The 72,089-nt window shown below is 37.1% G+C and overlaps 1 protein-coding gene across 3 annotated transcripts; it reads right to left on the bottom strand.

Annotated features, from left to right (window-relative positions):
* Positions 1–25,531: 25,531 nt before the first annotated feature.
* LYPLAL1 (lysophospholipase like 1) lies at positions 25,532–52,579 on the bottom strand. 3 transcript variants are annotated; one of them, XM_058165431.1, is made up of 6 exons: positions 52,420–52,457; positions 48,661–48,760; positions 48,270–48,333; positions 29,761–29,930; positions 27,637–27,752; positions 25,532–25,875 (listed from the first exon to the last, which is right to left on the bottom strand). In XM_058165431.1, the coding sequence occupies exons 3-6, from the start codon at positions 48,275–48,277 to the stop codon at positions 25,651–25,653; spliced, it is 519 nt and encodes a 172-aa protein (XP_058021414.1). In that variant the 5' UTR covers positions 48,278–48,333; positions 48,661–48,760; positions 52,420–52,457; the 3' UTR covers positions 25,532–25,650. The 3 variants fall into 3 exon arrangements, with proteins under 3 accessions (XP_058021414.1, XP_058021415.1, XP_058021413.1); XM_058165432.1 differs by lacking the exon at positions 52,420–52,457 and adding an exon at positions 51,794–52,327; XM_058165430.1 differs by lacking the exon at positions 48,270–48,333 and having other exon boundaries at positions 52,420–52,579.
* Between the last annotated feature and the right edge of the window lie 19,510 nt (positions 52,580–72,089).

Genomic DNA, 72,089 nt, shown 5'->3' with positions numbered 1-72,089 from the left:
CCTTAGTTCTAAGTTGCTTCTTTCTTTGATCAGTTTCCACCCATTGCTTCTTGTTCTACCCTCAGGTGCTTTGGAGAACAGCACTTCTTTGTGGCAACCCCTGAGATATTGGAACACAGCTATCATGTCTCCCCTAGTCCTTCTTTTTATTAAACTAGACATACCCAGTTCCTGCAACCGTTCTTCATATGTTTTAGCCTCCAGTCCCCTAATCATCTTTGTTGCTCTTCTCTGCACTCTTTCTAGGGTCTCAACATCTTTTTTACATCGTGACGACCAAAACTGGATGCAATATTCCAAGTGTGGCCTTACCAAGGCATTATAAAGTGGCACTAACACTTCACGTGATCTTGATTCTATCCCTCTGTTTATGCAGCCCAGAACTGTGTTGGCTTTTTTAGCAGCTGCTGCACACTGCTGGCTCACATCTAAATGGTTATCCACTAGGACTCCAAGATCCCTCTCACAGGTACTACTATTGAGTGAGGTACCACATATACGGTACCGGTGCATTTTGGTTTTTTTGGCCTAAATATAGAACTTTACTTTTTTCATTGTTGAATTTCATTTTGTTAGATAGCGCCCAATGTTCAAGTCTGTCAAGATCTTTCTGTAACTTGAGCCTATCTTCTGGAGTGTTGGCTATTCCTGCCAGCTTGGTGTCATCTGCAAATTTGATGAGTTCCCCATCTATCCCCTCGTCCAAGTCATTGATGAAGATGTTGAAGAGTACTGGGCCTAAAACAGAGCCTTGGGGTACTCCACTGCATACTTCCCTCCATGTGGATGTAGTTCCGTTGAGGACTACACGTTGAGTGCGGTTGGTCAGCCAGTTACGAATCCATCTGGTGGTGGTGGTGCTGTCTAACCCACATTTTTCTACTTTATCTAGTAGTAGGTTATGGTCTACTTTATCAAATGCTTTACTGAAGTCCAAGTAAATTATATCGACAGCATTCCTCTGGTCTACTAATTTTGTCATTTTTTCAAAGAATGCGATAAGATTAGTCTGGCATGATCTGTTTTTGACAAACCCATGTTGGCTTTTGGTTATTACTTTGTTTGCTTCTAGGTGTTCGGTGATTCATTGCTTGATTATCTTTTCCAGAATCTTCCCTGGTATTGAGGTCAGGCTGATAGGTCTGTAGTTTCCTGGATCTGTTTTTTTTCCTTTTTTGAAGATGGGAACTACATCAGCTCTTTTCCAGTCCTCTGGCAGCTCCCCTGTGCTCCAGGATCTTTGAAAGATATAGTTCAGTGGTTCTGAGATCACGTCTGCCATTTCCTTCAGAACCTTGGGATGTAATCCATCCGGTCCTGGTGATTTGAACTTGTCTAGGATAGACAGGTGTTCACTTACCATTTTCTTCCCTATTTTAATTTGTGTTTCTAATCTGTTTTTTGTAGTGATATCTTGTTGTGTTTCTGCTCTTACATGTACAATATATATCTAGTGCTAGCTCAAGGATATATGTCACAACATCCAGAGGCAGGACAAGATCATTCAATAACACAAGCTCCCAGGACTAGGGGACTAGGGGAGACATGATAGCAGTGTTCCAATATCTCAGGGGTTGCCACAAAGAAGAGGGAGTCGGGCTGTTCTCCAAAGCACCTGAGGGTAGGACAAGAAGCAATGGGTGGAAGCTGATCAAGGAAAGAAGCAACTTAGAACTAAGGAGAAATTTCCTGACAGAACAATTAATAAGTGGAACGACTTGCCTGCAGAAGTTGTGAATGCTCCAACACTGGAAATTTTTAAGAAAATGTTGGATAATCATCTGACTGAGATGGTGTAGGGTTTCCTGCCTGGGCAGGGGGTTGGACTAGAAGGCCTCCAAGGTCCCTTCCAACTCTGTTGTTATATTATATTAGGTATTCTGAATCAGGCCATAATAATAATAACCTCAAGTAATAATAACTGCTGGGAATGACTGCTTTGAAAATTATTTGAAAGAAAGGTTTAAAACTTGTGTGTAGCAAGCTACACACAATCCTACACACAAGGAGGGGGGAAGAAACAAAGATTATAAGAATAAAAATGCCCTAAAACTCGCAAGATTGTGAAATTATGTGAAATTTCAGAGCAATCATCTTGGATGTCTTAAACAAACATCAAATTTTTGGAAATTCCGTTTTTTTTTTAAAATATCTGAAATGCCAGGCAAAAACACTGAAATTTCAAAACATTTGGGCATCTCACAGCTTTCAGCCATTGAAAGTTATTTTAAAACATGCTGATCCATCTCAGATGACTATAGCTTCTTAAAGCAGTTTCAAACAACAGTAGGATGTAAGAAATATAATAGCCCATGTCTATTCTTTTTTTTTTCTTTCCTAGGGGTTGAAAGGAAGATTGTTCAGAATCCAGTGATCCAAAAAGTGGAGTATCATGGCACTTTTTGAAATATGTGGTTCCAGTAGTTTTTATTAATAGTAAAACAATTTTTTTTACAAACAACGTACAGTTTCTGCAACACTATTATGGCATTGCCTATATTGTACTTAATTTGAACAATTTTGCTAAAATCACTAAATCAGGAGATCTACAATTTCATCTGTGATTTTCCATAGTATTTGCTATAAATGAAATATGTTCAGTTTTGGCTTTGTTTGCATAGCCTGCTATTCTAATGGTTCCTTCAGTTTCTTTTTATAAGAATTCCAGTTTTCAACCAGTGCTGTCAAATTTTGATCTGATTTTCCTTCAATGTCATATATAAGTTCATTATAATTATTGTATGTTGTGTACAGCAATGATAATAAGCAGCTGACTGATTGGCTAACAAATAAATTCTCTCTCTATATATTTTCCCTGGATTCAGTTATTATAATGCTATGTCACATTTCTATTCATTCCAAACACTTTCTAAAATCACAGCTGTTAACTTTAGATCCATGGAGGCTTAGGAGCCAAAATTTGTCTTTACACTTGATTTGCTTTGGGTTACTTCATGCCATTACTCTACAGTTTTAATGCTGTGATTCCAATCTTTGAACACTGTGATACATTTAATTTTTTTAATGATCACTCCCTTGGAGTGTGAATGCTCTATTGTGAGACAATTTAGTGTCTTCCTTGCCAAAGGACATATGTCATCCATGTCCCAGGAAACAATTTCTGAGCCATTTAATGGCTATTCACATCTGTGAAAGGGAATGAATCCAGGCTAAAGTATACATCTGGGAAGATGTTATTTGTGCAGTGCTAAAGGACGTGTGCCTTTCAGTGTAATGAAACTTTGGGTAACAAAAAGGCAATTGGAATGACATCATTTGAAAAGTCAGAACTGTATAAACTAAGAGGAAGATTTAATGAGTAATTTGGATTGTATTAGCCACACCTTTTTTTGTTTAGAAAATAAAATAAGCTGTGCAAATAACCTATGGATCACCGAATCTACTGACAGAATTATGATATCCTTATTTTCAAATAAAAAATGTAAACAAAAATAGCCAAGAAATGTATAAAACATATGAAACAAGAAACATATGAAGAACAGTTGCAGGAATTGGGTTTGGCTAGTCTAGAGAAAAGAACTAGGGGTGATATTATAGCAGTATTCCAGTATTTGAAGGGCTGCCCCAAAGAAGAGGGGGTCAAGTTATTTTCCAAAGTACCAGAGGATAGGACAAGAAACAATGGGTGGAAACTAATCAAGGCGAGAAACAACTTGAAATTAAAGAGAAACTTCCTAACAGTGAGGACAATTAACCAGTGGAACAGCTTGCCTTCAGAAGTTCTAGGTGCTTCATCACTGGAGGTTTTTAAGAAGAGACTGGACAATCACTTGTCTGAAATGGTATAGGATCTTCTGCTTGAGCAGGGGGCTGGACCAGAAGATCTCCAAGGTCCCTCCAAGGGTTCTGTTCTGATTAATATATGTAGCTATGGATTGTTCTTGACAAGTCCAATAAAATATGCATACACCACAACCTAGTAGCTATAAACTGTTTCAACTCCTACTCTCAAAACGAAGCTATAGAGCACTGCACAACAGAACAACTAGACACGAGAACAATTTTTTCCCGAAGGCCATCACTCTGCTAAACAAATAATTCCCTCAACACTGTCAAACTATTTACTAAATCTGCACTACTATTAATCTTCTCATAGTTCCCATCACCAATCTCTTTCCACTTATGACTGTATGACTGTAACTTTGTTGCTGGCAATCCTTATGATTTATATTGATATATTGACCATCAATTGTGTTGTAAATGTTGTACCTTGATGAATGTATCTTTTCTTTTATGTACACTGAGAGCATATGCACCAAGACAAATTCCTTGTGTGTCCAATCACACTTGGCCAATAAAAATTCTATTCTATTCTATTCTATGTAAGTTACTTTTGAAAAAAATGTACCATTTGTGAATTCTGAATTTCAAACAGTATAAATTAGGATTTTTTAAAGAGAAGACATCCATTGCCAGAACAGATGGGATTGCCAGCAATCATGGATGAGTTGTGTAGAACTTTGATGGCAGAAAATGAAAGGTGATATGACCAGACTTGGGTATGTGCCATCCATCTTACATTGTTAAAGGCAGTACACCAACAGAACTTTTTTGCTTAGGTAATGTTTCTACAGTGTCATCCAGCTGCATAGTTCAGTGTAATTTAGATTCTTTTAGGGAATGGTGGATGAGAAGTTCTGCCTTGATGTTATTGCAACTTATTTACAATATATTTTGATAATAAAATGACTCATATTCGCACATAATTCAGCTTCAACCACAACAATACACGATCACACAATAGATTCAAACTTAAAGTGAACCGCTCCAATCTTGATTGTAGAAAATATGACTTCAGTAACAGAGTTGTTAATGCCTGGAATGCACTACCTGACTCCGTGGTCTCATCCCAAAATCCCCAAAACTTTAACCTAAGACTGTCTACTGTTGACCTTACCCCATTCCTAAGAGGTCTGTAAGGGGCATGCATAAGAGCACCAGCGTGCCTACCGTTCCTGTCCTAATGTTCCCTTTGGTTGTATTCATTTTGTGTGATTATTTCATGCTTATACTTATATATATTGTTGTGTTGACAAAATAAATAAATAAAATAAATAATTGAACACATTAATGACACAGTCCATTGAGATGTGTGGAACAACAGCTTGCACTGTGATCTGGAATTTTTTGAACCTTTAAAGGAAATGGATAAAATCATTTGTATTATTTGCTCAGTCATTTGCAGGTTGAATCTCTGTCCTGGCTACTTTGAGTAACCGAAGAGGGAGCAACCAAAAATGTTGAATTTTTTTAAAGAAAGGGGATACAGATGTCCACCATTCTTTCTGGGGGAAGATTTGTTGAGAATATGGGATTATCTACAGAGGATCCAGGAAGAAGTAGTTTCTATTTATTTCCATTTATTCTTGGTAGTTGGGCATGGATCAGAAATGGCATTGATTGCTCTTATGGATGTCCTGTGGCAGGATTGGTTAGACCTTTTAGTGGTGTCCATCACTATCATCAATGTGTCTTTTCAGGCTGCTGTAAGGATTATCAGAAATCTAGAAATCCATTTCTGTTCAGAAATCCAGAAACAGTAAAGTTTCTATGCAAAGCTCTCCTGATTGTGTTTGCCACCTGACTTTTCAAGTGAAGCTGTGAATCCAGATGTATCCTCAGATTGCCATCTATTCCTTCAGGGTAGTATAATCCTGTGTAGACTTCCTGATGGAAATAACCTAGAAGCAATTTTGACTAACAGCAACTCTATCTTTCTGGAACTCAATTGAATTGAAGAAGCAATAGTAATAAAGGGAAGAAGCAATATTTTGAAACCCTCCAACATTTTAAAACTAGAGAAAAAAAAGTTCCATAATCTTTAATCTTCTCAGGAATCCTGATTCCATAGAATCCATTTCCCTAAACCCATGGCTCCTCATAGAAGGAAAATAGCTGTTATTTTGTACTGTATACTCTTTTTTTCTCTCTTTTAATATTCAGGCCAGTCCAGCTCCCAACATTGTAGTTTAATAAAAGTATCCTTCATTGTCCCAGTGATCATCCAACTTCTGATTTGAACCTAATTCTAAATCTCCTTAAGTACAATTTCCATCCCTCCAAAATTTAATTAATTTTTTTTAAAAAAATCTGAAGTCATCCCAGGAGACTATTTGCAAATGACTGCACTAACAATATGGACTATGCATTCCTACTCATATTGCAAGGTATTGATTATTTTTATTTTATTTGCTTTAGAAAGAACATTGATGCATCCTGGGATATAAGTTTGTGAATGATTGCTTTTGTTAGGCATAAAGTCATTATATCCCTTGATATAATGGGAGAAAACAATCTTTCTTTTAGAATGGCCCCACATTCCCTTCACCATCCTTAATACTAATATGACTGCAATTCTAGGGAGCTAGGATTTTCATTTACAGGAGCCAAGTCTTAACAGTGCTGTAGGGGGAAAGAAGGAATCTATATGACAAATCTTGTACTACAAGTTTTTGTGGTTAACCAGGAAACGTGCTATGAGTCAATCCTTTGGAAAGAGTTTAGTAATTAAAGACAAATGCTATGACATAATCATTTACACATAGCAGAAAGATTTTTAGATTAAATCTGCCCTGACCCCATTGCTCAACAAGTGTTATCTAGTTTTCTGAAGAGTCACTCATTTATTTACGTTCTAATTTAGTCCACATGTTTTATTATAAACAAGAGGTTGCCTTTGTTCAATGGAACCTGCTCCAGAGTCCAGACCAATTGTTGATAATGAGCTCAGTTGACCTAGATCTGTTCCAGTGAAGAAATCTATAAAATAACAGCTCTGAGAGAAAGGTCTCTCCAACAACTAAACATCTATTCTTTCTGAAAGTGAAGTTAGTCAGCATGCATTATTCCAGATAAACAAAACTGAAATTAAGCTCTTCTGTTTAATAAGACCAATTGTTTTTTCATCAACTCGTTATATTTCACTGGTCTTTGAACATGAGTGTTATGCTTTTAATAGCTGGGAATTTGCTCTTAGAATATCTTCCTACATCACAGGCCTAGATGAAAATAAAGTTGCTTAACCTCAGAATAGTTAAAATGCTAAACATCCAGATAGTTCATAAATCGGAATTGCTGACATAGACTACAGAAGATTTTTTTCCCCAACAATCAGATTTGTTAATAGAAATTGTAGGGGGTTTCTCTGAGATGATTACAAAGCAGGATTTTTAATGGATTTAATTGAGAAAACCTAACATTAGAAGGAGCTTTTAAAGTTCATCATTGTAACTTTTAAGCTCAATGAAGAATAACCCTGGTTGGTCTTTGACAAATATGGTTTGTTTGATTAACCTCCCTTTTGTCATGCAAGATTCTGGGAAGCATTTTTCCCCTATCTCCTCAAAAAATGAACTTTTCAAAGACATTCTATGGTGGCCTGCAATAGAGAAACATTTAATATTCCTGTTTTCTCTGCTTGTTCAATCTCAAGGAGCATTATCTCTTCACAGAAAACCTCTAGCTTATCCATTAGTTATCTCATTCTAGATATGATTTGAAAGAAGAAAATGAAATCCTTTAATACTTTGTTTTCTTCTACTATCCTCACCTTCCTGCCTATCATATTACCCTGAAGGTATCCTATCTGTTCTGCAAGGTAAATTTTGAATATGAATAACAGAGAAGAACAAAATATATGCATATATGTTGACAGTAATGGTAAATTTAAGTGCAGCAGGGCCATGCTCAATGTATGACTTTTATTTATATTATATTTGTAAGTATTGAAGATGGAAATTTAGGTGATGAACTATAAATTTATTCTGCCATGGTCACATCTATTTTCTCAGAAACTGCCAGGCACAAAAGATTAGGTCCATATGTGAAGATCCAATCAAACTGATTTATTGATTGAAAGCCTATGCATATGAATCTTCTCAATAGTTGGAATACTTGGAATTACATGAGGATCAACAGAATTTGGGAGGGGGTAGGGGGTGGTTGAACTTAGTCAACTTGTGGCTAGGTAGGAATTCTAGGCTGATCCCTCTTTTAACTCTGCCCCTCACCCATATTCTGCCTCTCCTTCTCCTATGCAAACAGTTGGGTTTTTTTACCAGATCAGATTCTTTGCTTATACAGAGGCGATTGGCTCTCCTTCCTCAGGCTCCATTATATGCATCCCTCCTGATCAGAAACTGAATCTGGGATTTTGTGTGTGAAAAAAGCAAGATCTCTAATAATGAATTATGTTTTTCTTTATAGCCAAGTACTTGACTTCAGCAACATATTTGTACAGGATAATTCATCAGTCATGCCAATATATTTTCTTTCTTGCTCCAAAAACAATGTACATAGTAGACCAAGGAGGATTAGTCAAAGTATAGAATGATGCCTACTTAAAATATTTTCTCCTTTTTTTTTTGATTCCCTCAAGTCAGTCTTGATTACTGGCCTAGATAAGTTCATAAAGTTTTCCTGGCAACATTTTGCAGAAGCGGTTTGCCATTATCTTCTTCTTGGGGCTGAGAGTGATTGGCTAAAATCTCCCATTTGGCTTCATGTCTAAGGCAGAACTAGAACTCTTGTAGTTTCTAGTCTGGTGCTTCTTACTGTTACATCAAGCAAATGTAAATATTGGTTCTGAAGAAGTTAGACATTACAACTATTGTCTTTCATTTTCAAAAATAGCTTCAACCATAGCATAATATTTTTCATTCCATCCAAGAACAGTCAAGCAATAAAATGATTTTGTCATGAATCTTATTAGAAGTGCATTTAAATCCTGCTTCCCCCTCCAAAAGGATCCATGGGGGGGGGGATGAACAGAAGCAGTCATCCTTCTTCCCTTCCCCAAATAATCTAACTCATTAAAAAAAAAAGAAGCTGCTAGCTCTTGCTATTCTTGTTTCATAGCAAAAGCATATTTGTGTGAGATTTTCCACAAAGCTCATTTCTTCTTTGCAGCATCTCCTACATTGGCCATTACCTACCCTATTACAAAGGGTTTGAAGAAAATCCTATTGTCTTTTAAGCAATACAGGGCTACTTTGCAGCCAAATAGGAAAACTGGGAAACCTTAATCTCTTCTTCAGACCCTGCCCACTTCATAATGCCCCCCTGTGCCAGCCCACACCTGCGAGCATCCCTGCTCACAACTCTTCCCCCGCTGCTCCTCCCCGCTGCCTCACCCTGGCTGATTTTCTGTGTGGGACAATTAGTTGCACATCCCACAACCACTCTGCATACCAAGTGGTGAACCTTTCCTTTCCATCGAACTCAGTGCACAGAGAGGGCACTAGCAACTGGCGCAGGCAACTGGAGGATACGGCGGTTGCTCTGTGGGGCAACTGGCCAATCCTCTCCACCAGGTATGCCTTCTTGAGGTGATGCAGTGTCCCGCCACCCATAAAAGGAGGGGGGCAATGGGCTCCACCCTGCCTTGCCATGCCCACTCACTGGCCACCACTGTGCCACCTCCAGTATGCACCTAAATGGCCAAATTCTCACGCTTGACACATGTTCAGAATTTTCTTTTGGCTTATTTGTGTTTATTGCTTAAGACAAATATCAGTGTCAATGTCTTTTAGTTTCTAGGAGAACAATGCATGAGTGCCAAAATAACTGAAACTAAGATAACATCAATTAAATTCTCAGTTGTCTTGTTTAAAAATATATTTGCTTAGGCCTAAATCAAATATATTTTCACCATTAGCAGTTATTTGGATGCTTACATATAGTGCAATGTAGGGCTCTTCTATTTCTGGCCCTATTCATCTTTTCCATAAATCTGTCAAGGCTTAAGATTTACATGGTAATCAGCTTCAAGCAATCTGTAGAGGATGCCCATTGCATCATGGATTGCCTTTTTGGTTTATGGAATAACTCAACTCTAGTAGAGATTACAGACTCAAGCTGTCTGAAGGCAGGTTATCTGCTGAAATACTTATTCTGCTTTATGAGGGTGAATCCGGAGTGCATTATGTAATGTATAATAAAATTAAGGGGTGGGGGTGGGGGAAGAGGAAGGGAGCTGAGCTACAGGAAAAGATAACGCAGTAAAATAAGCTCCAAATGACTTCACTATTCAGTAATGGCTCCTACCAAATAACAGCCCCGAAATTTTATCTTTCAAAACCAAGATTGTGTTAATGCTCTAAAATTAAATCTCTTGTGAAGTTATCTGGAATTTCTCAACAAGTTTAAAAGGGGGATTATTTTTTCATCCGAGGTCATGCCTCAAGAATTTGTAGGAATTCCGCCTGGAAAGTAATAATCAGTGGAAACTGGCAGTCAAAGCTAATTTATATTACTCTTCCAGATAAAAATTCCTTCCATCTTAGACCTGCATTTCAGAAGAAAAAGGGAAAGAAAAAGAAAAGATTATTATCACTCAGGAGAGAATACATCCATGCAAAAACAGAAGAGAATGACTTAAGAGAAGACTATGCTCTATTTGTGGCATTTAAAAAGCAATTACATAAAGAACAATCCTTCTAAAATGTTTGAGTAATGAATAGATTGGTATGGGAAAGAGAACAGTAAGGGAGGGGGAAAGAGAATGAGTCCTACAACACCCATAAGGTTACTTACAACTGTACAGTGTAAGGCTTACAAACTCTAGACTTGAAATAATGAAATTATATGAGTGTGTTGCAATGGCAAAAAAGCCTGTTTTGCTAATTAAAAGTTGATCTCCTTTTCTGCCTGGAATCAGTCACATTAACACATTATAAATATATATATTATTTGCCTAATATGTAATTGCATTTGCAACCTCATTCTTGGTCTGAGAGCCAGATATAAATTAATGAATAAAATTGGAGGATTTGTCCATTCAGTAAGTTTTCTTGTCTTGCAATTTCTTCTATCATGAAAGACCAATTAAACACCCCCAAACTTCAGAAGGTTTTCAGGCATCCATCAAATATGGCCAATCTGTCTTCACATTACTTTTGGGAAGGTCACTGTTCTTGCCTTACCTGTTACAGTTCACAATTCTGTACATCACACATCCCTGCTCTCCAGGGCCAATATCAGAATCCGACAGATAGGGTAGGTCTACTATATCATTTATTGTTAAGATCTTCATGCAGACAGTTTCAATAGATTCTGAAACCCTACATTATTTTTGCTAGCATCACTTTTTCCAAATTCAGAATTAAGGTGATAAAGGTCACCATAATGTCTGTCAATTAAGGGGAATAGATGGATGGATTTCTGAACAGAGGAATTCTTTTTGGCAGAGATAATACATATTCAGTAATATTTTCCAGTGATATTTTATAGCAACTAATCTTGTACATTGCTGACTTTAGACAGTACTAGTGGAGGTCACATCTAATTTCCTAAGCTGTTGGTGATGTCATGACTTGCCATCAGTATACTTCCAGCTGAAACTGATTTTAAAGAATAACATTGCCAAAGTTGCAACTACTTAGAAAACCATTGTGGACTCCAACAAAGAATTGATATAAGACTTAGTTATTTGCCCCTAAATTGTTCAACCTGGAATTGGTGATCAGAATGAGACTTGTACAAAAATCAGTTCTGTTATGGAAATCCACCCCCCCAAAAAACTAAAATGGCATAATTTTTCATTCTAGTTTTTAATGCTATGATACACAAATAATTTTTCATTAAAGTTAAATTATACTGCAGCAACATTAAGTAAATAAAATGCTAGATGACTCACACCTGCTTCAAAACTCTTACAGATTATTTTGCATTGTATATTTCAATTTATAATTCTGTGAATTTGTATGTACAGATATGTATACATAATAGATAGGCAGTTACATGTAAAACTTAAATACATATATATTGTACCATTTATTGCTAAGGGATTACACACACACACACACACACACACACACACACCGAGAGATAGAGAGAGAGAGAGAGAGAGAGAGATACATATAGAGAGTGATAGAATTACTAAATATATAAAAGTTAGCTACATTGAAAGGTATATACCGGAGTGTGTGAAAGTCTCTTAGAAATGTGGCTGGTTTTGATAATCAAAACATCGCTGTGGGACTATATCAATGAACACTAAAATTTACTTTTAGCAGCTATATTTTTTTCAACGACTCCAGAGTTACACATAAAGACATATGTTCTATTTTTAATATATAAAATACTTACCCTAGTAGATATATTCTCCCTTTTATCTCATCCAAGACGGAATGACTCTTTTAAGATTATGTCTGTTATGACAAATGAACTTTATTCCATTTAAAGTGAATCCAGATCTTCCAAACTGGGAGCCTGAACTCACTATTGCCTTTTCTTTTTCTTAGTTCTTGCAAATAAAGACTATAAAATTGAGTGATTAAGGCATGCCAAGAGAATATACTGTATATCATAGCAAGCATCACAAATCCAGTAGGAAACCAGTCATGAATAAAAGGATCTTAGCAATAAACTCCAGGTTCAGAAACTGAACAATTCTTATACATTCATCTGCGAGTAGCCAACAAGTTTATAATACCCAGAGATTGGGTAGAATTGTAACTCGAATGGAAGAGCTACTGTAAAATCCTTGATCTATACAATAGAGCTAAAAACTAAAGTGCCGTGGTACTCAGGATCATGGTTGGCAGTATTCACACTATTTGCTATGCAAAAATCTAACAAATCATGTTACTAACATGCTACTGGAGTAACAGTCTATTTCAGGATAAGACAGCTTTCTTGTTCTTAGAAAACATGACATCAATGGGTGTGTTAATGAACATCTGGGGTCATGCCTCATTAAGATTACAAATGTATTGATCACTGGATGTCTACATAACTTAAAAATAAATTTATAAAACCCAGGTTCATGAAACTAAGTAATAATATGGTTTACTTAGTTTTGGCTTAGTGTCAGGGCTGCCTCTGTTCAATTCCTAGGAAAGAAAAATCCTCGACTCCATATATTTAGAGAAAAGTACTTTTACTAAGACACTTAGAATGGTGCATGAGTCCAGTAATTGTGATTTGTTAATCATTGTTTAAGATTTAGTATAAGATGTTGATTGAGAAATTATGGTTCAGTTAATTCAATACTTTGGAGCAAAATGTGATTTAGTGCTAATTTATTAGTTTGATTGTTATGTCATTCAACTCTTGAAGGCTGTGTGTGGTTTACATCAACCAATAACATAGATTTAAAAATCAACAAACCCACAAACAGTAATCATTGCAATGTAACATGAAACAGATGCGCTATCAATTTGGGGTAGACAATCATTATTTTGCCCCAGACAGTTTCCCAGGACTCCTGGATTGAAAGCCAGCTCTCTATGAGGGAACTACAACTAGAACTGGTGCTAAATCTGGACTATCATTAGAGTCCACCACTCTTTGAATTCCCAGCCACACATTTTCTTAGGATTCAGCCAAAGTCTAATATTCTCCATCAGTATCCTGACAGCCTCCACAAATTAGATTTGCATCTACCATCAGGCAGGGATAGAGATCAGGGATAGAGATATGTGTAACTGGTATCATCTGGATGTGTAAATCCATCCATTTTTACATGGTATTGTGATATGTAAGCATCTCTTCTCAGATTTCAATTAAATATATGCATATTTGCTTAATTTGAAGCAATATAAGAGATTTTATTTTTTGAAATGTTTTGTAATTAGATGCCTGCAATCTATGTGGTCAATCTTAAGTGGCTTGTTGCTTAGCTAATAATTCAACAGCCATTATCCTTGTTCAGTGAGAGATCGTGTAGAATTTATGTTTCTTCTCTTCCAGGTAGTTTGGGGGAAAAAAAGGTCTGGAAATCAAAAGCCTAGAGAGACTCAATTTCCTAACTGGACCTGAATGCAATTCCAGTGCCACAAAGTCCCCAAAAAATTGGTAAGGAAAAATTGTCGAGAAATCAGAAATACAGAAATACAATGGATCTTTTCTTTCTATTCAATACTACATTAAACCTACATATTCTAAGCCAGTGCTTCTCAACCTTGGCAGTTTGAAGATATGTGATCTTCAACTTCTAGAATTCTTCTAGGTGAGTGATTTTGGGGAGTGAAACTTTACACATCTTCAAGTTGCCAAGGTTGAGAAACACTTTTCTAAGCCATATATGGCATACGGCCTGTTTATTTGAGGGATCATCTGTGTGATCCTAGTATTTGCCTGACCACTTCAATTTGGCAGGGTTGGCATAATTCAGATTCCTTCAATGAAACAATGACATCTATTGAGACTCTGGAAGAACACCATCTCTGTAGCAGGGTCTGCCCTCTACAGATCTTTTCCCCCTAATCTAAATAGCCCCCAATCAGTTGTTCACTTCATCAGAACAGTGATGAAGACCTGGCACTTCTTCACCCAGGCCTTTGGTGAGCGAGAGTGAGAGCTTTCATTTCATTCCATCAGTCTGTCACATTTGCTTTTGAGGGAGGAAGGCAGATATCGCTAACATCTCAGAAAAGGGTATCAAAGTTCAAAAGGATTTTGATAATCTTGAACATTGGGCCCTATCCAACAAAACATTGTTCAGTGGTAAGAAATCTACAGGTAATTCTTACCTAAGGATCACAATTCAGCCTGGAATTTTAATCACAAGTCATTTCAAGTATCGTTCAATCTGCCTAAGAATTCTCTTCCGTGCAATCAGTAAAAGAGCTGCCTGCATCCCAATGTCCAGTTCTGATCACCACAATATAAAAATGTCACTGAAGAAGCAAGCAATGGCAAAACACTTCTGAAATTTTGCCAAGAAAACTGGAGAGGCTAGTCCAAGAGACCGCCAAGAGCCAAGAACTGATTTGAAGACATCCCACTCCAACACTGTATTTAATATACTGTATTAAATATATAAATGATAATATTTTACAGAGGTAGTTATATGATTAATCAATTCATTGGCTTTATGCCCTGCCATAGAGCTTCCTAAAATAAGAGAAAAAATGCAGAACAACTAATTAAAATACAATTTAAAATACATAGTGCAGTAATTGCAAACATACATGACTTTTATGAATAAATTGTACAATAGTCATTATATTAAGCTGATTTAGCAGCTAAATTAAACAAAATTTGGAGCCCCAAAGATTTTTGCAACCATAAAAGGGCTCAAAAGTACATACGTGAGTTTGTGAGGTTTTTGTGGTGGATCTACTCATGCTTGAATAGATCTTTGTGATATGCATTTTTATATCCTCTCTTCCTTTAGAAGAAAAGGTTATTTCCCTGGGTCCATGAAATATGACATATTAATAAAAGATGATTGGAGATAGTCCTAAATTTACAACCATTCTTTTAGTGGCTGTTTGAATTACAAATTTCAGGGGTGGGATTCTACCGGTTTGGACTGATTGGATTACTGATTGGATTACTCCTCCAAAGAAACCAGGAAGTGAAGATTTCTTGAAACTGCGAACACGCATGTAGGAAATCGCGCGATCACTGAACCGGTTATTATACCGGGAGGATCCCAACGCTGGTTACAATGGCACTGAAAAATGTGACTTATGACCATTGCAGCATCTCCATGGTCACATGATCAAAATTCAGATTTTTGGCAACTGGCTCACAGTTATCATATTTGTGTCAGGAAATGTTGTAAAATGGAGGAAAACTTTATTATCTTGCATAGCAAAGGAAATTTCAGGCTCAATTGTAGCTGTACATCAACCACTACTTGTATAAGTACACACAAGTGCCTACAAATTAATACAATCTAAACTATTTAAACTAATACAAGCAAATTCAATCTAAATACAAACTAATAATAATTTCCCCCATGTCATCAGTCTGCTGAACACTTAATACTCACAGCTGTCTCACTCCTCTTCTTTTCCTATCTTGTCATCTTTCTATTATCTTCTCCAATTGGTTTCTTATGATTAACAATTGCTGTTTGTAACTTATGAGTAATTGAAACCAGGATTTATGATCTATGATCGATTACTTGCTGTTTATATGTACACTGTGCTCTTATGCACTGGAGACAATTCCTTGTGTGTCCAATCACATTTGGCCAATAAAGAATTCAATCCTATGCTATCCTATCCTATCCTCCTATCCTATCCTATCCTATCCTATCCTATCCTATCCTATCCTATCCTATCCTATCCTATCCGCATGATCTTTGCAAAAGTATATTGTGTGGGTGGATGAACATTCCCAAGGATGGATAATGGTAATAAAGGTACCATTTTAACATTTTATTAATTCTAATTTACCGTATTGTCTGGCAAATTGGAACATTTTACCAATCAAGGTATAGGGCTTTTTTAAACATACCAGACAGACACTTGGGAGATTATTAAATGTCATTCATATCTTAATAAAAATTGACAACACAGAAGGAAAGAGAACTCTATTGGCAAAGTTAGAGCTCAGAATCACGCAGGCAGTGAAATGCCTTGTGACTCTATGGAAACAGAATATGGATCTTGAAGAAGCATATAATGATTTTTGATACTTTTTGACATTAATATTGGAGAAGACTCCACAGAAAATCATGGATAGCCAAATGGATCATGGAACAAATCAATCAAGAGTTTTCACTTGAGAGATAAATGATGTGATTAGATATTATCATATATTGTACATATTATGAGAAGATGCTAATTCTGGGAAAAGTGGAAGAAAAGAAGAGGCTGACCAGAAGGAAGGATTTAATTACAGTAGCAATGGATGCACCTTTCAAAAACATGAAGGGAAAGGTTGGAGACAGATCATCTTGGAGAAGATCTATCTAATGCAGTCACTAAGAGTCAACATGACTTAATAGAAACCAATCAATTGATAGCTTTTGAGTTCTTTATTACGGCTACTGACTTTTATTTATTTAAAAAATTTATCTAGCCACCCATCTTAAAATAAACTTTGAGTGGCTTACGATTAATAAAATAGTACAAAGCAATATTAAAACAGAATAAAACCAATAGCAATAACATTAAAAGCAGAAAAATCCTGGTGCAACCCTTCCCTACTGCATCCACATTCTCATCCCACTCTAACCCAGGCAAGCACAATTAGATTTGAACACAGGAGAGTGGTCTTAGAGAAAATGACATGGTCTTAAAACTCCTGATATTTATTTCTGAAGGCGACTATCTATATTTCCAAGAATCAAGTAACATAGCTGATGGAAGGCAAGTTTATCTGATGATTGAAGCACAAACATGGAGAAATATTGCAGCGTGAACTTTCCTTAACAAACCTTATATAGAGGAGACAGCCTTGACAAAGGAATGCAATTGGTAAGAGAAAATAAACAGCTCAGTCTTGGGAATGGAAGGGGTGGTGGTGAGAAAGAGAATAAATAGCCCTGCCTTGATTCTGTTTGGTGTAAGAGGGAGCAGAGGGACATTTTGGCAGAAGTTTGGGATTCTGTTATTGAAATCTAGAACAATAAAGCAGAAATCCTGTAATCCTGATAGTGTCTGTTTTCTGATCTGGCCTACCACAAAGGTCTGATATTTTTAATCTCTTCCACATTTCCTTGGCAGGCAGAAGAAATAGAATACCATGCAAGACCATCTTGTATGTCCTCAAGGCCACTTTCTGATTAATTTCAAAATAAGGCTTTGGAGTTGATCATGATCAGCAAGATCTCAGCAAGAGAATCATACATTGTGGAGTCTAAAGGCAGTCAGTACTTTGATATGACGTGGTTCCCAACTTCCTGAAGTTTCAGATGTTTTTCAAGTGTAATTACATAATAAGATATATTATTAAATTACAGATTGCTATGACCAGATCTGACATGTTCTAAGGACAGCATAGTTGGTGTTGGGTACATGATTCTAATCTGCCAAAATGTTTCTTTCATGGTATAAAGATCCATTTTCCTACTTTTGTATCTTTTCTGCTGCCATTATCTACATATAAGAATTAAAGCTAGTATGAACAAAGATAATCTCTTTGGGACTATTCATGCTAATTACCCACATTATTTCCAATGGCTTTGGAAGGTTCTGTATCCTTTTGATATAGTCATCTATAGATAATGTAAATGCTTGCCTGTTGCTTGTGTCTTTCTCTCTCCCCTTCTTTCATTCCCTATTGCCTGATGTTGGCTGAAGTTTAAAAAGCAAGCAACAAACTATATTCATCTCAGCTGAACGGAATGCTGTGTATGCTTGTTCTATTCTGATCTAGGGATTGACTGGAAGTGTGCTGGGTGCAAAACAGGGATGGAATCCTACTGGTTTAACAACCGGTTCGCTAAGTGCGTGCTTTGTATGCACAGTTTGGAGAAAACTCACCTTCTACATTGCTGCCAGCAAGGAAAACAGCTGAGGTGCGGCAATCTACTCTGCTGCACCTATCAGCTGGGCTTCGGAAATGGGAATATAGGTGAGTATAACGCAGAAGGGCGGGCAGAAGGGCCCACTTCAAAATCGGAGTGAACCCATTTGCTCATGGCTGATAGTCGGAGCTAATGGTTCACCTGAACCGGTCCGAAACCCACCACTGGTGCAAACTAAAGTGGAAATTGCACATAGTAATTTTCCAAGAGTCAGCACAGAAGTCTTGGAGTTGTAAAAGTATTTGTGGTTGATGCTGAAACTAGGGCATTCTGTAGATGTGAAGTTTGTAGTTGAAGAAGGCTGGAAGAAAATACACTTCACACATTTACTATTTTCCATTTGTAATCTTAAAAGCATTCTTCCATATGGTTCAGGACATATTTTGCCATGTCATAGAACTACAGTAGCTGGAGAAAGAAGCACATCTTTAGGTTTGAGTTGCTATTTGACAAATATAGAATAGAATAGAATAGAATAGAATAGAATAGAATAGAATTTTATTGGCCAAGTTTGATTGGACACACAAGGAATTTGTCTTGAACAGCCTCATTTCCTTATCCCTAATGTGAACCCTTTCATTTTTCCTATCCCTTTGGAACCAGTCTACACGGCTTTCTTTTTACTGCTTGCTCACTTGAAAATCAGATGAAATATTGTTACAGGAATGGTAGTTGAGTGGTACAGACATGGGCAGATACTGACTTCTGACCATGGCCCTAAGAATAAGATTTAATCTCACTAGTGTTTACATCGTATTTTGAAGTTTTTTGTGATCATTTATGTTCCCATGCTAAACATACTCATCTACTGTGGTTGTCATACTGAAATTTACAATTTGAATTTGTTTATAATAATGTTCCAATATTATTTTTCTACTTTTCTGGAATTTCTTTTCCCATCAGTGCCCAAAATAACTGGAATACTGTATCAGTTGAACACCATCTGCATTGACATATATATCATTTGTCAATTGCAAAAGGCAGCTTTACTTAGAACAGCTTAGATTCTGCAATGATACCTCTAACATCATAAAACATCAACACCCGCCTATTCCTTGGGAAGTAATTGATAAGTGGATAAAAATGTCAAATCCTGTCTGAAGATCTGGCTGATTGTGTGACAGAAACCACAGATAGTAGCAATAGTAATAATAGATGCCTTGAGTGCAATCCCAATTGGAGCACCACTTGAATACCATTGGCATTCACAGAATTGGTCAATTGCGAAAGGCACTTGAAACAGCTTTACATCTTGTGTCAATACTTTAACACTATCAAACAACATCTGCCTATTCCAGGTCTTTGGGAAGGACTTGATAGATGGATAAAAATGCAATGCCGTTCTATGTATCTGGCTTAGAGTGCCAACCACTATAATAATAACAACAGCATTGACCCCTTGATAATGAATATCCAACTATTGACCACTTTGGGGAACTCTGGTTTAAATCCTTTACTGATATCTGAATTTTTAATGTAAGGGGCAAAGTGCTGTTGGTAATTCTTCTAACTCTGCAACCTCTTTATTTGCCCACCATATAGGAGATAATCATTATTTCCCCTTGACTTTAATGGAGTGGTGAAGAGTTAGATTGACTAAAATTATTGGATGAACAACAATACCAGAAAAGAAAGGACATTATACACATATTCCTTAGCCATTTTGTAAGAGTCCTGGATCTCCTAAATTTCATGAAGGTTTTCTTCTCTTCTGTAATTTTTTTCCCCATGACATTAAGTAAATGGCTGTAGAGCAACTAAGAAAAAATTGACAGGGTAAATTGAAAAGATAAATTCAACCTTTTTCAAAAGAATTAATGAGGCATACTTTCAGTGAGCAATCCAACACCATTTTTACTATTGACAAGAACACACTCATAAATCAAAAAGACATTTCCATACTATATATTTTGTTAGCCTGGATAAAAAAATATCAGAAGAAGGCTTTTGAAAATAAACTAATTACTTTGAAACAGATCCATGTGAAATCATTTAAACCGATGGTGGTTCCCCATGATATCACTGCAGAGATGCATGGCAGATTTTTTGTGTGGCTACAACCATTATTTACTTTCACTTGTGAGAGGTATCGGAGAAGTTATGCATCTTGCCTCTTGGATGTCAAATGTTTACTTTTTTTCCAGGCAATGAGATCATGGCGTTATGTGACAGAAAAATTACTTCATATAGGAGGTTAACATGCATTAAGTTGATTGACATGTTGGTATAAAAACATTAATTCAACATGAAATGGAATAAAAGAGAGGACCTTTCAGAAATGATACAAAATACTATTAATAAAAAACGTTTATACTATTTGTTTTTCTTAGGAATATGAGAACAGTCTTTTACCGTGTAACACCATTGGTCCATTAACCTAACTTCCAAGATTTCAAGAGGGACAAGGGGCCAGACTACCTGAAAAGCCAAAGACTGAAATAAGTTACACTATTTTATTCTCAAGCAAATCTGTCAAGTTATTTGACGCATGTTTTGGGCAAATGAACAATGTAAGGCTTTTGTTATAACACCCAATGTTATATTCTAGTAGCTATAATTCAGAAATTTAGTTTCTTTAAATACTATTCCAAAGCATTTCAGTGCCACAGTGGCACCTGAAGGGTGCAAAACCTTCTGTAAATGAACGGAGATATTTCTAGAAAGGCTTACTGAACAATAATATCTCTTTCCATTCACAATTTTATAGGGTGCCCCAACACTGTCATCTTTTATTTGGAACCCAAAGGTTTAATGTATATTTAAATTCAAAACAAATAACAAAGAGAGAAAAAACTAAAGAAAAGAACTGAACAAAACGCTAAGCAAAAATGAAACAAAACCATGCAAGGCATATATTTGCATGCACGTATGCATACACACATTCCACCAATTATTCACTGATAGAAAGATGGAAGAATGCCATATTCCCTTTAATAATTGCTAACACGAAGAGCTCTCCATTGGAAAACAGAGGCGACCATCACATATAGCTTGATCTGTGCAGTTCAGCTACTTATCAGGTGATGATTTCATATGGTGGTTTTCTGAATTTGTTAAAGTTTCATGAGCACCATCTGATTTAATCAAATCAGATCAACAGGAAAAATATTTCAATGATCCCCTTAAAACACCACATATAGCAGCCTCTACTGGAAGAGTCTATAAGGAAAATAATATAATTTATCTTAAATTCGTAATTGGAAAAAGCCTTAAAATCTCAGCACTATTCAGAATTTGCCAGCATTTCCATTATGAACCACAACTTTCAGGAGCTTTTAATTTTTTCTTTAAAAAGCGGTTTTCAAATCAAACTTATATTTGTTCCTTCCCATCTTTTTCATTTTTCAGAAAATTTGAATTAAATGTAATAGGTGACAAACTGAATTAGTATTTGATGCCTACTTCTCCATTCTCTGGGGTCTGAGTAATGTTCTACTCAGAATCTGCTTTTCAAATTGAAGTTTTTTTCCTCACCATATTAGCAAATTTCTAGAATGGCGACTTAAAACAAAACAAACCAGATCCTGGAGACTAGACATATAAGGAAAAATGGGATGGAGACAAAAAGCTCAATCTTGATCATCAGCCAGGCTGGAGTACTTAATTCTCTAAAATAACACATCAGCAATCTCACTGAAACAATCAAAAATTCAGTTTCTGCAGCTCAACGATTATCCCTCTGAAGATACACTATGACTCAAATCTAATGCTGCTTGCTTGGGCCTAGTTTCCAGATAACACAGTGATGGGGAAGGGTTCCAAAGTGTAAGTTGAAACAGCTTCTTTCAAGCAACTTCTAAGATTTAAAGAGTAGATATTTTTCATTATTTCAAGCCCCTCCACAATATATAATCAACTTTTACGAGTAAAGCCTTTCAAAAGGAACTTAATATATGCTATTATATATTTATTCTCACTTGTTGTTAACGGACTTGATAGACTACTATTTAGGCAGAACATTATATATGGTAAATAAAAATGCACATACATGATTGTTCACACCATTTCTATCAATTGTCACACAAAAACTAAAACAGCTTTGAGTGGTGTATCTGAGGATAGATAACATGCTGTTTGAGCTCAATCTACCTACATATATTTGACTCCTTATCCAACAAGTTAACCAGCTGGCTTTTGATTTGTCCTAAGCATTTTAACTACCCAAGAAGGGAAAAGTATTCTTTCAAGGTTTGTTCTTGAACCTTGTTCTTTCAAGGTTTCTCTTTATTAAACATTCATTATTGGAATGATAACAAGACCAAACAAATTTTCCTGAATTAGATGTCCTCCAGCTAATAGGCATCATAATAATCATAATAGGCAAAAGTGAATACTTTTTTTAAACTTGATCTTTTAAAAAATGGGCAATGAACTGTTAACATAATAGTTTTATAAAAAATTATTCCTAGTAGAAGTACAATAGAAACTGAAGAATTTATAAATTAAGATGAAGATAGTCACAAGGCTCATAACACAGATTCATGAGCCAATTATTCTGTAAGCAAAATAACAAAATGGAAAAGAGCTTTGAGGACACACAAGGTTGAAAGACCTTGAAAGAAATGTCAACGCTTCTAAGATCATGTCTGATTCTTAAAACTAGTATGTAGAAGTACACCTGAGGGGAAGTATCTCAAAATGAAATATTTAACTTCTGGACCTGCAGAATTTTCTATCCTCCTTTGGGGTTAAATCTCTGCATTTAATAGCCTATTAGAATAGAGTCTGTGAGTCTTATTGCTTCATTATTTGAAAAAGCAACCTAAAAAAATCAATCAATCCCTAACCCCCAAAAGAAGAAATGAAACATTTACTTATTTACCTACATGAGCCTAACAAATTCAGTTCTGCAGTCCTGACAGCAGGATCACAAATTCTTCTCTACCATATGAAGAATATTAGAGGTGTCAGCAGTCTGGCATTAATCAAACGCACTTTCACAACATTTGTTTTTGCAGGGAAGAGAACCTCGCCATTTTAAGAACAGCACTGCCAGCCCTGTAAGCAGCTTACACATTTTGCTTACAGAAGCATCATCTTTTATTTTTTTAAGAATAGCCTGAGAAGGAGCCAAGGATGATTTCATGATACATTTACAAAAGGTTTGCCTATTTTTTTTCTTTTTAATGTCAGCATGAATGTATTTCAACCTTTAGAATAATTCCGATATCATTGTATCATCAATGCTGAACGAACTCCTGAAAGTAAGTCACACTAAAGTCAGTCACACTAAATTATATAATGCATGTTTCTAAAAGAAGTCTACACATGGCAGTGATTAAGTTTCCCATCTCATCATCACGCTCTGAAATATTTTAATGCATCCAACAATTAGGAGATTCCAAGCCACATATGGCTAAGTTGTAGGGTACAAGTGACTCCTTGCAATAAAAAGCGGTGGGAACCTAGCGGTTCCCACTGCTAGCCATGCTGTTAGCCATGCCATACTTCCTGGTTTTTTATTCTGTTCTTTTTATTTCCTTTCCTTATCCCCTAAACAAGCTTGTTCAACCTCAGTGAGCTACTTCATTTTTTAAAACTATTTTTTGTAGTTCTGAGAACTATGGTATTTCCCAGATTGACTGATACCACACTCTTGCTCATGGATGCAGAAGAGATATTTCATTTATTTATTTTTCATACTTCTTAACCACCCATTTCCCTTGGATTCTGGCTATAGAAGGACTGATAATAGAAGGTCTTTACTGTTAGTGTACAGCAGGGGCGTCAAACTTGCGATGACACATTGTTGTCAGGTGACTATCGCAACTTTTTCCCTTCGCTAAAACAGGGTAGGCCTGCGGGCCATGAGTTTGACACCCCTGGTGTACAGGGAGCAGTAGCCTTCTTTTGGTCAGTCCTATTCTGGTATTTTTACCACAAACAAGTCAGTGGCAGGCAGTGCAATGATTAAGTTCAGGACTGAACCCACCAGAGGGACTTCGGGCTATTTTACCCTCTTTCATCTCCACACTTTTATGGTTAGAATTAGGGAAACCTGAGAGAGCTTATAGGTTAATTTGATGTCATTTTCATATGCTTGATGAATTAGGTACTTTGCAAATGTCAAGTGGCAGCTTTGGAAGCTATTATGAAATAGCTCTGAAGATCAAGGGTTTTTTTCAGATTTGCCAGGTGGTTTTCCCCTCTATAAAATAGTTTAGAGAAATGTGTAGAAGGTAAGGGTACTAGTTTATAGTCATGACAATTATATTGCCTAAAACATCAGAGCTAACGCCAGGGCCTAGAAAACAGACTTTTGTTGTTTGCTTTTGAATTTCTCTCTGACCATATGACAAATGAAACAAAATATTAATTAATGATATTTATGTAGTTACTTACCAAGCACATCTAAATTATATTAAACTAACCAAAATATCTTTACAATCCCCAAGGCATGTCACAACTTTTGAGAACCACTAATGTTTGGAAACTGAAAGTTGAAAAATTTGACAAGCCCTAAATTATGACAACCTTGACAATGTGTAGACTTCAACTCCCAGAATTCCCTGGCAGGATGGAGTTGAAGCTCACACATCTTAACATTTCCAAGAGAAACATACTCATCATTGGGCTTTCAAATTAAGCATGCAAAGACACTTAGGCCTGAATAAATGTAATTAATATAAACCTATTGATGACAACTGATTTTTGATTAATTGTCCAAAATGATAAAGGTAGTGCTTGACGTAAAACCATTTGTTTAGTGACCGTTCACGTTATAACAGCACTGAAAAAAGTGACTTATAACCATTTTTCAAATTTACGACTGTTGCAGCATTTCCATGATCAGATGATCAAAATTTTGGTGCTTGGCAACTGGCATGCATTTATTCCCAATGACTTGGGGTCATGTGATCACCTTTTGTGACCATTTGACAAGCAAGTGGATGAGGAAGCCAGATTCACTTAACAAATGTGTTGCTAACTTAACTGCAGTGATTTACTGTGGCAACTGTGGCAAAAAAAGGTTGTAAAAAGGAGCAAATTAACAACTGTTTTGAAATTTTTGGCTCATTTATGGTTCTAAATTGAGGACTACCTGTAAATGGATCTGGGAAATATTTAACTTAACTTTTTAAAATATTTAACTTGCTGCCATTTATCATGCAATGTGGACAAAGAAAACAGTCACAAAATTGATTTCATTGAAATAAAATCATAGTGTTAATCCCCTTCAAGTGACTGAAATATATAGACAAGTCTTGGCACGTACTACAACTTTTTCCAATATGAAAATGACTATTTGATATCACTTGAGATACAGAAATAAAGAATGAAGAACTGAAATACACTGTATAAAATTATCAATGACCTATTTTATGTATTTTCGCAGATATTGCCACTTCCATATATACAAATCTAGTAATAGGAAATAATGCTATTTTGTTATGGTATTTTCCATTATTGTTCTTTAATCAAGGCTCTTCTGGCAATTTTTTCAAAATCCAAGATTGCAGTTTTTCCAGCTCATTTTTGCTTAGCTCATGATAAAGGTTTGGTAGACTCAGAAATGTAGTTGTTACTCCCAGAGCTTTTAATGTTTTGTTGGTGTCTTCTCCCCAAGAATACAGAACCAGTTCATCAGCAGTTCCATGACACTGGAACAATTCTGGGAGTGCGCTTTCATTCTTCTCCAGTGCCTAGTAGCAAAAGAGACATTAAAAATCTTAAATCATGAACATTTTTAACAAAAAGGGAATAGATGTTCACAGTGGTGAAATCCAATTTTTTTTACTACCGGTTCTGTGGGCGTGGCTTGGTGAGCATGGCAGGGGAAGGATACTGCAAAATCTCCATTCTCTCCGCACTCCTGAGGGAAGGATATTACAAAAATCTCCATTCCCACTCCACTCTGGGGCCAGCCAGAGGTGGTATTTGACAGTTTATTTATTTTATTTATTAATCATATTTATATCCCGCCCTTCTCTCGAAGGACTCAGGAGAGGGAGAAGGAGAACTTCTCCCAAAGTTCTCCGAACTACTCAAAATTTCCACTGCCGGTTCTCCAAATGGCTTAAAATTTCCGCTAACCAGTTCTCCAGAACCTGTCAGAACCCGCTGGATTTCCCCCCGGATGTCCAGACTGATATCTGAATTCATTATCTTCCCCATTTAAAAGACAGACTATTGGACAATAAGGGAGTGTGCAAGTTTTATGCAATGAAAATAGTATGACCAGAAATGTTCTACCTGGCCCCGCAACCTAAAATACCTAATATTTTATACATGTAGGATGAAGGTCTGCATTGGAAGGCCCCTGTAAAAAGCAGGTTCTTTATGCAATATTCATCTTGCATGACCACAATTCTAAACCAGGCAAGGACTCTACAAAACTGCAGCAGACTCCTTACCTCAAACTTGCTTTCCAACACATAAGAACAAGGAGACAGGACAAATATGTGATAGAGAGACATAAGGTAAATGTAAAAGGTAAAGGTTCCCCTCGCATATACGTGCTAGTCGTTGCCGACTCTAGGGGGCGGTGCTCATCTCCATTTCAAAGCCGAAGAGCCAGCGCTGTCCGAAGACGTCTCCGTGGTCATGTGGGCGGCATGACTCAACGCCAAAGGCGCACGGAACGCTGTTACCTTCCAACCAAAGGTGGTCCCTATTTTTTCTACTTGCATTTTTACGTGATATACCCACTAGCAATTCCCTGTTCTATTGTGCATGAGTGCTTGAAACAGTAGTGTTAATGAGTTTTCAAAGAACCAAGCAAAGCAATTTACTAGGGTCTGTTCCTTCGGATGCCTCAAATGGAAATGCCCAAAAACAAAGGCAAGGCTTCAACTGCATGAACTTTGCCTCTGAGCTGTAGCTTCTCACGAAATCTATGCTGAAGAAAAAATACTCTGGAAAAAACTAGAATTATGTAACTCCATTAATGGAAAGAACCCTTCTGTCCCTGCTCTCATATATGGCACACTATTACAACTATCATTTACTTGTGGCTGACTATTCCTGTTCTTAACGTATTTGGTCAAGGATTCCTTCAAGAGAAGGAAACAAGGAAATTATATAACCAAGGCAGATTTTTACACGCTTATAAGATATTAATGAACTTTTTTATTGAAGTAATTTGGATTCCATAGAAAAATATAGCATTGGGCAATTCATGTGTGGGCAATCCATGACCTTTACAAAATGAAAAGCGTGGTGGACTTTTTGTGCATAGTTTAAATCTTACAGATGAATTCCCATATGCTCCCCCAATTGTTTATTTGATTTGTATCTTACCAGTCTGATAAAACAAAACATCCAACAAACAAAAACAATTCAGTAGATGGAACAAATACAGCTACTTCATAATGTATTTTACTGTCGATTTTTTACCAATTCTGGAATAATTTGATGAATACAAGGTGGAACTGCAGATTTTTTAAAAGCTAGTGAGCATCTACCTGGTAAACAGCTGAATTTTTATTGAGAAAACTTGAAAGAGCAAATACTCCGGCCACCTCTTGGTGATATCTGTAAGCCAAATGCAAAGCCATGCCTCCACCCATTGAAAAACCACCTGTGGATATATTTTAAAGACAAAAAGAAAAAAAAAGAGATAGATAGATTAAAACTTTACATATTTAGAACTCTTTTCTTTTGTTCGCAAACAAATTTGCTGCATGTATTGTATATTTTTAAACAAGAGTTTTTCTTCCCTTAAAATAATTACTAGTGAGGACAAAATGTTAGATTCCCTGGCCACAAGGTAATAGAAAAATAAGCAATGATTAGGTGATACAAATAATACAGCAAATGGCTGAAAAGCAAGCAGGAGGCTTGGTGTTAAATTTGTCATTTGACTGGCAAATGCCTCACTTTCTCAAACAACACCTTTGGATTTTATAAATTTTATAAATTTACAATTCTTTTGATGAATTAACTTTTAAGATAATAAGATACATTTCACATTTCCTAAAACTTGAGATAATTGATTTTGTGGTAAACTCCAAATCTGTCTCACATTTCTTGCATCCTTGCCATATTTATTTTAGTACCTTTTAAAATTGTTCATAAAAGTGAATTATTGGTTTAGTGTTTATAAAGCTAATACATATTGAAAACTACATGATTTTCCAAGACAGCTAGTGGAGCTGATCCAAAGAGAACCACAAATGTTTTAACTGGATCTGTAGCAATTATCTTTTAAAAGTTTCATTAATCTCATTAATTTCTTCTGGCTGAGGATTGATGGTTGGTTAGATGTCCCTGTGAATGGCTTTGTGAGCAGGGACACCACTGTGATGGAAATGCCAATCAGGAACCAGTTACTTACTGTCTGAGAAAAATCTCTCCAGAGAGAAGGAGAGATATGGCGATCACCCCCTTGTGCCCTGGAAGAGCTGCTCTGTGCGAGGAGATCACAGGAACTGAATTTTTTTGTGGTTAATCACTGTTGATATGAATTTAGAACCCAAGAGAGATTCTCCAAATGGCAGGGAAAGTAAAAGACTCTTGGTGTGGTATCTTCTTTTTACACTAAGAAGAGGGGGAGAAGCTATCCTAAAGGATTACAACTTTAAAACAGATTGTGATTCAAGAAAGTTTTGAAATGATAAAAGGGATAGCAACTTTAGAAACATTTGTGACCAGAAACAACTTATGGACTTTCCATAAAAATGGAAAAAATGAACTTGCGAATTGTTGACTTTGATTAGAAATGAGGCACAACATAATTTTGATACTTTCAAGAAAATTTCAGTAACATTTTGTCAAAATTATGGAAAAAGACAGTTGTGGTATCTTTCTGAAGCATAGCACAACATTTAGCAATAGAGCCTCAGCACATTGTCTAGGATGGCCAAAAATTTAGTTGCTTCTTTTTCTAGAACCATCTCAGGTTCTTAGGTCTTAGTTACTATTCCACTTCATTAATGACTAAGCAGGAATTTTCTAACTCAGTGTCTTCCAACTGTGTTGGACTGCAGAATATATTATCCACAGCATGATGTGCTTGCTACCTGGTAATGATGAGATTTGTATTCTATCTGGTCTTGAGTACACCAGGCTGGGAAAGATTAGTATTAAATGGACTAAGAAAATCTACATGTTTTGGCTTTCTCTCTTCCAGTTTTCATCTTGTATCATGTCTATCACTATAAGGCTTTAGGCAGATAAGACATTGTTTTCTTAAGAGCTTAGAAAACTTAAGGTATATTAATAAATTGGCATTCTAAGGCAATCTCTTTTGCCAGTTTATGCAATATAATAGTTTTCAAGAGATTAACAACTCCACTCTGGAAAATAATTAGTCAGTACAACTGGGTTCTATGTCATCATTTCTCTATAAATTGAACCAACAATGTCTCCTCTGTAACAGAAATCTAAAGTCACCAATCCTAGTTATAATCAAGTTTGTTTCTAATAATAATGATTAATGTGAATACCTAAAAGCCATTAATAACTAAAGACTTACAAACCCTTTGGCTTTTGAAACTTTCAAAGCCATTCACCATATTTTAGGCTTGCCTTGGCTCACAGGATGAGTTCTCCTACAAATGTTATATATTTCTCCTTACAAATCTTACCCAACAGTATTCTGTTTTTCCTGATGCCATTTTTAACTTCATCATCAATCAAACTGTTAAGTATTTGACACATCACATCAATGGTTTCAGTATGTTCTGGGCAATCATTAGAGATCTTGTATCTGTCAAACCACACATTGGACAAAGACCCCCTCATTGGTGTATATGGTCTGAAAGAAAGATGGATGAGAAATGCATGAGGACAAATTTCATACAAAAGTTTTTTTGTGTTTTAGAATCATTCCCTTTGTACCTAGGAGACTGTGGTGTGTAAAACTGCCATTCAATCATGGAGGTAAGACAAAACTACATCAAACAGCTATGTTTGTTTAAACAAGACCTGACTCATTTTTTAAGGGTATGTATGTCTACAGAACATTAAGAGCAAACAGGCTGGTTCATATGCAGGAATCTAACCTCATGTTTGCCAATTACTCTCCTAAATTTGGTTGTGTGTATCTTTGCTTTAGAGCTTCTCTTAGCATAGATTAAAAAATATGGAATACAAAGAGCCTATATTTAGAACTACTCAAATCCCTAAGTAAAGCAACAAACCTTTAAACTCAGAATGCAGCTCCCCTTCCATCAGCCTTGCTTTACTCCTTATATCATGCAATTTATTCTACAAAGTTGTTGTGAGAGAAAACAAGAATATAAAGCTAATGATGCTCTAAAGCATGTTGTTTTAAAATAGTTGTTACAGAAATCCATAATTAAAGAAACACTCCCATCCATAATTAGAGAAACACTTGATAGATTAGGGCATATTAAGTCTCTTAAATTCTTGAGTTTCTTGGATTAGCAGTGTTAACAGTTTCAACATCAGAAACCAATATTAAATGTATTGAGAAACATTTTCTAAACCTTCAAAAAGTCAACACTGTACTCAGAGGTTCTTCACACAGCTTATGCCCTTTGCAGATACTGGCTAACAGAGGACAACCCATCAATTTGAACAAAACAATGTTTTTTTTAAAGAAATGAAGATTTTTAAAAATAAAATGCTGTCTAGGAAGACACTATTAATCCATTAAAAAAAAAGGTCTGTCAGAAAGATGTGTAATTCCCTTTCTTCCAAAATTAAGCTCTGGAATCTAGCCTGCAGTCCAGGAACTGTCGATCCAGTTTAGTAGAAAAATAAACATATGTCAGATAAGGAATGATACCTTCTGAATGTGAAGAATAATGTTAATGGGTAATAGGGAAGTCTCAGCAATTCAAAATACACTGCCCTTCTTTTTTTTAAAGTTAAGATTTTTTTCTTGTAAAACGGCTAGCTGTAAATTTAGGTAGGCATGTCTGTAGGAATGATGCCATCTCTTCTACATTAGGGAAGCTTAGTTTTCTTTTCCCGATATTCAGTTTGAAATAGATCAGTCCACTGGTGGTAGCTTCTGATGGCTCTTGGCTTCCAGTTCACTGGCAACAGAAGAACTCAGGGTCGGCATGGGTGCCAATTGCCATACTAAAGAATAGCTCTGCACATATGCATGTTTTGTCAACTCAGCTTCTTTGTTATAATAAATGCTTCCCAGCTGAAGTTTCTTTTAATTCCATGAATATAATCCAAGAAAGCTAAGCAAAGTTTTAAGTGTCCCCACTTTCAACATGGGAGATTTAACCACTTGGCTAGCTCTTATCCTTTTATATTCTACCCACTGAAGATGGATGTATAGGCTTAATTATTTTTCTGAATCTGAGCCTCTGGTTGTGCAAAAGTATTTCTCAGGCATTATATTCAGTGCTGTAAGATAGCCTTCCTCCCCAAACCTCAAAATGTACTCAAATTTCTAAAGAAAGAAAATATTTTGTTAATCTAACAGTGATTTAAACATTTATTCATAATCCATACATCCATATTCATTGGCATAACTACATCTGGGCAAGGAGTCTGGATATACAGGTAATCCTCAATTTACAAGATTCATTTAATGATGGTTCAAAGTTACAACAGCACTGAAAGAAGGACTTATGACCGTTTCTCACACTTACGACCATTGCAGCATCCTTACGATCACATCATCAAAATTCAAATGCTTGGCAACTGGTTCATATTTATGACAGTTGCAATGTCCTGGGGTCATGTGATTGATTCCGTTTTGTGATTTTCTGACAAGCAAAGTCAATGGGGAAGCCCAACCCACTTAACAACTGTGCTACTAACTTATCAACTGCAGTGATTCACATAACTGTGGTGGCAAGAAAGGTCGTAAAATGGGCAAAACTCATTTAACAACTATCTCACTTAGAAACAGAAACTTTGTGCTCATTTGTGGATGTAATCTGAGAACTACCTGTTGCTCGGCAAGAGGAATCAAAAGGGAATCAAAATGTGAGCAGAACACATCCCTGCAGTTCTGAAAATTTGAGAAATGAGAGCTATCAAAACCTTCAAAACGAAGCACATCATAAAAGAGACCACACTAGAGAATATTTTAATGAAGTTATATTTCACTTGTGTGCAAAATGTAAATGCTGCAGTAAAAAAATTCCCCTGAAAACCCAGTCGCCCATGCTGAGAATAGCTTTTCAGACACTGGAGGCAGGAGATTTAAATAACCGTCATATTTAGATTAGGAAATCTTGTTATAGGATCATATTCTTATTCTGAAAGACTATTTGCCTTAGATATAACTTATGGACCAACTTTTGAAGTTACTATTCAGTATTCTTTGTAACTGAACAAAAATACAATTATGATCACATTATGATGGTTTAATTGGAAACATATATTTCTTTTACTGTTCCACTTTTATAAGTGTATATATTCAATAATGCCAATCAAGCATTAGACAATCATTATTAGCTTGAATTTTTTTTTTGATGCATCATTCCTCAAAATGAAATTTTGATGTTTACCTGCACCTCCTTCAACATCACTGATATTGATTGTAATAGTATTCAGAAGTATCTGATTAAAAGGTTCTAGCCATGTAATGTATGGCAGAAAGACCTAGTATATCACTGATTCATAACCAAATTTTCCTACACTCCCTCCCCCAAAGAAATTCACCAGAGATACAGGCGTAACCAGAAGGTGGGATTCAAATTTTTTTACTCCCAGTTCTGTGGGCATGGCTTGGTGGGCGTGGCATGGCTTGGTGGGTGTGGTTTGGTGGGCAGGGAAGGATACTGTAAAATCTCCATTCCCTCCCCACTCCAGGGGAAGGTTACTGCAAAATCCCCATTTCCTCCCAGTCAGCTGGGACTCGGGAGGCAGAGAATAGATGGGGGTGGGCCCAGTCACAGATGGTATTTACTGGTTCTCTGAACTACTCAAAATTTGCACTACCGGTTCTCCAGAACTGGTTAGAACCTGCTGAATATCACCTCTGATAACCAGGTCAGAGAAAGAAGCAGGCAATGAAAATTTGTTCATACAACTCTGCATGTGACTAAAAACACTCTCTTTGTTGGTAGAAGGAAGTAAATTGAACCAGGCAACACTTGATCAATCGGAACAGACACTGCAGGGAAATTCTTAGATAAAATGTATAATAAAAGAAATTAGGTAATAAACTTCTAGTGAGGAAAACTGTTACCCTGAGATTTGTAAACAGAACAATATGTAACAATGATTCTGTCAAGGTATTAGTGAAACAATAAAAAATAGGGAATCTTCCTTACTAAAAGAATAATTGACACATCAAGAACAATGCATAGCACTAAAACTTAATATATAGCCATAGTAAAGCTGTAGCAAGCTGCCAAAATAATTTCAAATGCTTAGAATAGAATAGAATAGAATAGAATAGAATAGAATTCTTTATTGGCCAAGTGTGATTGGACACACAAGGAATTTGTCTTGAGGCATATGCTCTCGGAACACATAAAAGAAAAGATACATTCATCAAGAATCATAAGGTACACTTAAAGATAGTCATAGGGAACAAATAAGCAATCAAATCATATTAGGAAACAATCAATATAAATTGTAAAGATATCAGCAATGACATTACAGTCATACAGTCGTAAGTGGGAGGAGATGGGTGATAGGAACGATGAGACGATTAGTAATAATGCAGACTTAGTAACTAGTTTGACAGTGTTGAGGGAATTATATGTTTAGCAGAGAGATGGCATTCAGGAAAAAACTGTTCTTGTGTCTAGTTGTTCTGGTGTGCAGTGCTTTATAGTGTCGTTTTGAGGGTAGGAGTTGAAACAGTTTATGTCCAGGATGCGAGGTGTCTGTAAGTATTTTCACAGCCCTCTTTTTGACTCGTGCAGTATACAGGTCCTCAATGGAAGGCAGATTGGTAGTAATTGTTTTTCTGCAGTTCTAATTATCCTCTGAAGTCTTGCTGGGTTGCAGAACCAAACCAGACAATTCAAAATGTCTATGATTCATTTATGTTCAATCTATTTTTAGTTGAAGGAAGTTAGCCAGGCAAACAAGATGGTTAGAACAATTAAAAGGTGGTAAAGGATGTATCAATGCCAAAAATGCTGTCCAAATATTTATCACAGTTAATTGTACTTGAGCTCATTTAATGCCTAATAACTTCACCAATATATATTTACTTGTTTGATACTGAGATCAACATTCTGCTTTTTTGATTAAATGATTCTGAAAAATTTCTAAATAATTACTTTGCATGGTAATGTATAGTATCTTACAAAAATGTATACTAAAGAACTGAGTCTTAAAGAATGTATATTTGGATTATTTTATATAGCAAGAATGCATTTTTTCTGGAAATAGTAAGTTTAGAAACTTTTTGACTAGTGAATAAATTATGATATAAATAATTATGCTGAGTCTTGTTAATGAATGATTCAATCCATTATTTAAATTGTTTACTCCTTGTATAATTTTTTTATTTACTGTATTTTTGGACTATAAGACGCACATGCCGGTATATAACACACACCAAAATTTTTAAGAGGTAAGCAAAAAAAAAAAAAAAAGTTTTTGTGCATCCCGGCCCCTGGAGTATTCTGCAGACCTTCCAAACCCTCTGCACATCCTATTTTTCGCAAAAATTGGGTGCTCCTGTGGGCTGGGGAGAGCAAAAACGCAATGCATGGGGGGTTTGGGAAGCCAAAAATGCCCCCCCTTTTTTTGCAAAAATGGTGACATTTTTGCCCTCCCCAGCTCACAGGAGCAGTCTGCAGGCCTCCCAAAGGCTGCAAAAACGGGACACACAGGGAAGAGCTTCAGAAGGCCAAAAATGGCTGCATTTGGTGTATAAGACACACCAACATTTCCACTCTCTTTTACGGGGGGAAAAAGTGTGTCTTATACTCTGAAAGTACAGTAATCTTTGGTGAGTGTTCATTTTTATTTTATATGTTTGACAATGACTTAATAAAAACTATTCCATTTTTAAAAAACAATGTATTTAAATTAATTCCACCCTGATTGCTATATAGCTCCATACAGTGCAAAGGGTTGAAGAATAACAGGCATCAGATATCTTTAAATCAGATCTCCACAAGCCGAAGTCCTAGAGATCCAGGCAAACTTTAAATGCAGACTCTATAGACTTTGAAAATTAGTTCATTTCTAGAAGAGTTTTTATACTCCTTTCATAAAAAGTCAGAAGGGGTTTACAAAATTAACAGTATTATTCCATAATAAAAAAAGAGTATAAAGTGAGATTCAACTGGATAATGGTATAAACAAAATGGAAAAAAAAATACAGTAACTTCTCCAAGTCAGTTTTGGCACAGGACAATTACATAGACATATCTAGGTTATTTTCTTTACAATAATATGGAAGTGATTTACTATTGCCTCTTTACAGGTTGGATTTTTTCTCCCAGACTAGGTCTCCAACTCTGGAATTTCCAGAGATTTCCCAATCATATACTAACTGGTTTTGACCCGTTTATCTTTTTTAGTATGAATCAAAGACATTTAAATGAGAACAAAAAATAGCCACTGTAACAGAATTATTAGGAAATTTTGTACCTAGAGAAAGTCAACATAAAATGGGGAAACTATAGCTTCTTCAGCTCCTATAACTTCAGGGAACATTAAAAAGCAGATACCTAGAGACTTATAATTCTAAAAAAGAAATTTTGGAATATAATCCTAATATATAAAATTACCAACTGTAACTTTATTTAGAATAGAAAAATGAATTCTACACAAAAACAACATCATTTAGGGACTCTATTTGAGTATCTCATGAAATTCTAGCTTTATTGAATTCTCATTGGATTGCTTTATATGTATAAATAAAAATACTGTGAAGCTATCAGAAAAATGTGACCATAGTTAAAGTTGGTAAAAAAGAGTAGGAATCCGACTGAGCTATTTGGGTGAGTTATCCATAGCAAGTCTCCCAATACAATTCTATCAATTCATCTCCATTGCTATCAACAGGGTTTTTGTGAGTCAAGTATCTGCCAATTTATTTAAAATAGTGTCAGACTGACTGATGATTCTGTATCACAGCCAAAGAAGAGAGAATTGCTACAAGGAACTCAGGAAAAAAAAACCCACTCTGCATTGAAAGCTTAAAAAAATGTCTGCACTATTCTACAAAGCCATTTTCCAAGGCTCCATAAATATTTTCTTAAATGGAAAGAGATCAACATTCTTCACAATATATACAATAAAAACTGCAAAAGTTATCTGCCGGTAACTGAAAAGTGCATGTAGAGTCCATGGTCTTGCTAGATTCAGTTTGGATTTAGAGTGGGAAGGATTGTGAGAAGGAAATGCACAAAGATTCCTTGACCTAGATTTAGTGAAGCGTAACAAGGTACAGTACAGTTATTTCAAAAAGTTGGGACAACATAATTTTAACTTGAACACGTTACCTGCTATAATGCCAATTTAAACTATCACTTTCTATTTAAGAGAAATATAAGAAATATTCTTTCTTGATTTAGGCATTCAACAGAAAACAAATGTTTAAGTTGCTCTGCTAGCAGCTGTAACAGTATTTAAAGTATTAGCCATGCCTGCTCAAAAGGGAGGAAAAAAAGCATTTTGAGAGACGTGGCAGCAGATGCTATTTTTAAAATCCCAACCAAAGTTGCAACACATTTAATCACAATAATCAAGGACTGCGGGAATTAAAAGATGAAATTATATATCATAAGAGAAAGCTGAATCAGTTGTTTTTCGGCACTGTAAATAATTAAGTGACCTATGAAAATATAAAGCAGGTTTTCTACATAATCCTTAACCTATAAATTATTTAATCTTTGCAAAATTATTATTTGGCCACAATGATAAATCTTCTAGAAACTGGCTGTTGGAAAATATAGCCCTTAAATGTATTTTCGCAATGACTATTAAGCATAAAAGAAGAGGCTAATATATTCACAAAATGAATCGGTTGTTTCAGTTAGTCACCAGCTAATGCACAAAACATGGCAACTTTGACAAATTTGAAAAAAATGAAGGGAAATGAACAATAAAGCTAACTCTCAAATCCCCCCCTCCCCCGGTGTTTTAATAGCCATGACCACTGGCAATCTGACTGTAACAGAAACTCTGGTTGAAAACAGAACTGTCAGTTACTAAAACAAATACCCCCACTGTTCTCCACAAGATTTTTACTTACAAGATTAAAGAAATCCACCCCCCAGCTTTTTTTTTTAAGCGAAGTTGTCTGATGATACCATGTTTCCCTAAAAATATGACCCTGTCTTATATTTTTTGGAACCCTGAAATAAGCGCTTGGCCTTATTGCCATGTGCTCAAAAGCCAGATTGGGTTTATTATCAGGGGATGTCTTATTTTGGGGAAAACAGGGTACCCACCGCAGCATATAGGAGCTCATGAGAAACTTCACTGTACTATTTATTGTAATAACTGAAAGTTGACTTCTAGCCTAATCAGTATTACTTTATCTGACTGGCAGAGGGTTAGGGTTTTGATCTGGAGAATAAATCTGAGTCTTTTTTATGCAAAATGTGCTATGCTTATCTTCCCATATATTGTTGCCATTCAGTGACCATGATTTATTGGTACAGAAAAACGTTGTTACGGAATATAGTTATTAAGCAGCGAAGTTCTGAACCTGAAGTTAATAGTATGAAATCCTCCAATAATTCTCCCCAAATTGCTATAGTAATGAAGGCTGTGCAGATCTCTGAAGAGGTGTTTCACTTCAACAATGTCACACTTCTAGCCAGTAAAGCAGCCATAGGCTTTACTTGTAACTCTCACCTCAACCTTTATCAAGAGTGATCATCTACACAGGCCCAGCAGAAAACTTCTGTAGTTCAGTAAATGAAATTAGGCAGCAGACAGCATAGTTAAATCAGAATGGTGAAATTACACTGGCAAACTATTCACAATTTATGATATCAAGAAGCATTTTCCCCCCTTATAAATTAAAACTAGATTTGTTTTTAAATTCAGAAAGGCAGAAAAAAAATCTGTTCCCTTGATCAACTTCCAAACCATTCTGTCAGTGGAGCACTACTATTGCTAATGTAGCATAATCCAGCTTTGATGAGCTGGTTTTAGTATGCCCTGGCTCCCTTTCTTCAGATGATGTTCCTATTCATATAAGGTCAGCAAGCAACCCAAATATATTGCAAGTAGGCACACCAATCAAAGGAAATAGAAAGCAGCCATAATTTCGGATAGATATGAACTTCTAGTTTTGAGAAAAAGCATCCCTAGTGTTTTCAAACTTGCCAAATGAGACTTCAACCTCTGGAATTCCTCAGGCAGAATGCTGGCTGAAGAATTGTGGGAGTTAAAAGTTCACACATTGACAGGTTTGAAAAGCACTGCTCTATCGAAGGATTCACAACGAATGTTCTTCTAATCAGAGTTGAGCTTTTCAGCCAGATCTACCATGCTAGCCAAGCATTATTGCTGAAAGTACACTAGATTTTTAGGTAAACAGCATTTAGTAAAAGTCTAAGGTCACTTCTAAGAGACCCAATCAGTCTCCTATCACAAAAAGTTAAAAATATCTGCTCTCACAATGATCATGTTATATTTGGCATGCTAAGTGTTGATTTGAGAGTGTAAGGCCAATTTTAGAGTGAGATGGTTTACCCTTTTGGCATCAGGGCAACGAATCTAATTTACTTCAGTAATTCTATTTGACTATGCAGTATATCAAGCCTGAAGTTTTTGAAAGCAAACAAAGGCAGCACTGACTACGATGGAAGCCACACTTTTGTTCGTGCTGTCCTTCCTCTGATTAGAACTGCCATTCCCATCATCTTTTCTAAAGCCTTTGAATGGAGAACATTTAATAGAAGAGAAAGAACGTGTCTTTGGCAACTTTCTTCCAATAACTGGAATGTAAGAACAGCAAATCCACTGCAGATAAACCCAGGAAATACCAAGATTTGTGCTCTTCCTCCGTTGCCTTTGAATGCTTCTCTAACAAATAGCATTTGTTGTTTTCTTGGAAGGAATATAGTAAAGCCTCTCAAGCTTTTACATTCCTATGCAGAGACACCAATAAAGTACAAGTGAATGGCCCAGCTTCACTTCAGAGAGCTACTGTATCTGGATTCCCAACTGCTGGAGTCAACTAGGACCGTGCATCACCATGATGCTGCCAGTTGAGGTGGATTGTTTTGCTTTGATGGAAATCCCGTTTTTGCACATGCACAAAAAATATTATCAAACTCCAATGCAACAACTGTCTTGACTAGCAAATCTGTTGTGACCACTTGGTCATTTTATGTTGTGAACTTGGTATCAAGGAGCACTTAACAGAATGCCAACTGAAGTGGCCGTTTATTCTATAAACCTTGAAATCATTTTAATTGCATTACATATGGGTTTTGCAAAGCTTATATCATTATTTTCATAATTACCTGAAAAACTAATGCAAAAATTACTAAGCAAATTATCAAAGGGAAGACTTAGCAGTGTAATAGTTCTGCCTATCTATCTGGAGAATGAAACAGATATTTTTTTAAAATTTACATAAAAACAGACAGATTGTCTGTTATATTTGAATAAACATTTGAAACTTGATCTTTTAGGAATAGGTACAGAATCCAATCCATGAAAACACAGACTTAAAAGATTTTCTGCCAAAATCTATTCTATATCCATTTACAAAATACTTGCAACTTAACTTCATCTGCTCTGTTTCAACTTGTTATATCCAGGAAAGTGACAGCATAGCAACACTCTGTGATTTACTGCCCAGCTGCCAGTGTCATATGCAAAGTGACATTTTTAAATGCATACAACAAATAAAAGAACGTTGGAAAAGAATAGCCTATAAAATCTATTGAAGTTTTAAATCAAATTACTATAATGCTGGGGAAATGCTTTGCTGTAAAAACCAAGAAACAAATACAGACAAGCTAACCTGGCAGCTAAAATTCAATTTGATTATGATACCAACTCAGTGTCAACTCTTAGCAATCAGAAAAATAGATTTTCTCCAGGACAATTTGTCCCCAATTCTTCAGTCTCCTAATGTTGCACCCACTGTAAGCAAGGCCATCTAGCTTTTCTGGTCTTTTCTTCCATTTTTCCCAGCATTATAGTTTTATCTAAAGAATCAGTCTTTATATAATGTGAATGACGTATGAGAATTTGAGGTTGCTCATTTCTGCCTTCAATGAGAGTTCTGGGCTCATTTGTTAAGTTATTAATTTGTTTTCTTGGCTATCCGTAGTATTCTCGGGACCAACATCAAAACGCAAAAATGTCAATACTCTTTGTATCTTGCTTCTTCCAAATTAACTGTACGATTCTAACCTTTCTAAGTACAGATAGATATCTCTCAATATATTTTCCAAGGCTTTTACTACCGTACTACTCTACCATGCACTTAGACTGCAGTCTTTTCTTAACTGCTTGTTCCTTTACTGCTTGATTAGCTGATTCTAAAAGATAGAAAATACCCACCATTTCAATCAGGCTGAAGTAGTGTCCTTAGAATAGTGTAGGCTATTGTTATTTTTCCTCCAATTTTAAAAATATTCCAGTGCAACTTCCTACAGATGTTTCACATACAGGTTGAATAAACAAGGTAATATTATATAGCCTTGTCTCATTCCTTTGCCTTCCTGGAGTCATTCTGCTTTGCAATATTTTGTTTGAAATGCAGCTTCCTAATCTGTGCATAGGTTTCGCATGAAGACAATGTATTACAAGACAATTGTAATATAATCGAATAATTATAAAAATTATTCAATAATTAAAATAATTATAAAAATTATTCAATAATTAAAATAGAAATAATAAGAAAGATACTTCTTCATTACTTATCACATAATTTATTTAAAATAATAATATTAAATATATCTATCTATCTATCACTATGCCAGCCAAAAAATCCAACTCTGATAAAAACTTAGAAGCAAGAATAATAGCTACAATTGAACTAAACTTGGAAAAAAGAATACTTGCTATTGAACAAAACCTAGAAAAAAGAATACTAGCCATTGAACAAAACTTAGAAAAAAAAATCCTATCAGTTATAGAACAAAGCTTCACCAATCTGATAAAACAAATTACAACACAAAAAAATGATTTCTCGACTGATCTAAATCTCTTCCCAACTCATCTACCTTTACATAATACTGATCCTTCAACCCTACCTAAACAACAATTTACTACTGACCAACTAATTAGAGATGCCTTAGAGAGGCCAAAAAATAAATAATGCAATATTATTTGGTCTAGATAACACAAATGAATCCGATATCACCAAAATTCAAAACTTAATTGGAAATTATAATTCATCATCCATCTCCCCAAATGAAATTATTTCAGTCTCCAGAGATGGTCCTGAATATAAAAACAGTGACGGATCAATAGCACCAAGATTCTGCAGAGTCATCTGCATAAGCGAGAACAACAAGCGTAAGTTCATATATACCATCAACTCTATTGCTAAATCTAATCCTGCCTACAGTAAACTTAGATCACGCCCTGATCTATCTTTCCTGCAGCGGATACGTTCTCGTGAACTCCGCACTGAGCTTAAACGAAGACAAGATAATGGTGAATCAAACCTATATATTGATTACCGTGCCAATTGCATTAAAATTAAATCCTTCAATCAAAATTCACCACCAAACCCCCATCACCCATAACATCCAACCAGCCATCCAACAACCAATCAAGTACCCATCAGCCAACCATCCACCGAAACTGTCATCCAATCAGCCATCGAACAAACCATTCAACCAGCCATCCGTACAGCTATCCAACAAACTATTCAACCAGCCATCCGTTCATCCATCCAACCAACCTTCCAACCAGCCTTTCAACCATCCATCCAACAAACCTTATCAACAAACAGTCTAGTACCCAACATCCAAGCACTCACTACCCAAAACTTCCATCCACCCATCCAACCTCCAATACAACCACCAGTTATACATATCCTCAACCAACTGACATTCAAAACTAGGTATGCACGCCTCTTACCTCTTTAACACCTCTTTCTACAGATTTTAAATGTAAATTGATGAATGCAAGAAGTATTCTTAACAAATTACCTGAATTTATCCTCCTGCTAAACAGTGGTACATTTGACATTATATTTATTTGCGAAACATGGCTAATCTCTTCCATCCCTGATTCCATCATTTTAAACAAAGAATATCAAGTTCACCGTTCAGATCGTGAAAACCGAAGAGGTGGTGGGGGGGCTGTTTTCTATAAAAGTCACTTAATCTAAAAACATACAAGTTGCCCACAAACTTTCTCTTCCTGAAACTATTGTATGTGATCTATCATCTAATACCGCACTTGATTCATTCTATGCTACAGAGCCCCCGACTACGATATTACTCATGCTAATATTTTAACCTCATTACTAACTTGGGCTGCCTCTTGCCCATATCCACTCATCTTCCTGGGTGACCTAAATTTACCTCTCATCAACTGGATAACTAACGAAAGTACAACTGATCCAATCCACACAACAATATACAACGCTGTTACTAACCTAGGTCTTGAACAACTTGTAACCAATAATACAAGACTAAACAACTGCCTTGACCTCATCTTCTGCAACAATAACAATACCATTTATGGACTACAAATAAGAGAACCCTTTTCCAACAGTGATCATTGCATGATTGACTTCCATCTTAATATACGTTGTGACTTTAACCATCATATCAATAGCATTCCCATTTACAACTTCAAAAAAGCCAATTATGACTCTATAAACAATGATCTTTCATTTCTAGACTGGCAAAATCTGTTCTCAACCTGTATAACTGCTGAAGACCACTATAGAGTTTTTCTACTCGAAATCAACAGAGTCATCGAACTATATGTACCACTAACTACCATCAAGATTAGGAAAAGCAAACTACCCATATCAATAAAAAAGCTTCAATCTAAAAGATCCTCTGGAAAAGAAACAAAAGGGCTATGTAGCTAATTTTAAAAACGCTACAGAACTATATGCAACCAAATAAAACTGAATGCACAAATTACCACACCAAGCAAGAAGAGGATCTTCTGCACAAATTCAGTCGTGCCTTCTATAATTTTGTCAACAACAAGCTTAAAAACTCTAGACGCATGCCACCTCTAAAAGATCCTGATGGCAATGAATACAATGCTGAAGAATCTAGAGCAAACCTCTTTAATAAATTCTTTGCATCAGTTTTTGTCAACAGTGATGGCACTCATCCAACATTCCAAATTTGTACAATCAATGAGCATGACAACTTAACAATTGTTGATTTTACAGAAGAAAATGTTGGTAAAGCTCTAAGTAAATTGAAGCCATCTCTATCCATTGGACCTGATGGTCTTTGTGCTTACTTTTTAAAAACTCTCTAGTAATCTAGCAGAACCCTAAGTATAATCTTTAATATAGCCTTTAGAACCAGTTCCTTCCCAGTCTCTGGTCGCTAGCCACAGTCATTCCAGTTTTCAAAAAGGCGACCCCAGCTTAGTTGATAATTATAGACCTATCTCCTATGTTGCGTCGCCTGCAAGGTTATGGAATCCATCATCAACCAATCCATTACCTTACACTTAGAAATGCACAACCTTCTCTCAAATAAACAATTTGGCTTCAGGAAAAATTATCATGCAATCTACAACTTCTCTACTGTAAAACCTATGGACTACTAATCTTGATCTAGGTAAATCAATAGATGCAATATACATAGACTTCTGCAAAGCTTTTGACTCAGTAGTACATGATAAACTTCTCCTAAAATTAAAATCCTATGGCATTTCAGGACCCTTACACCACTGGATATCTGCTTTTTTGTCAAACAGACAACAAATAGTTAAAATTGGTAATGCTCTTTCAAATCCTGTTCCTGTCAAGAGTGGTGTTCCTCAAGGCAGCGTTCTTGGACCTACTCTCTTTATAATATATATAAATGATCTTTGTATTGATATTTCAAGTAACTGTGTTCTCTTTGCTGATGATGTCAAACTTTTCAACACCACTGACAATGCATCCACAATTCAAAAGGACCTTGATCATCTATCTGCCTGGTCTAAAATTTGGCAACTACAAATTTCAACCAGTAAATGCTCAGTCTTGCACATTGGAAGAAAGAACCCAATCACAAAGTACATGCTTGATGGACATTGCCTCAGATGACCCCACCCTGTCAAAGACCTTGGGTTTTACATTTAACGATTTAAGTTCCAAAGCCCACTGCAACTACATAGCTAAGAAGGCTCTAAGAGTTGTCAACTTAATTTTACGTAGCTTCTTTTCAAAAAACACCATGCTACTGACCAGAGCATATAAAACATTTGTTAGGCCAATTCTTGATTACTGCTCTCCTGTCTGGAACCCTTACCATATATCTGACATCAACACAGTTGAGCGTGTCCAAAGGTATTTTACGAGAAGAATTCTCCATTCCTCTGAAACTAATAAAATACCTTATTCCACCAGACTTGATATCTTGGGTCTAGAAAACTTGGAACTTCGTCGCCTTGACTGGATCTGGGTTTAGCATATAAATTCAACCGTTGTAATGTCCTTCCTGTCAATGACCTTTATAGTTACAATAACAATATCACAAGAGCTACAAACAGATTCAAACTCAATGTCAACCGTTCCAGTTTAGATTGCAGAAAACACGATTTCTGTAACAGAATTGTATATACTTGGAATGCATTACCTGACTCTGTGGTTTCTTCTCATAACCCCAAAGGTTTCACTCAAAAACTGTCCACGGTTGACCTCACCACTTTCCTAAGAGGACTCTAAAGGGGCGTGCATAAGAGCACAAACGTGCCTACCGTTCCTGTCCTACTGTTTCTTTCCCTATGTATATACACGTTTTTAGTACCTCATTTCTCCTCATATATACGTTCATATATTTATAACCTTTTATGTAACGCTTGTATATATTGTTATGACAAATAAATAAATAAATAAACAATGTCTGACTTCTGAATGACACATTTCAGAGTGTGACATGACAGACACAATTGAAGTCTGTTTATAATTAATGAAGCACATATAGATTTCTTTTTTATATTCTTTGACTTTCTCAATTATTAGCATGAATGAATTATAATGTATCTTGTTCCTTGGCCTCTTTTAAACCAATTTGAACATCTGGCGTCTCTCTTTGCATATTGGGATATAATCTGGATTGGATGATCTGAAGCATTATTTTGCTAGCTTGTGAAATTAAAGACACTGTTAAAATAATTTGCACATTTCATTAAATCTTCATTTCATCAGTATTGGTATATAGACTGATCTCTTTCAATATACTGGCCACTATGCTGTTCTCCAAATTTGCTGGCAAAGACTGGCTATAAACTTTACTGATTCTTCTTCTATTACTTGCCACATTTCTGTATATTCCTGTATGAAATGATCCACTCATTTGCATCCTTTATCTCTTCATTTGCATCCTTTAACATACCAGTTCAAGGTCAGAACTTACTTCTGGGTCAGAAATGCTCAGCCTTTCCCTCACAAAGTGTTAAAAAACTATTTTCTTGCATCAGTCATCTACTTCAGGGGTCTCCAACCTTGGTCCCTTTAAGACTTGTGGACTTCAACTCACAGAGTCCCTCAGCCAGCAAATCTGAGGAACTCTGGGAGTTGAAGTCCACAAGTCTTAAAGGGACCAAGGTTGGATACCCCTGATCTATTTGACAGAAAACACTGCATGCTAGTTTTTGGTCCATTCAATTCTTTCAGATTTTCATCTTAACTCAGCCTGCAGCAGAACATTGGCGGGAGTTCAATTTCTCAAACCTGGTTCAAATGATGCCTCAGTTTATTTTTTATAACAATTTTATTTAAAATTACAATAAAAACTAATACAAATAAAAAAATTCAAAGAATAATAGAAAGTTCAGAAAAGAAAAATAAGGGGGGGGGGGAAATATAGCAAAGAAAACAAATAAAGCAGACTCTGCCCTTCATTACGAATATAATTTTAGTAACTTGTCACATTTTCTCAAAATGCAACAAATGATCTCTTTTCCCCATATCCTCTCTTTTATAAACAGATCCATAAAAAGTCACCATTTTAATCCAGATATGAGCAAAAATCCCCTAAGTGTTGCCAGAGATAACAACATATCAATTTTAATCTTAATCAAATAAACCAACTTTATTATTTTACTTAACCATCTTGATCTTTAGTCCCTTCTGATAATGTCCTAGAACTTGATTTATTTTCATTTTCTACTTTGTCCCTTCTCACAAAATTCTTCAAGCTTTAACAAGTCTCTTTTGTAAATCCAATACATGTCCTCTCTTTGTCTGGAGAGAGGATAACTGAAGACCCAGTCTACTCACTCTACTTTTTGTGAAACTGTCTTCAGTCCGCCATTTCTTCCCTGGAAGTCCCGATATCTTTGTATTTAGATCACAGTATACAAGAAGTGACATGCAATCCCTCTCTTCTCTGAGTTGTGCTTGGTATCAGTAAGAATTGTGGGTGTGCCACTGCTCTCTGCAACAGAAAGCCTTTGGATCTATATCTTTCTCATGAACTGGAACTCTATTTGCTGCTTCTCAAACAGAATCTAGAATTATAGAGTTGGAAGGATTCTCAAAAGTAATTTAACCCAGTCTTGTGATGAACAGAATAGAATAGAATTCTTTATTGGCCAATTGTGATTAGACACACAAGGAATTTGTCTTGGTGCAAAAGGTCTCAGTGTACATACAAGAAAAGATACATTCGTCAAGAATCACAAGGTACAACACTGAATGATAGTCATAGGGAACAAATAAGCAATCAAATCATATTAGGAAACAGTCAATATAAATTGTAAGGATATTAGCAACTAGGTTACAGTCATAAGTGGGAGGAGATGAGTGATAGGAGTGTTGAGAAGATTAATAGTAGTGCAGACTTAGTAAATAGTTTGACAGTGTTGAGGGAATTATTTGTTCAGCAGTGATGGCATTCGGGAAAAAACTGTTCTTGTGTCTAGTTGTTCTGGTGTGCAGTGCTCTGTGTGCAGTCAGTGCTCGTTTTGAGGGTAGGAGTTGAAACACTTTATATCCAGGATGCGAGGGGTCTGTAAATATTTTCACAGCCCTCTTTTTGACTTGTGCAGTATACAGGTCCTCAATGGAAGGCAGGTTGGTAGTAATTGTTTTTTCTGCAGTTCTGATTATCCTCTGAACTGTGTCTGTCTTGTTGGGTTGCAGAACCAAACCAGACAGTTATAGAGATGCAGATGATGGACTCAATAATTCCTCTGTAGAACTGGATCAGCAGCTCCTTGGGCAGTTTGAGTTTTCTGAGTTGGCGCAGAAAGAACATTCTTGTTGTGTTTTTTGATGACATTTTTGATGTTAGGTGTCCATTTTAGGTCTTGAGATATGGTAGAACCTAGAAATTTGAAGGTCTCTACTGTTAATACTGTGTTGTCTAGTATTGTAAGAGGTGGTAGTATGGGAGGTTTTCTCCTAAAGTCTACTACTATTTCTACGGTTTTTAGTGTGTTCAGTTCCAGATTGTTCTGGTCGCATGACGAGGCTAATTGTTCAACCTCCCATCTGTATGCGGATTCATCATTGTCTCAAACTTCAGTAGTTTAACAGATGGATCGTTTGAGATACAGTCATTGGTATATAGAGAGAAGAGAAGTGGAGGGAGCACACAGCCTTGGGGGGCCTCTGTGCTAATTGTACAGTATCTGATGTGATTTTGCTTAGCTTCACCTGCTGCTTCCTGTCTGTTAAGAAGCTTATGATCCACTTACAAGTGTGTTCAGGTACCGCTAGCTGGTTTAGCTTACTCAGAAGGATGTCTGGAATGATGGTGTTGAATGCTGAACTAAAGTCTACAAAGAGGATCCTTGCATAGGTCTTTGGAGTCTTTGATGCAAGATCTACTAAAACATTTCTGAAATGCTGAATTTTACATGAGAATGTTTTGTCTGAATAGATCCTATGTTAACCATAGAAGTGAAAGAGTACCTGAATGCAATTGTGTTTCTCTTTAGTTTATAAAAATACTCTAGAAAGCTAGGATTAATTGTACTAACTTGGAAAATTCTTGGAAAATAAGGGTTTTATAAGAAGCTGGAAAAATAAGCCTTATTTAAACCATGGTTTCATAACTTAGGCATTTTTATATTTCTAGGATCAGCTGCAACTATAGGCTATAATTTCTTGACTTACTTTTCCATTCAGCTGAGAGGGCAGGAAAAGTCTTTGTGATGAGCTGCATGAAGATATTTTATCCCTAAGGGAAGAAAATGATGATACTTTGCAAGTTTAGAAAAAAATAATTGGTAAGTAACTAAGGAAAAGCAGTTCTCTAAGCTTAGGATATTTGACACTTGAGAGGTGTACCCAGTTCAGCTGTCTTTTATTAGCATCCCTACTGGACTTGTTCTTATTTCTAAAAGTAACTTAAAGAAAGAAAGAAAGAAAGAAAGAAAGAACGAAAGAAAGAAAGAAGAGAGATACTGATTTCTGAAACATGAGTGGAAATTACAAAAATTAGCTTCTATCTTTTCAATGTAATTTTCTAGATTTAGACTACTAAAGATAAGAAAGAACACAATACCTGGCAGGAGCTGTTGGATAAATGACTTTTATATGTTGGAAAGACAAATCTTGCTTCAAAACCTGCTTGATCCAGTCTCTTACCCCTTGACCAGTATCACCTGAATAACAGACAGAACTGAATTAGACATCTATACAATGGAGCAATGTGAACTGTCTTATGAACCTCAGAATTCATCTTGTACATGCAATTTTCTCTTTTCAAACTTCATTTTAGAAAAGGTACAGCTGGTTGCTTATAGAAAGCCTAATTAGCAACTGGTTTTCAAACATCAACTATATATAAAAAGGTAGTCCTTGATTTACAATGTAATGGAGCTTGCCCATTATAGTTGTAAGTCATGAGAGTTGAAAAACGAGACTTATGACCGCTTTTGTGGGGGACTGTTAAGTGAATCACTGCAGTTGCTACACATTCCTGACGTTGTCAAGTGAATCCATTGTTTACCATGGGGCCTTTTTGCCAAAAATTGGAAGTAAATGTTGTAAATTGTGGTCATACGACCACAGGACCCTGCAAATGCAAGCCAGATGCCAGGTCCCCAAAATGTGTGGATAGCCTTCAAAACTGAGTTATAAATACCTTTGGAAGGGTCTGTCATAAGTTTGAACAGTCGCTGAAACAACTGATTGTAAGTCAAGGCCTGTACCCATCTCCACTAAGGAAGTCCCTGCCCTACTTAGTGCAAGAATCCAAAGTCCTTGTCAGCTCTCTTGTCTCTGCTTGAATGCATCCAATGAAGGAGCACATGCCACTTCTCTGATAGCTGATTCCAAAACCAAACTGCTGTTATTGTTTAGAATTTCTCTCTTAACATTTAACCGGAATTTTCTTTCTGTAACAATTCCACAATTTACATGTTGAAGTGATAGATCTTGTTCTTCTACTATGGGAGAGATAATTGAAGATTTCATTTATATTTCAAAATAATATATTTCAATAAAATACGTGATATTCAGAACTAGACCAATTGGTTTGACCAATAATCATGAATTACAACTTCTTGTAAGGTGGATCCCCTGCTTTGGCTGACACAGTCCCACATCAGTACAACCCTAAAACTGCGCCATTTTTAAAAAGCAAATGCCAATCAACAAACTGCTTATCTTAACTATGATAGCTCTGGCTCTCTTAAAGGAAAAGGTAACTACTGATATTACTTTTTACTGTAAAAGGGAAAACCTGAAAATTCCAATACCTGAATAGCAAATACAGATTTTTAAACAGTTCTCCAAATTATTGTGGATGAAGGGGAACAGTTCCATATTGTTATTAGTGAATAGTCACTTTCCAATAGCATATGTCAATCATATGACAATGAGGGTAGGTATCTTGAACAGAGCATAAACAAGACAACTGGAGCGTTAGCTATGGGGAAACTGCCAACAGCCTCCTTAATTATGGTGACCATAATTTAAATCAATCATTTTTTCTAAGCAACAAGCATTGCTATTTCTAGTGCTTAACACTTAGTGCTTATTTTCAGCTACTCTGCTATGTCGAGATATGTTTAATGTGAATTACAGGGTGTTTACCCTGAAGCAGCCACTGTTACAGGTAGTCCTCAACCTATGACTCCAACTGAATTTGTTGCTAAGCAACACAGTTAAGGGAGTCTCACCCCATTTTGCAACTTTTTGCCACAATTAAGCAAATCACTACAGTTGTTGAGTGAATCTGGCTTCTCCCAGTGACTTTGCTGATTGGAAATTGGCTGGGTAGGTTACAAATGGTGAGCACATGACCTCAAGACAGTGCAACAGTCATAAATACATCCCAGTTGCTAAGTACCCAAATTTTCATTGTGTGATGACGGGGATGCTGCACTTGTTAAGCATGAAAACCAGTCCTAAGTAATTTTTTTCAGTGCCAATGTCACTTAGGTCACTAGGTGCTGGTTACCACCTTTAAAGCGCTCCATGGCATAGGACCGGGATAGCTTCGGGACCGCCTTCTGTTACCACATGCCTCCCACCAACCGGTACGCTCCCACAGAGAGGGTCTCCTCAGGGTGCCGTCAGCCAAACAGTGTCGGCTGGCGACCCCCAGGGGGAAGAACCTTCTCGGTGGGGGCACCTACCCTCTGGAATGAGCTTCCCCCAGGACTTCGACAACTTCCTGACCTCCGGACCTTTCGCCGCGAGCTGAAGACGTATTTATTCTTCCGAGCAGGACTGGCTTAACATGGGTTTTTAATTGGATTTTAAATGGGGTTTTATATTATATTATGTATTTTATAATTAATTTAGGCCATATTGAATAAGTTTTTTTAAATAGTGATTTTATTGTAATGTATTGTATTGTTTTTATCTGGCTGTTCACCGCCCTGAGTCCTTCGGGAGAAGGGCGGTATAAAAATTAAAATATTATTATTATTATTATTAAATGAATGGTTGTAAGTCAAAGATTACTTGTATCTGCATGATTGTAACAATTTGTAAAAGGAAAGCCATAAATACGAGGGCATCTGTACAAAAGGTGGGTTTCAGCAAGTTATGACCAGTTCTAGAGAACCAGTAGCGGAAATTTTAAGTAGCTCGGAGAACCGATAGTAAAAATTCTGACTGGCCCGGCCCCCATCTATTCTCTGCTCCTGAATCCCAACTGATCGGGAGGAAATGGGGATTTTACAGCATCCTTCCCCTGGAGTGGGGAGGGAATGGAGTTATTACAGTATCCTTCCCCTGTCACGCCCAAGCCACGCCCACCGAGCAACACCCACAGAACTGGTAGTAAAAAAAGTTGAAACCCACCACTGATCTGTACAGCTACCTATGCAAACAGGGGCATCATATGAACGGTCTTTTTCTATACATTAATCTATTTGATGTCGAAATGCACTGGGAACACGAAAGGTACATATCTGTATGAACTGGACCAGACATAAAAACACTCCAGAACACGCAAGATCCCTGCACTATGTTGCACATGTTTGAACAGAGCTTCCACTGCTCTCAGAATCAGAACGGAGCTGGAAGGGACCTTGGAGGTCTTCTAGTCCAGCCCCCTGCCCAAGCAGGAGATCCTATACCATTTCAGACAAGTGACTGTCCAGTTTCTTCTTAAAAACATCCAGTGATGAAGCACCCACAACTTCTGAAGGCAGGTTGTTCTACTGGTTAATTGTCCTCACCATTAAGAACTTTCTCCTCAATTCCAGGTTGCTTCTCTCCTTGATTAGTTTCCAACCATTATTTCTTGTCCTGCCTCTGTTGCTTTGGAAAATAAATTGACCCCCTCCTGTTTGTGGCAGCCCCTCAAATACTGGAATACTGCTATCATGTCCCCCCACCTAGTCCTTCTTTTCTCTAGACTAGCCAAACCCAAATCCTGCAACCATTCCTCATGCATCGGCAATAACCTGCTGTTAGATTTGCAACTGCGCTGGCTTTAACAATGAACAATTGCCATTGTATCCATTTAGAATTATGCCATTCTGAACAATTAACGCATCATTACAAGGAATGGTGGAATTACGAGGCAGACTTTTAAGAAAGGAAGAAAAATTGGGCAATAAACATCCTCCCGGGGCAAGCTTTTCCCTTCCCGAATACTTCTCTGGGAGGGTTCACACATTTGGGGTTTACTGAACAAACCACGAGGGCTTGCCCCACTCCACACGCAAATCCTGTAAGCCAAAACGATGCGAACCGCATCGTGGTCTTAATGCACGCGTGACCTCTTTCGGCGACAAGGCCCCACGAGCTATCCCAGAGGTTGTCGCCCCCAGCAGACCATGTCGGGATCGGGAGCCTCCACCTGAGCCATGGAGAAAGATCACAGAAGCCGTGTGTCTCCCCGCCGGGCCCACCGCTACCAGGCTCTTCTGCAACGCCGTCTGAACAGCCATACCGCCTATTTCGTTCCCCCGGCCAAAGGAGGACAAAAAAAAAACAAAAAGCAAAAGCAACCAGGCCACCGCTTACGGCGCAGCCGCGCTTGGGAGGCGCACGGAGCTTCGGGCAGCAAAGCTCCGCCTCCCACCAGTTCAACGAAAGTGGCTCTAGTGCGCGGAGCGGAGGATCTGTTGCTCGTCTGGATGGAGAGGAGGAGGGACGCGGTGCTGTAGTGCTCCAGACAATGGCGGGTTAAATCGATTTCAAGTCTTTGAAATAGGTGGCCGTGAACGAGCTAAAATGATACGAGTTGGCATTTTCAAGGGGAAACGCCAAGAGAAAAAAACGCAAAGTCTGTTAAAGAAAATAACGCTGTATTTTGAGGAGAATTACATCCGCTTGCTCGCAGGTATCTTTACCTGTGTTTTTCCGCCCTCAGTTTTTCCAAGAAGCCACTGTCTGATGATCGGCGCAGTTCTAAACATCCATTATTCCTCATCCAAAATAAAGGTTGCATTTACCAGCCACGGTTTACTACTTGGAGAGAGTTAGTTACGTTGCATTCACAGGAATCCGATCCTGAGTAAACCTGGTGTAGAATCACGCAACAATCGAGCGTTGAGAGAGCTGGGGAGAAAAAAAATAAAAACGGGAAGATAGGAAATGGGGATAGAAGCGGGTGTTAAGTTATTTTAGGGTAATGTTAATAGGACTTGAACTTATACAGATTTCCCCTCCCATAGAAATAGGAACTTGGTGATTATGTGGGTCTGCAGTATTTCTTCCTTTTGTGCCCAGAATGCAGACTTTTACATATTTCTCCCAGCACTTGCATCCAACTCCTGTAGAGGTGTGCCCAAGCTTTAACTTTTCTTCTAGGTCCCTAGTCAGCCCTAGCCACCCTTTGTTGCAACAGTGTTAAAACTGTTTCCCTCTCCTCTTGACACAGCTACTGTCACGAATGCAATCAGATACACCTCACATCCTACCAACCCAAGGGTGTGGTGTGGAAGCAGCACATTTGGGTTGTAGAGGAGTCTGCTTTTATGCCAGGGCTTGGCTGTCTAGTTGACTGGGGAATTCTGGGAATTAAAGTACACAGATCATAAAATTGTCCAGGTTGGACACTCCCTGTTTTATGCCTGCCAAGATAGGTCGTTGCTGTCAGAAGTAGTGGAGGATGGTGTCCCATGGCCAGCAGTGAAATAAGACTCAACTTCTGGTCCAAGATCTATGCAGATTGTCCTACCAGACAGCAAAATGTCTTGGCTCTTTTCACAATTGCCTGGTGCTGTACATAATCCGTCCTTCTTTCTCAGACTTTCCTTGGCAACTCCTCAGATCTTTAGGAAGGCCTGGTGCTCATTTTGAGTATTGCTGCAATTTGTAGGAGGCATTTTAATCTCCCGCATATGTGGATAAATTCAGTAAACACAGTGAAGTAAACAATTATCCTTCCCTCCCCAATTACATTTTATATTGCTGGGGTCTCATATTTATAGCTTCTATGTTTTCCCTAATAAAGATATAAAGTGATGTATTTTTCTCTCCAGTTAATATTCTGCCATAATAGTAGCTTCCCATCTCACCCCTGCCCCCTGCCTCATTTTTCATCACTTATTAGTTCAGCTCTCCAGCTGTTCAGCATCACTACTGGGTGTAAAGACATAATTCTGATGAGTTTACTTTGGTTCAGATTTACGGCATGTCACATAGGTAAACAAGTGTCTTATTCACATTTCCATTACAATATACTTATTTTTGCATGACAACATCTGTCCACATAGCACTAACAGGCACTGAAAATTGAGCATTTTTGCCAGGTTAAAATGATGTTTGGGGCGGCTTGTTTATAATTGGAACAAACTGACTGTCAACAAGAGGAAAATGAAACATGTTGGCTGAAGCATCAGATTCCTTGTTACATCAGGCATGACATCTCTTCCATAGAAAAAAGGCTTTCCATGATTTTATTTAAAAGTGAAATAGGTTGTAGATAAAAGCTTCTAGAACCGTCTGTCAGAGAACACATTATGCCATACATTATTGTTAGCTTCATTTGCAGTCACTACACTCCTGTGAAATAGGTCATGTTGTAAGACAGTAGATGACTCAAGCCAAATTTGATTCCTAGAGTCCTAGGCAATATTGTATTTCTACCATGTCTTCTTGACATTTGCATATATGAAGATGCATGTGCACCCACAATGCACTTTGAGGTGGTTTGGTCTAGGGCATCCACTAGCAACATCAATTATTTCCTTAGTTTATTGAAATATTTCTTTTTCTGTATGTATTAATCACTTACAATCCAAGTATACCTGACTACATAACCCAAATTGGATAGTAAACCACATCCTCAGTTCAGCAGCTGATTTCCTAGAAAAATCACAGTCAACAGATTCAGAAATTCTGAGACAAATGCTCTGATGTTTTCTGTTACTATCAAATATGTGGCTGATGGTATGCGTGATCAATTGATGAGTCAGTGCAACAAGGTTTGGCTATCTCTCTTCCCTCTGTCCATATATGCACTGAATGGATAGAAAGAGGTTATCTGAATGGAGTCTAATATTGTTCTGCAATATATCTGGTGGTTGGGGAAGATGTTCATGTAGTATTATAAAGAAGACCAGTTATGCCTCTCTTGCTGCAGTCCTTTAAAAAGAGATCGTCTCCTTGGCAGATTTAGAACTCTGAACTACCATGCAGTGTTGTTGCTGAAGGATAGCTGGGTCAGGGCCACTTCAGATTTGGTTTATGTGATTTCCTATGAGTCACAGTATTTGGGAATGGGAATATAAACAAAAATCCATAGCCCAGAAAAATAATAGAATACATTTTAAATGGCTTCTCTGGAGACTTCTCACATTCCATCCCCTTTGTTCCAAGAACCAATTTAACATTCATTCTCTTATGAGAAAATCTGGCTTTGAAAGGTTTCTCACATTTTTATTGATATAATGGACTCACGAAAATTCCTCAGGAGCTTTTTTCCCTTTTTTAAATAAATGCAGATAGATGATTTCTATTAACTTTGGTTAGCAACACCCTGGAATAACTTTCATAAATCAAAGATAAGCCTTTTCTTAATGCCACTTAAATTTGGTTGTGGGAAAATAAAGTCAGTTGACCTTTGTAGAGGTTATCTGGTAACTTGTTTATTAAGAAGTAATTTCAATAGTTCAGAAGGGTTTTCTAACTAGAAGGTAAGGCAAATAATGCCACTATCATTAAAAAGTCACTGGATGACAATGCCTTCAAAGAACTGTAAACTCATGAATGGATTTCATTATCTCCTATGCCCATCCTAAACATTGTATGTATCACTTTGATTCCACCAAAGTGGATTCGTCTTAGTCCTAGCCAACACTAATTCTGTTTCCCATGGAGGTACAGAACACGCTTGTCTTTCCCACAATTCAGCCTGGTTTCATTTGGCTATAATGAATAGAAGTCACCAACCATCATGAGAGAATCGTCCATTAGGTAGACTAATCTGCAATTCTTGGAGATGTAGTTCATCACTTCTAATGGGTCGCCAAACTTATTGAAGACTACAGTAATGTTAGCTGCCTGCATGTCTTGCTTAATTCATAGCTGGGCACTCAAGCCTGTATTGGCACCACTGTCATGGTAAGTATCTCTGTCTGTCAGGAAGCTTATGTCTACATGACACTTTATATGACTGAACCTTGAGACCAATTGCTTCACCTTGTGCTTTTCAGGATATTCAGCCTGTCACTGGGTGCTACTCTGCTGAAGTTGCTTCCTTATCATTTCCTGGATGGATGCTGGTGTGCAAAAACATCTCATTATTTTTCTTTTGCTAGCAGCAGAAGAAACACCATATCTGAACAAAAATAATGCAAAGACCATGGAGATAAGAAAATAAAATAAGGAAAAGGATATCATAGATAGAAGTTATTATGTGACACATTTTAAAGAAGAAAAGTTATCATTCTGGATAACTATCATTTTAGATAATTGGAGAGAGGATTCTGTTTACCTTTCCACTTCTGCTTTCATTGTTTTGAGCCAAAATTTTTTTTGTCTCTTCAAATAATTTACCCATGTTTTTCCTTAATATTTTCCAACAAATTTTTCCATGTATCTTTTTAAATATACATTTCTCTAATGTCCTACACTATCAATTAAAAAATATTATCCGATTGCACTTATTTTTTTAACGTTTAATTGAAGTTAAAACTTAATTAAACTTTAGAGAATTAAAAAAAAACAAATGATAATTGTGATACAGTTTATTCAAGAATAGGCAACGTGATTCTTATGGACTCTAAAAAGTGTGGACACTATCTTTGATTCCTCACAGGTTTCCTCTCCCAGTTAGATTTTTAAAAATAAATATTTAAAAATGTGCAAAAGATTAGCATGTTGTAACTCATAACATCAGTTTTCAGGATCATATTTATTTGTGCGAATGTTTGGGATCCCCAAATGTTCTTCTAGGACACGAGTGTCAAACTCACCACATGTGGCTGTCATGTGATGTTTTGCAATGTTTTTTTTCCCTTTGCGGAGCTGGGGTGGGCATGGCCTGAGCATGACGCATCTGCCACCAGTTTGACATCCTTGTTCTAGGTTGGCAGAAAACATTTTGGGCTACTTCCCCATCTGGTGGATAGGTATTCAGTGATTGACTAAACATATCATAGCAGCCAATTTGTAAATGGGCCAATTCTGAATGAGCATTTATGTTCTTGAAATGCATCCTCAGCCTCCCAGCTTAAGAAAAACCTGGCCACATTAAGGTCCTTTGGCAGTAACCTGCAACCAATTCAGTTTGGATTCCAGCCTGTTGGACAATTGCCTTGCTTTTGTGCCCTCCTATTATTTTTGCTTCAGGAAAGCAATTGCCAATCTCTTTCCTTCCTCTTGGAGTGCCTTACTAGACATACCTAATACACATAGTGGGTACTGTATAGTGGATATATGTCTACTTAACATACATAGCATCATTTGAAATTGATCAGAAACATAATATTTTTTTAAATTTTATTTTAAGAATGTTGTTTTCCCTGTGCTACCTACTTTTCTCCTGGGCTTTATTTGTGGCAGCTGGAGGTAAGTAACACCTAGAATCACCTTATTGGGAAGATGGGTGACATAAAAAAATTAATAAATAAAATAAACAAATAAAAGTAAAAGATGACATTGAATCTAGAAAGTGTTGATGATCTGTACTAAAGACAAGGCAATCAGGTAGTATGAATATACTACTGAATTTTGCATTTGAAAAATGTATGTTGTTGATTCGTATCATGTGAATAAAAGGAATTTCTCTTCATATATTGTTGGACCCCTCATTTATGTTTTATTTAAGAAAAATCTTAAATTATTGTGATGAACATTAGTTTCATTGTTTAATAGAAAAATGGTGGGAAAGCCGGCCAAGCCCTCAGGTTTCTTTGCATAATAGAAATTAATGTAGAGATTTGTACCTCATCCAACGTTTTCCAAATCTTACTACTTCAATCTATGTTTTCTGTTCAGTTGGGCCCATGTCCAGACAAAGCACCAGCCTTCATTGTGTTTATTTCTGAAGCATGTTAGAGGACGTTCTGTAGGGTCCAGGGATAGTTTTGCAATAAAGATTATGCAAGAGCTGTCATTTAGTTTTGCAAGCTTCACATGTCATTACTAATTGCTTAACTTTTATGCTTTTTAACTGTTAAATGACAAACATTAGTTAAAAGAGCAGGAGCTAAGTATCCACCTACACCATGTATAAGTTATGATATAAGAGTGATAAAAATATATTTTCTCTTTTAATGGGTGGTTTGGGGATTTCAGCACATGTAATGTATATGCAAGCCCATGTCAGGTATAGCTTTCATTCCAGATTAATTCATGCAGAATGCAGGCTTTGTCATCTTGCATAAATATCACGTGAGAAAGATTAAGAGGTAATGAACATTCTCCATTACCCTTTCCCTCTGTTTCTTATTTTCTCATATTTATAGAAGAATGCTTTTCTATTTTGCCTTCTGTTCGAGACAGAGGTCTCTTTATAAAGTGTTCATTGTTGGGCTGAAATATTTTTCCAATTGAGAATTCACTAATACTGTTTCTACCTTTAATTTAATTCTTTTATTTAATATTTAGCTATGTTTGCACAAAACTCTGAGCCTTTCATGTGTGAAAGCTTTTATGGTAATGTAAGACACATACACCTTCCATTTTGTTCATTTTAATTTGGTGCTCATAACATTCTTCACATTTCATTCTTGACCCAATTACAATGGCCTATGCCTCACTTTTTCTTGATTAGACTGAATGGTGACAGAATATCAACTACATCTTTTAAAGAGTTTCTTAAGTATGTCCAACCTTTTCTTAATATCTTATCCAGTTACATAAAGCACTGTCAGAAGTAACTTCTATTTTAATGTGGAAGCAACTGCTTAATTTTGTTAACTGCATTCAACTACTTATGTATTGCTGTCAAATAATTACATTAATGTGTCCATGAAATGATGAGTAGTCACGTTTGACTTGAAGGAGCTTTTACCTCTACGGTCAACTTCGAAATGTGCCCATGTTGCCACAGCCATCTTTTTGTTTCTCAGCTTGCCACATAGTATGGGGGGAGGGAGAGGTTTGAAATGTCAGGCCAGACAATAATAACTCATTGTTCCATGGGAACCAAGATCATCTCAACAGGTGCTGGCCAGAGACTTGAAGGAGTGATCCAGGAGATCCAGAACACCTCATTGGACAATGTGACATGTGACAAGAAGGGAGGGGAATATCTATTCTTTAATTATATGAAAACCATGGGAAATAGCTAGAGTTGGTTTTGCTTTCATGTGTGCTGAAATGATGCACTCAATAAAACAATTCTTAAAGAGATCTGATCATCTTGGAGTGCTGGCTTGGTTGGGTTCATCAGGTGGAACCTTGATATCTACTGAATAACGTTAACTGGAAACCTGGCAAGTAGTATTTCCCTTTGTCCTTTGTTCAAAACAGAAGCATATGCCATAATTTATAGTTTTTTCCATTGCCAGGGATAAAGTGAGGATGAAGATAATTTTTTTCTATGATGATGATGACAACAATGATATTAAATTTATGTTATTTGGGGTCATTCTATTTTAAGGTTCCTTCTGTGGATAAGACTCTCTTTCATTCAAGACAGTGCAGAAGCGTTCTCTTGCGTGTTTTATTACCAGTTTTCACTCAATTTAATAACAGAAAAATTGCTTTTGAAAGTTATTTTGCAAGGAAAAATATCACTGAAAGTTTCAGGAATGAGGTATAGTGTGCTCATGAGTCAACTAGACATGTGCATATGAATGCTTTCTCTTTTACTGTATAATAATCTTACAAATGGTTTGTAGACTCTTTGGTGTTCCATACTTCTCTTAAATTCGAGGAGAGGCAGCATGAGGGAAATCCTTTCACTTTGTTTTTCCAGGCTGGGAAGGCCAAGGGTGTGTGGGTGGATCTCACTTCTGATGGAAGAATATTCCAGAGGGCAGGGGCCAAAGCAGAAAAGGCTTTCTCCTGAATCCTACCAGCTGAAATTCTTTGGCTGACAGAATCCAAAATAGTCCCTTTTCCACTGGAATGAGTGGGCTGGTTTAGTTCCATTTGGGTAAGGTTGTTCGTCTGATACCCTGGACCCATGCCATAAAGGGCTTTAAAGGTGATAACTAACATCTTGAATCCGATCGAGAAGCAAACTGGCAGCTAGTGCAACTCAATAATAGCAGTGTCACATGGGTCACCCAAGTGGCCTCCAGAACTGTCCGTGCCTCTGCATTGTATGCCAGTTGTAATTTCTGAATGTTCTTCAAGGGTAGCCCCATGTAGAGCGCATTGCAGTAATCCAACTGGGAGATGACCAAGGCATGAATGACTATGTTCAAGGCCTCTCAGTCTAGGAAAGGGTGCAACTGGTGCACAACACAAAGCTGTGCAAAAAAAGGTAAAGGCACTCCTAGCCATGACTGCCACCTGCCCTTGAATGAAGTTGTAGAAGTGGTAAAATTCAAGATAAGGAAACATCTGGGAAATGTCTAGGAGAAGGAGGAAGATCTTCAAGGGGGAGAAGAGGGAGGGTATGCTGAAATTGGCAGTCAATCTGGGAAAAGCAACACATTTCAGCTCCAAATGGCATGACCTTGACTTCCCTCTCACACCCATCTGCAAAATCAATGTTATGATGAAAGATATAGGGAACAAAACTTTGAGCGTATAGAAAGAAAAAGAACCCTATAGATTTACTGTGAAAAAACTATAAAATTATAGAATGCTGTCTTGGGCTGTACTCGTACTGTATACAGAAAACATTCTCCATCCCCCCTGCGCAACTAAGATGTGAAGGTTGAATGAAGGTAACCTAGCACTATTAAAATACCAGAGCTACATTTGAAAGATTTACATAATTTGATCTGGTTATGTGCATTGAACCTGACACACTCTTTTCCATCACTGCATTGACTTGGAGAATGAATCACAGGGTTTGACGGTGGAAAAAAGAATTGTTCTTATTATGGCCATGCATAAACAGTGCCCTCTTTCATAGAGATAGCTGCAGGTTTATTTATTTCATAGTACATGTGAACTTGATTTGAAAGAGTTCTTTCTGCCAATTAGTGGCCACATGATACACAACATTCATCTGGTCCTTTCGTGTACATTTGGTTCCAGTTGAGTTGTCTTCACTTGTAAGTGCACTGACTGTTAAGTATTCATTTACTATTTTAAAATGTCAATCATTCAACAACCCAGTGAAAAGCAAATATCTTATACAGATATTTTCCTACAATTGAAGGGCTGCTGGAGAGTAAAACACGCAGAGCTTCTGAAATGTTATTAACATCAAAACAAAAGCCATACGTACAGTGCACAACAACATAATTAGCGAGCTTAGGTGGAAAGCAGCTGTATTTACTGACATCTGCCATTTTGCATTTTATGCAATCCATTTTTCTTCTGTATTTATAATTTCACCACAACCGCTGTTGAGTTTGAATATCTAACTTTGGTACACTCTTACTTATCTAAATAGTTTGTGATGATAGACTTGTGCAAAACATTGAAAGAGGTCTTTGATGGATGGAGATTCATTCTAATCAAAGACACTTCATGAATAGAAGCAGGAACCCATTTGATGCCTCATATATTTGTTGTTTTTAAAAAGGGATTTGGGGTGCTACTTTCTGAGTGCCAGACTCTTTCTTTCTTTCTTTCTTTCTTTCTTTGTTCATATTTGTATACCGCCCTATCTCCCGAAGGACTCAGGGCTTTATGAATTTCCTATCCCTGTATAATTGTATTTTGTTGCCCTGGCCTTCTTCTGTTACCCCTGCTAATGCATAATACTATACACTACTGCCAAAAAGCCAAAACCAAGTTTGCTCAGATGTTTCAACAGTGGCTTCTTCCCAGTTTTGCACTGGACTATAGCTAGCAATGAATGGACTGTTTCCATGACAACACAACTTGCAACCAGTTATGCAATCCCTACTGTCATCCCCTAAAGCCCAGTAATCATTGGCAGATTATCTATAAAAACAAATCAGTGGGCATTGTTCAATCATTTGCCTACTCTATAACCCAATGAAGCATCTAGAAAAGCAACAACTTAGTTTTTAAAACGGTTTATGTTTAGGCTGGAGTATTTTCTGCAATGTTCAACCCAACATAGGCTTTTTGTTGGATAATCTGAAGGATCATTGGTGATCATGTCCACTTTGTGTCATCTCTGCCTTAAAAATGATGAAATAGAAATATTTAAAATAAATAACTGCAATGAAATTATGAACCTATCAGACAGGTATATGACAGGCTTCACATTTTCTAAAGAATATACTATCCCGGCTATTTTCAACCCTTCTGTCAAAAATTGGAACAGTTATTTCAGATACTTGAATGTGTCCCCATTATAGTTACCTTGAGGTAAGATGGAGGGCCTATAAATTTTATAAGTAAATAAAAATATATGCTATGGATGAAGTCCATTTTTAAAAAATCAAATCTCAATTTAAATAACACTTTGATTTAAACCAGTTAATTGATTCTTCTATTTCCATAAGTGTCTTTGTTGACTAGACCAACCTTGTTTTGAACGTACCATTCTTCATTATAAATACATTTGAAAATCAATTTATTTGCCAATAAAGTACTTTGTTCATTATTATATTTTACTAGCATTTTTGACATCTTACAATAAGATGTTGAAAACATTCAGATTAGTCTGATGTCTGAATAAAAATGTTTTAAGACAAAAGGAGTTTATCGTTATATTAGAAATGAGTAAACATCTTGGATTAATGAGGAAATAATTAGAGCGCTACAGACCCACCCTGCCTCTAGTTCTCTTCATAATAATTGAGAACATTGTCCCCACAATATATTAAAACACAAGCCCAGACTAGAGATAATTATTCTGATGATAGAAATATATTAGGAATTCATTAATACATTTTTCTCTCTTGAGAATTCTTGGAGTTGACATTCTTACACCTTAAAGTTTCCAAGGTTGAGAAATACTGCCCTATAACAATAGAGTTCCAGTGGTTCTTATAATACAGTATCTGTTTCTCAAAGTTGCCTACATCAAAGAAGTGACATATTCCTTCAAATCCAATACTGACAAAGTTGAGAGTTATCACAACTCTCTGGAGCATACAGTATATGGATGAGATATAGAGTGACTACAGAGAAATAGCAAAACCTTATGCTATTTGTGATAACTATTCTTTTTTGTGTTACTGGATAGCATCAAAGGGTTTGCAAAAAACCAAAAACAAAACAATCAAAATATAGGTATGAGGTTTCTGTGTAATATGCATGCGAAAGTGTGTGTTTGTGTATGTTACAGTTTCCACTGGTACCAAAATAGCCCTTGCTATCCACCAATTCAGAGGTGATGAGAGGGCAGGAATAATTCTAAAGCTAATAAACATTCAACACCATTTCCATTTATTTCAATAGCTAATAATCACAGCATGATGATTTACAAAAATTGTCTGCCCTCTGTTTTGCTAAGGTTTTTGCCTGTGATCACTGTAATCAATTTTACCGTTTTAAAGCAATGCTTGCTTACACAGCTTGAAACATTTAATATGTCTCAAGCTGGGCTTTGGCACGGCTCATAGTATGTCCTGTGTATATGACAGTTAATCATGTGAGCTTCTGCCTCTCATCTACCCCATCCTCTTAAAACTGCTTGATAAGATTATCTTTTTGTCCACATTTTTTGACACATTACTTCTTCCATGTCAAATTTCCAGTACAAAGTCCATAATCCTCAAATAATTAATCCCATTTTCTGAGGGTTTGTAGCAAAGTGTAGCCTTTTTTGTACGCTTTGAGTTATTGCTCTGCAGTAGTATTTATTTATTACAGCTGCTATGCTTCTAAGCATAGGCAGAAAGACATAAATCCTGTTGAACTCAATAATAATCAAGGAATCCTGTGAAAGCCCATCTCTGAAAGGTTTAAACCACTCTGCAAAGGATCTGTTAGATGGTAACATTTCTCTTTTATAAAGAACATACTAATGAAAATAGATTTATCAGTGTACGTATTGAAAAAAACAGTGAAACCTGATATGAGGGCAAAGACAACTCTTGGGATCTCAACCTCCCAATAGAAGCCAGTGCTCATGCTCCTTGACTCTTTACCTTTAACCATTTTTTTCCAGCCATCCAATCAGCATTAGATAGCCAAGGCTTAAAATTATCACTGTCATAATCACTGGCTTAAATTAAATTGAATTTTATTAAATTTTAATTTCTTATTAACTAATTTTAAATGGGGTTTTTAGTTCATTGTATACTTTTCAGGCCAATTTTTAAAATAAGTTTTTTAATTGCATTTTAAATTGTATATTGTACTATCTGTTTTATTTTGCCTGTACACCGCCCTGAGTCCTTCGGGAGAAGGGCAGTATAAAAATCAAATAAATAAATAAATAAATAAATAAATTTGCCACTACTGTAAAGAAAAGGGTGCATCAGTTCAGTCTGGAGGGTGTACAATTCAATTTTCAAGGGGTGGGTGGGTTTAACAAGTGGCACTCAGCATCATCAGAACAAGATAAACTGGATGTTTTGAGCCCTTTTGGGAGGGGGACTTCTTTGGGGTGAAAATGGGAGACCTTTCGAAGACAATTAGTCCCAATTCTACACTTAAAACTATCCGCAACTCTGGAATATGAACTAAACAGCAAATCTCTTGGAGAAGTGGTCTTGGTCTGCTGAAGTGGCTACACCTCCCTAATAAAGAGAAAGACAGTGCCCTTGTAACTTTGAACGGTCACTAAATGAACTATTGTAAGTCGAGGACTACCTGTATACCAGGGAGGCTTTTGGAAATATCCTAAACCAAGACTGGTCCTAATAGTTTGTATATCAGGGAACCTATTCATGGACTCTTTTTTCGTGGCTCACTATTCTGAATGTTGTTACATTACAAAAATCAATATCAAAATCAATTTTATGTGTAAAGATAGGCAATAGGCAAAAATGTATTGTTTAAGGCTTGCTTGCACAGGATTTTGTGGAAAGGGATTAATAATAACACGAGTATTTGGTATTTTAAAACTATAGATTATCTTGTAAGATTAAAAACTAATTTATATATGAAGACATGCAAAACTAGAAAGAATGAAAAGCAAAGCATCCCACCCTTTTCTGCTCTTCAACAAATTGGTCTTTTCTGCCTATACTCATCTTTACCATTTGCTGCCCAATGAATTAATTTTGGATAAACATACTGTAAAATAACAAAAATAAACTTTCTTCAATCTGGTACCCTTTATGAGCTATATCAGGGGTCAGGAACTCTGGTAGTTGAAGTCCGTAAATCATAAAAGAGCCCATGGCTTCCCACCTCTAATCTACAGTGTTAATTGGGACTGGCCAGGGCACTTATGGTCAGATTTTTTAATAGGTGTTAAAGTATATAAGATCAGAAAAACTACAAATCTTTTTGAAGTAGAGTATTAAACGATGAAATAGTCACAATTCTGATTAAAGAGGGAAAATGAAGAAAACTGAGGTAAGACTACAGCTCATCATATTCTATAATGGGAAAAAATTATTTAAATTTGGAAACAAAATTAATGTAGGGTTTTTGGGTGGGACTTTCAATCTTATATTATCAAGGCAACTCAGAGAAGTTTTTGATGTATCATTGAATGGAAGAGATGATATGTGAAACGGTGATCTGGGAAACAGGGGAATAATTTCTCAAAACACTGTCAAGGCACCTCCCTTTCTGTGTAAACAAGAAAGGATGGACTGAAATGTCCTTTTCAGAGTAAGGCAGAATGTCCAGTTCATTTATAAGCACAGTTGAAGATATGTTATCTCTTAAACTGCAAATGTGTTCTTGTGCAATATGTGAATCATTTGTTTCTCCTTTCTCTGTTTATGTGTTCCCCACTAGCTATGGATACAAGCAAGAATTTGCAGCTAAAAAGAAAGAGCATCTCCAGCTTGACCTGTCCTGAAATGCATTGTAACTGCATAGAAAGATATTGAAAAAAAAGAGAGTATGTGGTGACTTAATGTTCAGGGATATGCAATATGATGCAATATAGTGCCAAATATCTTTATTATCTCCCTAGCTCCTTGCCCTATCTAGCATTTTAAGAAGAAATTTTACTTTAAAAGAAAAGTAACTATCTAGAAGGTTATCATGCTGAAAAGCACAATATCAACCTCTAGCGTTATATTTACTAGAATAGAATAGAATAGAATAGAATAGAATAGAATTTTTTATTGGCCAAGTGTGATTGGACACACAAGGAATTTGTCTTGGTGCATATGCTCTCAGTGTACATAAAAGAAAAGATACGTTCATCAAGGTACAACATTTACAACACAATTGATGATCAATATATCAATATAAATCATAAGGATTGCCAGCAACAAGTTATAGTCATACAGTCATAAGTGGAAAGAGATTGGTGATGGGAACTATGAGAAGATTAATAGTAGTGCAGATTCAGTAAATAGTTTGACAGTGTTGATGGAATTATTTGTTTAGCAGAGTGATGGCCTTGGGAAAAAGTGTTCTTGTGTCTAGTTGTTCTGGTGTGCAGTGCTCTATAGCGTCGTTTTGAGGGTAGGAGTTGAAACAGTTTATGTCCAGGATGCGAGGGATCTGCAAATATTTTCACGGCCCTCTTCTTGATTCGTGCAGTATACAGGTCCTCAATGGAAGGCAGGTTGGTAGCAATTATTTTTTCTGCAGTTCTAATTATCCTCTGAAGTCTGTGTTTTTCTTGTTGGGTTGCAGAACCGAACCAGACAGTTATAGAGGTGCAAATGACAGACTCAATAATTCCTCTGTAGAACTGAATCAGCAGCTCCTTGGGCAGTTTGAGCTTACTGAGTTGGCGCAGAAAGAACATTCTTTGTTGTCCTTTTTTAATGATGTTTTTGATGTTAGCTGTCCATTTGAGATCTTGCGATATGATAGAACCTAGAAATTTGAAGGTTTCTACTGTTGATACTGTGTTGTCTAGTATTGTGAGAGGTGGAAGTATGGAAGGGTTTCTCCTAAAGTCTACCACCATTTCTACGGTTTTGAGTGTGTTCAGTTCCAGATTGTTTTGGTTGCACCACAAGGCTAGTCGTTCGACCTCTTGTCTATATGCGGATTCGTCATTGTCTCGAATGAGACCAATCACTGTTGTGTCATCTGCGAACTTCAGTAGCTTAACAGGAATGGCTTTGGAGTAATAGAATTCCCACTAGGATGATAGAAATAATCCTCTTGTGAGTGATATTTAATTTCTGATAAATGTATTTTTTCTGATTAGCCACATGCATTATAGCATATACAGCGCATTCAGAAAGTTTATAGTATGTGGGCCAGGAGATGAAATTGTTCCTTTTGTAGGTAGATTCCATTGAATAGATTCCATTCCATATATACATATATATATGGCATTGGGCCGGGATACTTACGGGACCATCTACTGCCACCGATTGCCTCCCACCGACCCATACGCTCTCACAGGGAGGGACTCCTCAGGGTGCCGTCAGCCAGGCAGTGCCGGCTGGCGACACCCAGGGAACTTCCCCAGGACTTCGTCAACTTCCTGACCTTCAAACCTTTACATCGACTGGACTAGGATTTTAAATTTTAAATTTGGTTTTAATGGGGTTTTATTATTCTATTGGGGTTTTAATATTTGGCCGTATTTAATAAGTTTTTAATTGGGGTTTTAACTTGTATTTATGTATATTTTATGAGTCCCTCGGGAGATAGGGCGGTATATAAATATGATTAAATAAAAAATAAATAAATAAATACTACATATGGCTCATTTTTAATAGTAATTTTATTAAATTTATAATTAGAAGCAGTAAATACTAAGACAAAGAGAAAAAACAGAATAAAACGAAAGAGTAGAAAGCGCAGAAAAGAATGAAAAGCAAAGCATCCCACCCTTTTCTGCTCTTCAACAAATTGGTCTTTTCTGCCTATACTCACCTTTACCATTTGCTGCCCAATGAATTAATTTTGGATAAACATACTGTAAAATAACAAAAATAAACTTTCTTCAATCTGGTACCCTTTATGAGCTATACCAGGGGTCAGGAACTCTGGTAGTTGAAGTCCGTAAATCATAAAAGAGCCCATGGCTTCCCACCTCTAATCTACAGTGTTAATTGGGACTGGCCAGGGCACTTATGGTCAGATTTTTTAATAGGTGTTAAAGTATATAAGATCAGAAAAACTACAAATCTTTTTGAAGTAGAGTATTAAACGATGAAATAGTCACAATTCTGATTAAAGAGGGAAAATGAAGAAAAACTGAGGTAAGACTACAGCTCATCATATTCTATAATGGAAAAAATTATTTAAATTTGGTTTTAATGGGGTTTTATTATTCTATTGGGGTTTTAATATTTGGCCGTATTTAATAAGTTTTTAATTGGGGTTTTAACTTGTATTTATGTATATTTTATGAGTCCCTCGGAGATAGGGCGTATATAAATATGATTAAATAAAAATAAACCCCAATAAAATCCATATTTAAAAACCCTATTTAAGCCAGTCCTGCTCGAAAGAATAGATATGTCTTCAGCTCGCGAAAGGTCCGGAGGTCAGGAAGTTGTCAAGTCCTGGGGAAGCTCTGCTCCAGAGGGTAGGTGCGCCCACAGAGAAGGCTCTCCCCTGGGGGTCGCCAGCCTACACTGTTTGGCTGACGGCACCCTGAGAAGACCCTCTCTATGGGAGCGCATCGCCGTGGGAGGCATGTGGTAACAGAAGGCGGTCCCGAAGATATCCCGGTCCTATGCCATGGAGCGCTTTAAAGGTGGTAACCAACACCTTGAAGTGCACTCGGAAAACCACAGGTAGCCAGTGCAGCCTGCGCAGGATCGGTGTTATATGGGAGCCACGAGTGGCTCCCTCTATCACCCACGCGGCCGCATTCTGAACCAACTGTAGTCTCCGGGTGCACCTCTAGGGGAGCCCCATGTAGAGAGCATTGCAGTAGTCCAGGCGAGAAGTGACGAGGGCGTGAGTGACCGTGCATAAGGCATCCCGGTCTAGAAAGGGGCGCAACTGGCGGACCAGGCGAACCTGGTAAAAAGCTCTCCTGGAGACGGTCGCCAAGTGTTCTTCAAAAGACAGCCGTTCATCCAGGAGAACACCCAGATTGTGCACCCTCTCCAATGACTCGCCCCCAACAGTCAGCTGCGGTTGCAGCTGACTGTACCGGGATGCCGGCATCCACAGCCACTCAGTCTTGGAGGGGTTGAGCTTGAGCCTTTTTCTCCCCATCCAGACCTGTACGGCCTCCAAACACTGAGACAGCAGTTCGACAGCTTCATTGGGGTGGTCAGGGGTGGAAATATTGAAAAAAAAAGAGAGTATGTGGTGACTTAATGTTCAGGGATATGCAATATGATGCAATATAGTGCCAAATATCTTTATTATCTCCCTAGCTCCCTGTCCTATCTAGCATTTTAAGAAGAAATTTTACTTTAAAAGAAAAGTAACTATCTAGAAGGTTATCATGCTGAAAAGCACAATATCAACCTCTAGCATTATATTTACTAAAAGGAATGGCTTTGGAGTAATAGAATTCCCACTAGGATGATAGAAATAATCCTCTTGTGAGTGATATTTAATTTCTGATACATGTATTTTTTCTGATTAGCCACATGCATTATAGCATATACAGTGCATTCAGAAAGTTTATAGTATGTGGGCCAGGAAATGAAATTGTTCCTTTTGTAGGTAGATTCCATTGAATAGATTCCATTCCATATATACTACATATGGCTCATTTTTAATAGTAATTTTATTAAATTTATAATTAGAAGCAGTAAATACTAAGACAAAGAGAAAAAACAGAATAAAACGAAAGAGTAGAAAGCGCAGAAAAGAATGAAAGAGGGGATTATAGAAAAATAAATAGAAAAGAAGGAAAAATAAGAATAAAGAAAAATATGACTTCCCATCGTCATTACAAGTATAAACAGGTTTAGTAACTTATCACTTTCTCTTAAAATATAACAAGTAATCTCTTCTTTCCATATTCCATTTATTACCAATAAACAAATTCATAAAGCATTTCTGTTTCAGTTATAATGTCAGCAAAAGACCAGTAGAGATCACCAGAGATAACAGCATATCTATTTTAAGCTTGACCAAATAAACCGACTTTATATACCTTCCTTTACACTCAGGAGGTGACACGAGGCTGGCTCGGGAATTATAAATGCTTCATTGTTGGAAGGGTTTTCCCGCCTTGAAAGAGGCGGTGGTGAGACCCCTCCTCAAGAAGCCTTCCCTGGACCCAGCTATTTTGGGAAATTATCGTCCAGTCTCCAACCTTCGCTTTGTGGCAAAGGTTGTAGAGAGTGTGGTGGCATGGCAGCTTCCCCGGTACCTGGATGAAGCTGTCTATCTAGACCCGTTCCAGTCCGGCTTCCGGTCCGGATATAGTACAGAGACAGCTTTGGTCGCGTTGGTGGATGACCTCTGGAGGGCCAGGGATAGGGGTTGTTCCTCTGCCCTGGTCCTGTTAGATCTCTCAGCAGCTTTTGATACCATCGACCATGGTATCCTGCTGACCAGTTGGAGAGTTTGGGAGTGGGAGGCACCGTTTATCGGTGGTTCTCCTCCTATCTCTCTGACCAGTCACAGACGGTGTTGACAGGAGGGCAGAGATCGACCGCGAGGCGCCTTACTTGTGGGGTGCCTCAGGGGTCGATTCTCTCGCCTCTCCTGTTCAACATCTATATGAAGCCGTTGGGCGAGGTCATCAGTGGCTTTGGGGTGAGTTACCAGCTGTACGCTGACGATACGCAGCTGTACTTTTCCACCCCGGGCCACCCCAACGAAGTGGTCGAAGTGCTGCCCGGTGCCTGGAAGCTGTACGGGTCTGGATGGGGAGAAACAGACTCAAGCTCAATCCCTCCAAGATGGAGTGGCTGTGGATGCCGGCATCACGGTACAGTCAGCTGCAACCGCAGCTGACTGTTGGGGGCGAGTCATTGGCCCCAACAGAAAGGGTGCACAACTTGGGCGTTCTCCTGGATGGACAGCTGTCGTTTGAAGACCATTTGGTGGCCGTCTCCAGGAGAGCTTTTTACCAGGTCCGCCTGGTTCGCCAGTTGCGCCCCTTCCTTGACCGGGATGCCTTATGCACGGTCACTCACGCTCTTGTCACTTCTCATCTGGATTATTGCAATGCTCTCTACATGGGGCTACCTCTGAAGTGCACTCGGAGGCTTCAGTTAGTTCAGAATGCAGCTGCGCAGGTGATTGAGGGAGCCACACGTTGCTCCCGTGTAACACCGCTCCTGCGCAGTCTGCACTGGCTACCTGTGGTCTTTCGGGTGCGCTTCAAGGTGTTGGTTACCACTTTTAAAGCGCTCCATGGCTTAGGGCCCGGGTACTTATGGGACCGCCTGCTGTTACCTTATGCCTCCCACCGACCCGTACGCTCACACAGAGAGGGTCTTCTCAGCGTGCCGTCCGCCAAGCAATGTCGGCTGGCGGCCCCCAGGAGAAGGGCCTTCTCTGTTGGAGCACCTACCCTCTGGAACGAACTTCCCCCTGGTTTGCGTCAATTACCTGACCTTTGGACCTTTCGCCGTGAATTGAAAACACACTTGTTTATCCAAGCGGGACTGGCTTAATTTTTTAAACTTTTTGAATTTTAATAATTTTAATTGGGGTATTTTTATGAATTTTATGGGTCAAATTTGACGGTTTGAAATTTTCGGCCATTTATAGAATATGTTATTTTAACTTTTGTTTTAATTTGTATATTGTACTGTTTTTTAATCTGGCTGTACACCACCCTGAGTCCTTCGGGAGAAGGGCGGTATAAAAATCTAAATAATAAATAAATAATAAATAAATAAATAAATAGGAAAATTATCAGGTCAAAAAATATTAGAAAAGGAAGTATGTGAACTTAATGTCTCATCAAAAGCTCTGACCACGTTTCAAGCAAAATGGCTATTCCCTTATCCTCCAGAACTCTAATCGTGTCAGACTGCTATCTCATGGTCTCCTCAAAAGGGACCGCTTTCTGGAGAACTTGTGGGTGATCTCAATTCTTCTCCTTGTCGA

This window comes from Ahaetulla prasina, chromosome 1 (genome assembly GCF_028640845.1).
Source record: "Ahaetulla prasina isolate Xishuangbanna chromosome 1, ASM2864084v1, whole genome shotgun sequence".
NCBI classification, from domain to species: Eukaryota; Metazoa; Chordata; class Lepidosauria; order Squamata; family Colubridae; genus Ahaetulla; species Ahaetulla prasina.
The sequence above is the reverse complement of the archived record's forward strand: the minus strand, read 5'-3'. Positions and strand labels throughout refer to the sequence as shown.

Bases quoted from the DNA above. Each gene is read 5' to 3' on its own strand.
- LYPLAL1 (XM_058165430.1), bottom strand. From the start codon at position 52,510: ATGGCTGTTCAGACGGCGTTGCAGAAGAGCCTGGTAGCGGTGGGCCCG. The intron at 29,931-48,660 runs GTATTGTGTTCT...TCTTTCTTTCAG, and splicing joins TATCCAACAGCTCCTGCCAG to ACCATATACACCAATGAGGG. The intron at 25,876-27,636 runs GTAGATGCTCAC...TTTTGCTACTAG, and splicing joins AAAATTCAGCTGTTTACCAG to GCACTGGAGAAGAATGAAAG.